Source organism: Dipodomys merriami, unplaced genomic scaffold, assembly GCF_024711535.1.
Source record: "Dipodomys merriami isolate MVZ:Mamm:240054 unplaced genomic scaffold, mDipMer1.0.p SCAF_5, whole genome shotgun sequence".
Taxonomy (NCBI): Eukaryota; Metazoa; Chordata; class Mammalia; order Rodentia; family Heteromyidae; genus Dipodomys; species Dipodomys merriami.
The window spans coordinates 50,964,298-51,036,386 of NW_027206068.1; the positions used below are offsets into that span (position 1 = coordinate 50,964,298).

The window sequence follows — 72,089 nt, forward strand, 5'->3', positions numbered from 1 at the left end:
TTCACTTAGTATCAACTTATCTAACCATTTCTGCTTGTCTCAGACATATACTAATGTACTAGTTATTGCAAATAAGGGAAACCATGGGACCTATGTTTCTTTGGGCCTGGCTTACATGGATCAAGAAAATGTGGTATATATACATATGGAATTCTATGCCTCCATCAGAACAAATGGCATTGCCCCATTTGTTAGGAAGTGGAAAGACTTGGAAAAAAATTATATTAAGTGAGGTATGGTACTCTTAAAGGCTGTTAACATCTAACACCCATTGCCTTCTCTCACTGCTCTTTCTGAGCTATTTCCTCTTTTTTTTCTGGGGGTGGAGAGGGTCAGGTCGTGGGTCTGAAATCTGGGCCTGGCTACTGTCCCTCAGCTCTTCAGCTCAAGGCTAGCGCTCTACCACTTGAGCCACAGCACCACTTCCAGCTTTTTTTTTTTCCTGCTTATGTGGTGCTGAGGAATCGAACCCAGAGCCTCATGCATGCAAGGCAACTGCTGTACCACTGAGCCACCTTCCCAGTCCTCCTCTTTTTCCTTATTTGTCTTTTGCTATAAAATTTAATTCCAAATGTCTAGTTTATAAAAATCTATTGCTATTTGTATTGGTAACCACAAACCTTATAAATTTACTCAAGTGGAATTGATATCATTATTGTATTGAATCATCCCACACAGAGGTATTACGTACCTTTCTAATTATACTATCTCTTTTCAGAATAATTTTCTTAAATAACACATGACTATTAATGAAAAGAGGCATAGTATTACTGGTTGATTTGGGACATTCATAGGCAATACAGGAGAGGTACTTGAAAGGGGAGGATGGTGGTTGTAAGTATAAGATTCTCCATATGTTTAATATTAATAGGAGAAACACTTATATTTTATCTGAGAAGAGGAAGTGAATAGTAATGGAGCTGTTTGAGAATACCATTCTTGGGTTGACAGGTCAGCATCTTTCTTCCTCTTTGTTTGGCTCATTCTTCTCCTGTTCTACCTACTCTTCCTTTTCTTCCATATGCTCTGAAACATACTTCCTTTATCTCAACCTAGAAGTGACAAGAAAACTTCTGACAACTGTCCTTTTCCCCAATCACCCGGATTATACATAACAAAGAAGACTCTTTAAGAATTACTACTCTAAGACTGGTGCGGGTGGTTTACACTAATAATACACTAATAATCTTAGCTCAGGAGGCTGACATTCAATGGATTCTGAGGATTAAGGTTCAAATCCAGGTCAAGTAGGAAAAGGTCATTAGACTCTTACCTCGAATTAACCAAGTGGTTAACCAAGTGGTAGAACACTAGCCTTGAGCAGAAAAGCTCAGGAACAGCACTCAGGATCTGACTATAATCCCCAGGACCAGTGTGCATGCATGCACATGTGTGCACGCGCGCACGTGCACACACACACGTGCACCCGTGCGCACGCACACACACACACACACACACAGAACGTTATTAATCCAAGTGAGTCCAAATGTTCAGAAATCCTAAAGAGTTACATCCCAGTTTATGAGGAGTGACAGTAATCTGACTGGTGGTCTATAATTAGAGGCCTCCTCCCCTTCCTCTGTTCATCTCCCCTCTGCACCAACCACAACGTTTAGTTCTCAGTTTGCCTGAGATTTACTTAGATGTTCTGAGCTGTGCTTCCAGAAGCACCCCACTTCACCCACATAGCACTTCCCAGACTTTAGGGATTTCCATATTTTATGGAATTTATGAATCTCATATTTTATGTTCTTTTGTCAACTGCCACTTCTTGCCGATTAAAGAAGCAGCAAATAAATAAATGGAAATCTCTTCAATAGAAGATTGCTCTGTATTCATTGTGACATTATTTTCATTTATGATAATCATACATTTATCTCATTACATTTGTCAGAATTACAAATAAAACTACGTCTCATTTTATTGTCTGAAGAAGCTTACACAGATGTTCCTCCCACATGACAGTTTTTATATGAATGCATATATATATATATGTGTGTGTGTGTGTATATATATATATATATGCATGTATTCTCATCCAGTACTTATTCTTCTAATGAAGACATAATCTATGCATTAGACACAATGAAGGTGGAATTTAGATACCAGCTGGTTGGTATCTAAAGATGAGATCATAATCCTCTGTGATGATGATAAACATTGACTACAGTGGTAAGTCTTAAAAATAAGAAAACTTTATGTGATCTTGGAAGATAAAAGAACAGAGGCTCAGACTAGATTAGAACTGACAAAGGAAGACTTGATTGTTTTGGGAATCTGTGCAGAAAAGGGAATTTATATCTCTAACATACTTTATTTATTTACCAATGATTAAACAGAAATGAATAGTATCTCAAGTATTGCCTACTTTCTGTCTTAGGAATATCAGAATACTTTTATGACTATAAATTGCTTCTAACACTTTTAGAGGGACTATAAACTTTGAAGAACTTAGAAACCTGCTTGTTCCATATAATTATATTTAACAGGCATTTTTGAAAAGACAGCATAAGACTCAAACACTATTTTTCTACACATATACACATAATGTTACCTTTCACTTGTGTAAGCAAATAAATTATAATACTGGCTAGAGTATTGTTTGCAGCAATGTAATTTTTTCTGAACATAGCTCTTATTCTATTATAATGCTCAACTGATTCCCACACAATGTTTCCAATTCACTTTTCCTGGCTTGTGAAACTTTTTAAAGAAATGTTAGCATTTGCAGACACCAGATGTTTTGACATAAGGGGAAGCAATATGTAAATTTTAAACCATGCGAGGAACAATAGCCTGGAGGTAACTTTTTCTTATTATGTGAATCATATACTTAACCAAAATACACCCAAACCTATCAAAATCATCACCCTTCAATATGTTGTTGTCTTGTCTTATGGTTGCCAATTAATAAAACTGATATCTATTTAATATGATAGATATTCACTATATGAGTGATAAGCTTTATTGTATTCTATTCTTTCAACATCATATAGTCAGAATTCTGGTAGTGATAGCAATAATTTTGTGATAAGTTCTAATCCTCTTGTGGGTGGATAATAAATGTGTTGATTGAATTATATTTTAATGTTTTATAACTTTTGCCTGTTATAATAAAAATATTAAAATATGTTATAGCTTTCCTCATATTTCTACTTAACTCAGAATAAGGTGTGTGTGTGAGAGAGAGAGAGAGAGAAAGAGAATGTGTGTGTGTATGTGTGTGCATGTGTTTCCAAAGAAAGAAATTTGAAGATGGCTTAAGATGTTTTACAGACATATGATATAATAAAGCCTAACACAAGAATTCTCATTTGAAGAATCCTTTCTCAGATAGAGATTAGAGAAAAATGTTAAAGCTCCCTCATTGACATTCATGTACAAATGCACCAACACCTGTACTGTCACATACAGCATACAATCAATTATAAAATCCATTCATTCATCAGTTCAGTTTAAATACTGCTCAAAAAATCCCTGAATTACTTTTATGTGCATTAGGTTGGTTATTGTTTATACATAGAAATGTTTATATTGATTAACTTTTTGGTACTATGTTTTTCATTATCTAGTCATAAAAAACAAAGAGCCCATATTTAAATATGGAATAGCATGATAAGTATAACTTGTTATAGTTAATAAAGCATTGATGCTTCATCATTTTTGGAGCAGGTATGTAGGAAAAAATCATAAATGTGGCATTACATATTAGAAAATCTTACTATCACCAAAACTCTTATTAACTTGATTATCAAGGGATGGATCTAGTCAATACCAATTAGCAGCTTTAAAACATTATACATATTAAAACACAGTATTCTATTTATCTAGATTGTCTGGGGAGTATCTTGTATATTAAAAGGTTCTGCAGTTTCTTAGTGATCTCACTGCTGCCATTTGCCTGTTAGCAATTTTACAACATTCTGATAAATATTTTCCATAAATCAAAGGCATAACAGCATGGAGAAGCAGATGGCAGGAGACCATATTAGAAAATGTAACAATTACGTTCAATAATGGGGAAATATTGGAGCATCATTTTCAGCATGGGCTACATGGAAAGCAGTTGTCAGTTATGAAGTCTCATGGCTGCTAAGTATCTTTTCAGGTGATTCACCCATACTCTGTGTTTCCACTGCATTCTATATACAAAGACAGAACAAAAAAAATGTTAAAAGATTTAATGGTTATAGTATTTTGTTTAAGCTATGCAAAGAAAATATTATTGCATTTAAAAAGTACTTGTACAAAAATTCATATATGAATTGAAGTATACCAATGCTCTTCATTTTCTTAGAAAATAAGACCTTGCTTTGTTGTTAAAATGAAAAATAGCAATAATTACAAATTATACAGTCTTATATTAACAATGTTTTCTTGATATAATCAATATTAGATTAAAATTATAGCAATGTTACATCAACTATTCATATATATAAAATGCTATTAAAGTCAAAGATTTTTAACCACATTACTATTATTAAGATTAAAGAGCTGAATTAATTTTAGCCCGGCATGCCATAAGTAACTGCTCTGATGCTAGACAAGATTCTTGAATTTAGTTTGCTTTTAAACATAGTAGTAATATTTTACAGTTCCAAAATATGTAACTTACTCATAGCATAATTCTTTCAGGAAAATAACTCTCCCTTTTCTTTTATGCATTTCCCTTGTATATGAATAACAAGAGTAAAATTAAACACAACTAAAAATTACTTCTAGCCAGGCACCAGTGGCCCACACCTGTAATCCAAGCTACTCAAGGAGGCTGAGATCCGGGAATTAAAGTTCAAAGCCAGCCTGAGCAGAAAAGTTCCCATAAGACTCTTATCTCTAATTAATCACTCAAAAACAAGAAGTAGCACTGTGGTGCAGATGGTAGAGCACTATCCTTGAGTATGAAGAGGCTCAGGGACAGAGTTCAAGCCCCACAATCAAACCGAAAAAAGTTACTTCTATGGGAAAAAATAAAGATGTTTTAAAATAAAGAGGGAGCATTGGAATAGGAGAGCATGGGGTTGCAAAGGCGAAGGTCGTGGAGTTGATTGTTTTATATTGCTGGGGAATGTAAGATAGAGATATTTAACAGAATCACAAAAGTAAAAATCAGGTTCACAAGCATTTTTAAAAGGGTATTTTATGCTGAGTGATTTTGTTTGTTGAGATATATCATAAGCTGTCCTTGATCTTCCTGACTCTCTTCAGGGCCTGGATTACAAACAAGTGCCAGAAAACTAAGTATGTGCTTTTTAACCATATGATAAAATTCTGCCCTTATCAGAATTGAAAATAATTTTATTTAACTTCTCAAATTACAGAGAAAGGAGATTCTTTTTGGGGGGAAGGAGGGGGGGTATGATCATGGGGCCTAAACTCTGGGCCTGGGCGCTGTCTCTCAACTCTTCAGCGCAAGGCTAGCGCTCTACAACTTGAGCCACAGCGCCACTTCTGGCTTTTTTCTTTTTGCTTATGTGGTGCTGAGGAATCGAACCCAGGGCCTCATGCATGCAAGGCAAGCATTCTACCGCTGAGCCACCTTCCCAGCTCCAGAAAGAAGATTCTTGAGGTCCATGAAAAACATACATCTTACTAGATTCTGGTTTCTCTTCACATTTTATCCGCTTTTCTCTTTCCACATTCTGAAAAGTCTTGCGCCATTGATGTCATTACTCTTACATCATTTGTCATTCTATTGAAGAGCTATATTCTCTTCCCAAGACATAATGTAATGATTCTTGTTCAAGGTAGAAATACCAGGCTTGTGCACAGATAAACTCCAGCTTTTTAGTCTTCAAAATTAGTGTTTTTCATGTTAATCAATTAAAATTCATTTAATTCTCCAAAATCAGAGCTACTAATGAAAACTAAGAAGGATATATTCATCATGTCATAAGGATTTATTATTTTTCCACTTTCTCCAACAGTAGAATCTAAAATTTTGTGGTGACCTATTTTCCATGTGAACAGTTTTCACATATCAGATCTTTGTGCTGACTGGTTCCAAAAGATACCTTCCTCACATAGAATTTCTGATATTGAATTTTACAGTTTTCTTTAACATTTTCATTTTCTCTAAACATCTCTATTTTATAGTTTAAGCTTATATTTTAATTCTATTAATTCACATAGTCTTATCAATCCAGCTTCCTCCCCCAACCACCATACCTTTGTCTGCTCAATGTTTTTACAGAACAAGAACTCACTGAAATTCTAAATAATCTTTCATAAATACTGTCTGACTAGGTGATCACCATACCTCTCAGATGTGGAACATAATACACAGCAACATCTTTGGTAACCCAATTCCCAAACCTAAAGCAAACTCAAGAAATAAAAATCAGGGTGAGACATTGTTCATGTGTTTGTGAAATGGCAATGAAATCACCAAAGAGTATAGGACACTCTGAGTTCTTGGGGGAAAATAACTTTATACTACATTCAGAGTTGAATGTAACATAGGTCCTGCGTTTACTAATTATTTGTATTGTCTATGTAACTTTTATTAGTCAATTTGGAGAAAACTTCATCGAATGCCATCCAACTTTGGGCATAATGAAAAAGTTTGAATACCTGAAACAATTTCTTAGTAAGAGACCATTTTACATTTTATTTGCTGAAAATGATTGTCTGATATTCTTGAAGAAGAAAGGAGAATTTGTGATGTGATTTCTGTTACTAATGAGAAATCAGAAGAAAGAAGAAAAAATGAAATAATATGCCCTATCCAAACTGTGTACATACATGTGTAGATGTTTCTGGGAAATGATGAAATTCTTAATTATGTGTTGAAGAAAATTACCCATTTTTTTCTCTTACTCTAAATAGAACACAGGGACATAAATGTGTCAGAACACTGTTAGAACACTGTTAGAGCTAACCAAAAGCATTGGGATTATTTTTGTAACAAAATTTAAAATAAATTCTCTTTATTTTAATGAATTCTCATGTTGATTATAGATTCACTTTTCAATTACATGACAAAGAAATCTGTAAATATTTCCTCACCAGGCTTGAAGTCTGGACAGGAGACCCACAGAAAAAAGAGGCAATATCACTGGATTTGTTAATTCTTTTTTTTTTTGGGGGGGGGGTCCAGTCATGGGGCCTGAACTCTGGGCCTGAGCACTGGCCCTCAGCTCTTCAGCTCAAGGCTAGCACTCTACCACTTGAGCCACAGCGCCACTTCCGGCTTTTTTCTTTTTTTACTTATGTGGTGCTGAGGAATCAAACCCAGGGCCTCATGCATGCAAGACAAGCACTCTACCACTGAGCCACCTTCCCAGCCCCATTTGTTGATTCTTAAGAACAAGTCTAAGAGGTGAATTGTAGAATATTAAAGAGAAGGACTAAAATAAGGGTTGTGTCTTTCAGTCAATTTCTCTTCACAGTCTGTTAATTCCTTGTTAACATGAAGTTTTTAAGACATCAATACAGACTTGTTGCCTACTGGGAAAACAAAATTTAGGTAGATTTGGACTATGTAGTATCGGGATTTGTCTTTCTGTAAGTCCTTCTGTTGTTTCTAGTCCGTTTTTCATGAACAACACATTTCTTTCAGAAAAATGGAACAAAAGCAATGTATGAAACATAGACCATAGCACTGACATGAAATTGTTTACTAGTTGATAGATTGAGCTTGCATTTCTTATAACTCATCCCCATCCTCTGAGCTAAAGCTACTTCTCCTACTGCTTGCTTTGGAAACCGCAGGGGAAGTGGCAGATAGCAGAGGGTCTGTTCCAAATGGGGATATTGTGTCCTCCAGTAGCAGGCTGTCCAATCTTTGTTCCTCTTTCAAAGCAGCACTAAATGATAAATCTGTGAAGTGTGACAAAGGATCAGAGAAGGCCATAGCTTGATCACAGAGTTCAGGACTTGTTCTCTGAAATAGGTTCAGTTGTTGGCAATAGTCTACTGAATTCTGTTCAGGGTGACTCTGCTGTTTGGTGAGGTGAGCCTCTAAACCAACCATGCCAAGTGAAGTCAAGGCTGGCAACCCATGGGCACGAGCCTGTATTTCTAGTTCCTGAAATTTCAAACAAGAATCATTATATAATGGCTTGTAAAAAAAAAAAGACATAACTCTAGAGAATAAACCAGAAATTAGAACCAAAATAATGAAGAGTATTCTTCACAAAGAAAGAAATTCAGTGCATTTCTATTGCCTGCAAAGTAACCCCAAGAAAATCACCCAGGTTTTGAAAAATTCTCCTCTCAATGATCTCCAAAGTTATTCATGTTATATGATGGCCCCTTAGTGGTTCACACTACAAAATAGCCATATGCAAATAGTAGACTATCTCCCATTTACTCTTACTGATTAATTTCTCTCCATAATTCTGGGCCATTTCATGGAAATAGAGTAAATGTATGCATTAAAAAGAAAAAGAGAAGGTTATAAAAACCCATATTTTGATACTTCATGTCACATGAACAATGAGAAGTGGCTTAATATAAACTAGTGCAATGTGGCTTGAGGCAATAAAATTCATAGCAATGTTGCCAAAGAAATTAAACGGAAGGGAAGAATTTAGTATCCAATATTATCTATAGAAACAAATGTTCTACTTAGTATTATGTTTGGGGCTGGGATAATACATGTATTCATTAAACAAATTTCATTTTTCTGCATTTGCTAAATATATATAGATATATGTATGCATGCATATTCACCTCAATCCTGGATTTCAAATTGAAGCCAAATTTTACAAAAAAAAAAAAAAAAAGTAACTGATAAACACTTAAAGGGCCATCAAAGATTATCAAATAAACTCTCACAAGAAAAACTGTTCATAAGTAAGTCAATGAGACCAATGAATAAAACAGATAAAACGTATGACACAGTATGCCATATGTTAGCTATGCAGTTCATGGTAACAGTCTTATAAAAACCTGAATCCGGAGGAGAAGTCGCTTGTTCGCCTGCTCTAATTTCTTCTGTCTGTGTTCTAACTCTCGAGCCTTCTGTTGTTCTTTTTGTAGCCACTTGATGTACTCCACTGATGCTTTCAGAATGGTTCCTTTGTTCCAGCGCATATCACTGTAGAGCGGAGAGATAACCTTTTCACAATTGTGCATGTCAGCAGAATTCATAAGAACTTACAAAATCTTTTACATTAATATGAAATAATGATTTACATGACTATTATTCACTCTTAGATATTATTGCTTCTGAATAGAAATTTTAATAGAATAGTTAAGAAGCCCTTATATAGTAAAATTAATCCCAGAATGAAAATAAGTGTCAAAGGAAAGTAATAAAGTGACTTTTTTGTGGGAGAACTAAATGCAATATCATGATTCTACCATTACAGTTTTTATATTTTTAGTGAAAATTGCTTTTATTATTAACTCCAAGATTAAAATCTATGTTCAGTATTTCTGCATTAATGAGCTAGGAAATGTACATTACTGGCGACTTAAGCCTAAAAATTTTAAGATCATTTCAAATGTACCAATCTTTTAACTTATTTCCTAATAAGGTTGCTTTTGTTTGTAAGAGAAAAAAATAAAAACTCTACTGAATGGTAATCCTGATTGATTCTGAAGCATACCAGACTTTGACAACATCACTTTATGCAAAAGAGCAAACATTTTGCACCATTTGAAAATTTTTTTTCTGCACAAACAGCTGAGTAGCTAAAAATGCTAGATATGGTTGCCTATTTTTAAATAAGCTTAAGGTAAATAAATACAATGAAATATTACTAGGTAAGCTTTTGTCTCTAATATAGGAAATATTTTATAAAATTTATTTTTCATATTAGAGAAATTTTCGATATGGAAATGTGGAACAAGCTACTGATTTTAATGCCTGAGAATATAAATCAGGGATAGTAATATTTTATGAGCATTGATAATGCGCAGAGAATAAGTCCAAACTAATTGCTGAAAATACTCTGCTTCAGATTAATAACATAAGATGTTGTAAATACAGCATAAAGTAACTATGCAGGGAAATGTAATATTATTCTAAATGTATTTTTTGTTTACATAGTCCTACGTGTTGACTTTAATTTGTATTTATTCTCATTTGAAGTGGGAAAACTCAGTTATGAAGGCTATGAGTTGAATGTGTCTCACTGGAAATTCAAGTTAGTTGACTATCATTAGCAGTTACAAATTAAAGGAAGATCCATTTTTCTACCACCAAGTGGAAACCCATGTTTGGGTCTAGGTGATCTATCTTGTACTGATAGCTATTGAGACAATAGCTACTTGTAAGAATTTATTGCATGATAGGATAATATAATATAAAAAGACTAGCTACTTTTGTCATGGAAGCAATAGTGTCTGAAATAGAACTATTTGTAGCCTCCTGAACTAAAACTTTAAATAGTAGCAAGTCTTGTTTCATTTCATAGGGAAAAAAGATAAAGGTTATTGGTGAAGTGTATTGCTAGCAAACTTCCAAATTCAAAGACCTGTTTATCTAGATCTGAGATTAATTTTCAAAATAATAGTAGAAAAAACACAATGTCTTTTTTTAATTTGTATCTAGAGTGTGCTATTTTCAAAAGGACTCTTTCATGCTATTTGAAAGCATTGGAATAAATAAAAGTTATTATTAAATTGTTTAACTTTTTCTAGGAATTCTGCCTCTCTTCCATGATAATTTCAAGCAAATTAGAATTAAAATGATTTTAAATTAAAAAAATATGTAAGTACCCTACATATACTAAACATAAAAGCATAGCTAAAGAAAGAATGTTGGAACAACTCAATAAGAATAACATACTCAGTGAGTTAAACTGAGATTTCGTTTGTTTAGAAAAGGAAAATGTCAACATTAATGTGGATGGTCTTTATATCAGCAAATGAGGTGTTTTATATTTTGATTTAGAACTGTGTTGGATTTAGGAATAAACACAAATGTATTTGTAATTTGGTTGAACAGTAATACATTGGTTATTTCCTAGTTCTTGATTTTTAGGTAGCTTTTTTATTATCTTTAAGTAGTTGTACATTATATTATATTCAACATGTCCATTTATGAGCACAGTTTCATATAGCTTTTGAATAACTGTGGTTAATGTGCTACTAAATTAAATTTGTCAGTTGTTATAATCTTCCTATTGGCCTCAGATTGTAGATCCTTTAATTTCACTTACACATTATGATTCTCTTTTTTTCCAGAACAAGTGCCATTTATTTCATGGATATTATACTACTTTACTATAGATGTACATTTACTTTAACAAAATGTCTATAAATGTTCTTTATAGTCATAATCATTTTCAAACAACTTGCATAAAATTATTAACCTTTTCATTCCCTCAGGAGACACATGCCAATCTTCTGTCATCATCATGGATTATACCTAGTCTATATTTGTTAAGTTTTCAAGAGTTATTGTTATTGTGCATTCAATAAAAGGTATTTATTCCTCATGTAATTTTTACTTTTAGTACTTACAAAAGAGAATATTGATAATGGCCCTTCCTTTCTCATAAAACAATTTTTGTTAAAAAAAAACAAAAAACAAAAAAAAACAAGCTTAAGACTTGGAGCTAGGAAGGTGGCTCAGTGGTAGAGTGCTTGCCTCGCATGCATGAGGCCCTAGGTTCAATTCCTCAGCACCACATAAGCAGAAAAAGCCAGAAGTGGCGCTGTGGCTCAAGTGGTAGAGCGCTAGCCTTGAGCTGAAGAGCTGAGGGACAGCACCCAGGCCCCAGATCTCAGGCCCCATGACTGACCAAAAAAAAAAAAAAAAAAAAAAAAATTGGAACTTTAAAGGGGGGTGGTGAAAAGCTTGAATAGCCTTAGGACCAAAGCAAGAAACACCAAAGTATAACTTGCAGTAGAAATGAATCAGACAAAACTATGAGAAGTCTTTTGTCTTTTAGGCATTCACATCCACTTGAAAGCAATAATATGTTTTAATTAAGAATGGTAAGGGGAAACAAAGGAGGAGGCAACAATGCTTGATAAGAAATGTACTCATTTCCTTGCTCATGTAATTGTAACCCCTCTGTATGGTATTTTCACAATAAAAAATTATTAATATTAAAAATGCAAACATCATAATGAATGTTGGATTTGTGATTTTCTCAAACAAAAGTATATTCTTTCCTTCCTACCTCCACTATTTGACTTGCAAAGAAATACACTTTTCCAAATGTCTATTAACATAAAAACAGTAACTACTGAATTTGGTCTTATGTATTTGTTTTGATTTCCTATGTTAAAATTAATTTTAATCAGGAGGCGCATTAAGGTTCAGATGAGGTCTTGTATAATAACAATAGCAGCAATTTCACTGATGATGTCAAAGCTATTTGTGATGATAAATGTGCAAATAAATCTGAGAGATATGTTTAAATTGAGGTATTCTTAGCCCCTAAAATTGTCATGAACTTTTCACGGTGTATTTATATCCTTTTATGTACAATGTATAATACTCTAATAGTTTCTTTATCAAAAAAGCCTATACTACTTCAGTGGTTCCTTTCCTACTACCAGTTAAGGGTTACAATTTCCCAAACTTCCTAATACATGGTTTTATAAGTAATGAGCATTTGCTTATTTTCTTTAAAAAACATTCTTAGTCATACTCAATTAGTCCAAAATTTGTTAAGTTCCAACTAAAATCTAGCTAATATTTAGATATTATTTCCAAATGGTTAGTAAAGATCCACATTAGTATGTTTTTATATAATCATTCAACATTCTATATTGACACTTTGATTAGCTATTTCTTGATTTACAGTCTCAAAGTTAATATTAGACTCTGCCAATAAAATCTGATTGGCATCAATCAACGGGTTTTAGCTTCATTTTCTTTTGATTTTTTTGCCAATATTGGAGCCTGGTACTCTTACTTCTCTTATTTATTTTCTTATTTTTTTGATCATGGCTGGTGCTCTGTCAATAAAACCACACATCTACTTCTAGTGATTTGCTGGTTAATTAGATCTGAGTTTCTTAGATTTGTCTGCCTGAGTTGGCTTCCAACTGTGATTCTAGAATCTCAGCCTCCTGAATAGCTAGGATTACAAGGCTGAGCCACTGTTACCCAGCATTGACAGAATTTTCAATTCCATTTATGACTTGAGAGTCTCTAGAATTTTAAAAATGTGACAATTCCATTTTTTATTTTATTGTAAATTGGAATAAGTTTTAACCCCATAAACAATATCCCAGTGATCATCACAAATATCTTTGACATCATCAGTGAAATTGCTGCTATTGTTATTATACAAGAAGAACAGCTATGAATTTAGAAGCAAATGTATTTCCTATGTTCAGATGGCAGCGCTGTGAACAACCTTGATGCTTGAGCATCCTGGAATATTTTAACATGAGCCCAGCAATAGCCTTACCTTTGCTGTTGAGATGCTTAGTTTCCTCATCATTGAATCTATCCTCCCTCTTTCCTCCCACCCATTTTTGGGGGGCATTGAAATCCCAACATTATTACAGAAATTATTTTGAACTCACGGATCATTAGACTTTGGAATAAGAGTGCCAAGCTCCTTGATTCGGTAATTAATATTATACCTTCTTCTTCTTTCAACTATTAAAGGAGAAATATTATTGATTATTCTCATTAAGGCACAGTTCACTTTTGGTCAGCTGTAAATTTTCTTATTAAATTACTTGAAAAATAGTGAGAAAAAATTATTTAAAATTTAGTCAAAAGTGAGTACTGCTTAATAACAAAATCAAAATTCAAATATATCTTATCAGAAAGTACAATTTATAACATTAGAAATGTGAATATATGATTTTAAATTATTTAATCCTCTTTTTCTAAAAGAAGTATTTTTGTTCTATAAATTGCTATAATATTTACTCACATACATAAATACATGTTGTCTCAACATATATGTGTATATATATATGTATATTTTGTTATTTCACACAAATGTTGGTCCATCGAGGTTGTAATCTTCTGAAGCCAGGTAACATGCTTACTTATTCATATATTTTCCTGAGTTTTTAGCACATTACAGTGTGCAAATACCTATTAATTTATTTTTCTAGTAATATATATGTTGGTGATTTTCAAACTTCTCATATTTTAAGAACTACTAATATAGATTTTAAGACAATTTTCTTTGTTGGCATTTACATACAGTCATAACACGTGGCAACTTCATATATGTGTATATATATATAGTAACTACTCAATAAATGTCAAATATATGGTCAGACGTGTGTCCAATATTTATTCTAAGAGCAGTCAATTTTATGTGCCCAATATTTTCAATCAAGAGCTATAGAAGTAAATACCAGTGGCTCAGACTTTTAATTCTAGACAGCCGAGAGGCTGAAATCCATAGGATTTCAGTTTGAAGCCATCCCAAGCACAGAATGGAATAGAGGTGGAGAGAGAAGTAGGTGGGCAGCAAGCTGAGTCCTGGCATTATCATGATATTCCCAGGCCAAACAATGATGACTGGGAATGTCAAATTCACTCATGGTCTTCTAGTCATTAGGAAGAATGAAATGCACTTTATTTAGCACTTACTAACTTGACCTATACCTCTTACATTTTTAGATGTGGAGGAAGAGAAACCTTCCTTGTACTTTTGCTATGCTCTCACAATGTTTATAGTTTTATGGGTTGTTCTAGATCCAGATTAGAAAACACTTGGATAAGGCACCCAGCAGATACCTACAATACACTACATTAAGTGATCTGTTGATAAACTGCACCTATCAATAGAGGAAGAACAAGGGCAGTACTCATTAACAGATGTACTAAGAGAAAACTCTATAGTTTCTCAGTCTATATTAGTTGCTTCCACCAGCCATCAACCCTCCCCACTCTTTTATGTCTCATAATCTGAGCCAAAGTTAGCTGGTGTATCCTTAAGGGTCCTGGGAATGCCATCATTTTTCTCAGAACTCTTAAAACCACTAGTCAGCTCTTTCTGCCTACAGTCAGCTGTCACCACTATGATACGGAAGGTACATTAGACAGAAGTTCAGATACACAGATTCATACCAGAATCAAATCCAGCCAATCACTTATAAGGAAATTACTTATTCACATCAGAGCTTTGTTACCATTTATTTTTATTCTGTTTTATTTTTTCTCAGTTTTTGATTTAGCTCCTAGAACGAAAAGATTCTCACTCAATTAGCCAAAAGCCCACTTGAGATACTTAAGCACTTGTGACAAGACTAAGCACTCTAAAGCTCACATTCTTTGTCTCCTGTGACCCCTTATCAGAGTCAAATTAACCTCAAGGAAGCCTGGGAAATTCAGCATTACAACATAAGCAATGCCTTTGAGATGACAAATCACTAGGAAGAAAAGAATAAATACAGAAAAATGAGATGCTGGACTTAAGTTTCTGACAGTTAAATGCTATACATTTTCTGTAGCCTCTTTATTTCTTAAGTCTTTGGATCAAAAAGTCACAACACAGGGCACATGTAAGCAAATGTACTTATCTGAGGTACCTACCTGAGAATGATATCAATCAAGGGAGAGAATTCAACATGTCTCATTTTGTGAAAATACATAGCTTTGTAAATTTTCTCTTTTTTTATTGTGAAAATACCATACAAAGGGGTTACAATTACATGGACAAGATAACGAGTACATTTCTTATCAAGCATTGTTGCCTCCTTCGTTTCCCCTTCCCATCCCTTCCCATACCCCTCCCCTCCCTTTCTCCCCCCCAAAGTTGTAAAGTTCGTTTTTTGATGCAACGATTTGTACATCTCATTGTTGCAATGGGTCCACCTGTATCCCTATTTAAACAATTTGTTCAGATTTTGCATTTCCCAGAGTAGCTCAGGATTCAGAGCATGTACAAATTAATTTTGATCCTCTGACTTCAAGTACTTACAGGACATCAATAAAAGACCATACAATTTAATATCCATGCATTTCTTCTTACATTAATTTTATTTCACAAATAGGAAATTATACTCACTGAGATTATGATTGTCTTTTTTTTGTCTCTCTTTTGTCAAAGCTCGTGGGTCAGTTTCTACTGAAAAGGAACAAAGTTGAAACACTGCTTAGTTAATACTTTCAAACCTTTTTAGGGAACATACCTTAGAAATACTACATGAAATGTATATCGCTTGATCCAAAATGATAAAAATAATATTTTATACAAATATTGAGAAATTTAGAATTCTCAAGTGAAGTCAATAGTAAAGCCATCAAGATTTGGAGTAGTAAAACTTGGACTATTATTTTTCTGGTTTTCCATTTAGTAATTATGTGATCAAACACCAAAATTCTTTGTCTTCAGGCTCTTCATCAGTGATATGAATAATTCACCTGATTATTACCATGATGACTGTGAGAGAAGTATAGTCTACAAAAGTATTAAACTGTCTACCATTTCTTTTACTATCTTCTGAACCTTGTGATATAGAAATTATTCCAACCTAATTTATACACAATGGAATTCTATGCCTCCATCAGAAAGAATGACATTGCCCCATTTGTTAGGAAATGGAAAAACTTGGAAAAAATTATATTAAGTGAAGTAAGCCAGGCCCAAAGAAACATAGGTCCCATGGTTTCCCTTATTTGCAATATCTAGTATATGTAGGAGTCAAGCGGAAAAGGTCAGATAATGTGATGTCAGGAAAATGAACCCTTAGATATGTATTTTAATGTTTTTTTCTTTCATGCACGTGTTTCTAACGCATTTATAAGATTATCTCTTTGTTGCTTTGTATGTCCCTCCCCCACAGTATAACCCCTGCTTTCACTATATTTGATGTCAGTATAACTTGTGGAGGAGATGGGGAAAAACCAGTTGTTTAAGGATACAGGTGGACCTGTTGCAACAATGAGAAGTACAAGATGTCATGTCCAAAACCAGCTTTACAACGTCGGGGCGGGGGGGGGGGGGGGGGGGGGGAAGAGGGGAGAAGGAGAAGGCTTGGGATTGGGGGGGAGGGGGGAGGCTGGGAAGGGATGTGAAGGGTAAACCAAAGGAGGAGGCTGCAATGCTTGGTAAGAAATGTACGCATTATCCTGCTCATGTAATTGTAACCCCTCTGTACAGTATGTTCACAAATAAAATTAAATTAAATTTAAAAAAAAGAAATTATTACAACCTAAATCCTTCATACATAAAATTTCTATGCCCAAAGACTTGGAACTGCATTCCTCCAGTATACACACAACTCTATGCTATCTTTCAAATAAATGTCACTATGCTCTGTGGATTATGTGGTTTTGGCTGTGGGTATTGCCCTTTAAAATGGCTTACAATGGTTCTTACTTCCTAATATTCACACTTTCTGTAATTTCTCCTGCCCTGAATTGAGCTTACCTGTGAAACCAACATAATTTTATAGAAATGTCCCGTGTGGCTTCAAGGCTAGATCATAGAAGATGTCAGCTTCCACTGAGACCACCAGTCATGATATCATGAGGGTACCCAAGCAACAGTGAACCAGATTATTTGTCAATAAGCAGCATTACCTTGCAAGACCTAGCAATGGGAGTGCATCTACCAATCCTATTCAAGTGTCCAATTGAGTACTTCTAGCTGATGTCTGGATTACAGCTCTACAAAAGACTGAGTCAGTATCAGTTTGTAAGCTTCTCCTGGATTCCTGTTCCTCATAGACTACATCAAATTGTAAATAGTTGTTTAAAGTTATAAGTTTTAGGAGAAACTCATGACTACATAAAATTAGTTGTTACATTGTTCTCAGAATTGTTATGTTTTTTTTTAAAGGTAGTAAAACAAGCTGGGTGCTGGTGGCTCATGCTTGTCATCATAACTACTAAGGAGATTGAGATCTGAGGATTGTTAATGGAAGCCAATCTGGGCATGCAAATCCACAAAATTCTTACCTATAATCAAGCAGCAAAAAACTAGAGGTGGAGCAGTTGCTCACATACTAAAGTGATAGCTTTGAGTACAAAAGCTCAGGGACAGCATCCAGGCACTGCGTTCAAACCCCAGGATCTGTGTTCTCTCTCTCTTTCTCTCTTTCTCTCTCTCTCTCTCTCTCTTTCTCTCTCTCTCTCTCTCTCTCTCTCTCTCTCTCTCTCTCTCTCTCTCTCTCTCTCTCTCTCTCTCTCTCTCTCTCTCTCTCTCTCTCTCTGTCTCTCTGTGTGCCGCTGTCTCTCTTTGTCTCTGTCTGTCTCTGTCTCTCTCACACAAAACACACAGATACACACACACACACACACACACACACACACACACACACACACACACACACACACACACACACACACACACAAAGGTAATAAAACAATATGTTCTGGGCTGGGAAGGTGGCTCACTGGTTGGTAGAATGCTTACCTTGCACGCATGAGGTTGGATTCCTCAGCGCCACGTAAGCAGAAAAAGCCGGAAGTGGAGCTGTGGCTTAAGTGGTAGAGCGCTAGCCTTTAGCTGAAGAGCTGAGGGACAGCGCCCAGGCAGAGTTCAGGCCCATGACGGACCAAAAAATAAAATTCTATTTAAAGTCATTAATATTGTCTGAATGAATTAAGCCTAAAAATTTTTTAGTTGGTTAATCACTTGTTACAAAAAAATTCAAGTGAATTTTATATTACTCTTTATAGTACTAACACTGGACTTGTCAGTAAGGAAATCCTTGCACTTGTCCATTTCTTCTTCTAAACAATGTTATAGTTGAGAAAATAACTCTTCCCTTGCTTCCTTCATTTATATATTTGGAAGTATTTGACCATAATTTCTTTCAACTGAAATAATTTTGAAATGAACTATGAAAATGGAAGTTTTTGTTTACTCAATTGAGAAAGTTAGATACAAGTCATAATGAAATCCATTATAAAGAAAAAAAGTTTAAAACGGCTGGGCAACAGTGGCTCATCCATGTTGCGAGTCACACATGTAATCCAAGCTACTCCAGAAACTGAGATCTAAGGATACTAGCTAGAAGTCAGTCCCCAAAAGTGCTGGAAGTGACTATGTCCCAAGGGATAGAGTGCTAGCCTGAAGCACAAAAGCTTATGGACAGTGCCCAGATCATGATGTCAAGCTCCAAGACAAACACACACACACACACACACACACATACACACACACACACACACACACACAAATTAAAAACAAAAATTTAACTAAGCTTTTCTTGATACTTACAAAAATTATTTCCCTAATTTAATATATTATTTTATTTTGCAATCATGTTAATAGTTTCATCTATTCAATAGCAAATGAACCTAGGTCAAAATTATTACATATACACATATACACACAAATAAACATATGATAGGTATAAGATTACACACATACACACATAAATACACATGCAATGCATATGTATGTATTTGTTTGCAGTAGACCCTTTTATCTGTATCTATCTTATAAGAAGACTACCACTAAGGAAAACCCACAAATATTCAGGATGCACAGAGATCAGCACTTTTGCTGAAGACATGCCCCCTTTCAACTTTAGCATTTAAGCACATTTTTGTGCATTTTTTACTTGGTAGCTTTACCATAACTTTTACTTTGATAATTTGGACACTATTGCATTTGAGAAGATATATTTATACAAAATTTAAAAAAGTAGAAAACCAGCAAATCATGTAGTGATTTAAACACAACTAACATTACCAAGACTGATTGAGAGCTTCTCCAAACCAACTAAATAATGTAAAGTGAGCAGAGGTACTTTAAAGAGCTTTAAAATTACAGAGTTTGAATTTTTTAATTTTTTTTCTATGCTTGATCAAAAATGTATGGAATAAATCTGTAAATATGGTAGACTCCTCATGCTCTCTTTCTCTATAGACAGATGATATAGATATATATACAATTTTATATATTTTATGTATATACATACATAAATACACATATTGAAAATTATCGTTTAAATTTCTCCCTTTTAACTATTTTGCTCACATTAAAATTCTATTTAACATGATAATTGATGTCATTTATATCTTATGTAGTTGATAAAAATTTAAAGTGTAAAGCTATAAAATCGACGTTACCTATAATTTCTTTTTTCATTGGTAGATTACTTGGACAGGAAGCACTTGTAAGACCCATATTAACTGGTGAAATCCCCTTCTTACCACTATACACATCCAAAATACTTCCAGATAACTGTAGAGAAAAAAAGAAAAATAATATAAATTAGCTTTCCATGTACTTGGATATATTTAGTTGTGAACTTTAAATTCCTCATTTTAAATTTGTCACCTTGTTACTAATGATGAGACTATACTACATCACATTTTAATTTTAAACAAGAGTATGCATTGACTAATTTGAAATATGCATGAGCTGTTTATGTATAAGATACTGTAAAAAAAGCTATTTATATTTAAACAGATGAGAAATGAGTTCATGCATGAAAAAATTCTGATTAATATTTACAAAGTTATGTAGGTATGAGCCAGCATATGACATAGTTATAAATGAATGAAATTAAAAATATCATTTTGTATAAAAAATCAATAAATATCTAGCAAAGTTGGAAAGTTCCTTGAATACCACAAATGAGGTTTAATTGTTAAATATCAGGAGTTTCTTAATGACATCAATGATACAGACAACTCACATTCTAGGCTATTTCATACTGTTCATTAAGTGAGAAACTCTCCATTCTGGAAGGAGTATTTTTTCTTACTGTACACTTAATGTTCTAGATAATTAAAAAAGATCCCAACCACAAATATTCTAAACCTACTTTTGCCTCTAGTGAATACAGAGCACATCCAATTAAACACAGTGCAGTTGTTAAAGTATTTCGTGGAAACAATTGTGCAGAAAGTTAAAGTTTTTTATTATTCACAACTTAAGTTGCAATGCCTCTTTATTCAAACTTGTTGATTTGATTGCTCAAGAAAACTAAATTTAAAAATATTCATATTTCAAGTTATTAGCTATTTTTTCCAGGAAAAGCTGCATTAACAACATAGGATATGAATATTTCCATTAGAACCATCTTTATTCCATTTCTGGGCAGTTAGCCAAAAACTGAATAAAAAGTAACTTTTTCCTTTCCCAAATGACTAAAAACAATAAGTATAATCAAAAATAGTTTAACAAGATTATTATAGGACATCTAACACTATAGTTTTATGTATTTGCAGAACCCCAATTCAACCCGAGAGAAATTTTTTATATTATAAAATCAGAATGGAAATAAATATGAGGGTTTTACTAAGACCAAATTAGTTTCTGGAGTAATAAACTGCTATGATATATGTGGTAAATATTGTGTATTTCCAGGGAAAATAAACTTTGAAAATCCAGTTAAAATCATCTAATATATTAATTATGTTCATTTCAATAAGACTCTCTAGCCTGCATATGGTATTCTGATATACATTGAAATAGTATCTTTATCATTAACTACAGTAAAACTCTTCTCTTTATGTTATTCACAGTCATTATTTTACTTATTCCTTCATGTTAATTTTTAGTGCTGATAGGTTAATTTAGAAATTCTCACATGATGATCAATTCTCACATGATCACCATCATCTCTACCACCAAATTACCCCCATACAAAAAACTCATTTTTAATGTTCTTTTTCATTATAGATCCCAGGAAGAAGGATCAAGTAGGTCAAGTACTTACTCCATTCAATTTCCAGTACTACAAAATAAGGATAAAGTTAGTTGGCTGAATTTGAGATATTCTATATGTTTCAACCAAATACAACTAACTGGGAGGAAATCCAAAAGGCATATATTTTTCTTAAGTTGAAAGCCATTTTATGATATTTTTTAAATAGAATTTTCCAAGATCATATTTGAAAAGCTTAAGCATCACCCACCTGATCTGAACATTTTCATTGTTACTTTGAGAAACATAATGGATATATTGAACAAAACACTAGGAAATGGCCTGGCACCAGTGGCTCATAACTGTATCCTAATTAATCAGGGGGCTGAAATTTGAGGATCTCAGTTCAAAACCAGTCTGGCTATCTCGCCCATGTGATTTTAACTCCTCTGTATGGTATTTTCATAATAAAAAAATAAATAAAACCCAGTCTGGGCAGGAAAGTCCATGAGATTCTTATCTCCAATGAACCAGCAAAAAGCTGAAACTAGAGCCATGGCTGAAGTGATAGAGTGCCAGCTTTGGTACAAGAGCTCAGGCCCTGAGTTCAAGCTCCAGAGGGAGACAAACAGACAGAAGGAAGGAAAGAAGGAAGGAAGGAAGGAAGGAAGGAAGGAAGGAAGGAGGGAGGGAGGGAGGGAGGGAGGGAGGGAGGGAGGGAGGGAGGGAGGAAGGAAGGAGGGAGGGAGGGAGGGAGGGAGGGAGGGAGGGAAGGAAGGAAGGAAGGAAGGAAGGAAGGAAGGGAGCAAAAGAAAGAAAAAAGGAAGAAGAAAAGAAAGAAAGAAGGAAGAAAGAGCGAAGGAAAGAGAAAGAAGGAAAGAAAGAAAGAGCGAAGGAAAGAAAGAAAGAAAGAAAGAAAGAAAGAAAGAAAGAAAGAAAGAAAGAAAGAAAGAAAGAAAGAAAGAAAAGAAGGAAGGAAGGAAGGAAGGAAGGAAGGAAGGAAGGAAAGAAAAAAGAAAGAAAAGAAAAAAGAGAAAGAAAGAAAGAAAGAAGCAAGCAAGGAAGGAAGGAAGGGAAAAAAAGAGTATCATGGGTTTTTTTTGGTCTAATGATTAAGAACACACAAAAAAAGAGCATGACAAAGAATCACACTGAAAAGCACACAAAAGATTAAATTGAGCTGGGTGCCGTGGCTCATGCCTGTAATCCTAGCTACTCTGAGGCTGAGATCTGAGGATTGCAGTTCAAAGCCAGCCTGGGCAGGAAAGTCAATGAGACTCTTATTTCCAAATAACCACTGTAGCTCAAGTGGTAGAGCACTGTCTTTGAGCTGAAGAGCTGAGGGACATCACCTAGTTCAAGCCTCATGACCAACCAAAAAAAACAACTTACACTAAAAATTTTAAATGAATTTAAAATTAATGAAAATGCACATAAATTAATGTCTACCATTTTTAAATGCCTTAAATGAAATTTGTGCTCTAATAATATGAGGAAAGTAGATCCATTTTTGGTATTATTTAAATAAAGTAAGTACCAATCCTCCCCACTAAAAACCCAAAAAGTAAAATAAACAATAAAATAAGAATATAAAGAAGCAACAACAATTAATATGAGAGTAATTTACAAAGCAAAGGTTTTCTCCTTTGGTGAAAAGAATAACACGTTTTACATGATTGTAGTAAGACTAATTAAAATGAAAGAAAACTAAATAAACTGGAAGATGTAGTACAGGTTGAGATTTAAAGGGGAAGTTTTCCTGTATGATCTAAGGGAATAACTGATTGGTTTTACCATTTCTCTTCAATAGCTATTGGATGCTATAATCAGAATAATCAGATAAGTAAAAGAAACATAAATTGGAAAAGAGTAAGTGAAGTGATTTCTGTTCACAGATGACATGGCCCATGACTTAAAGTTATAAAGTCCTAAGATTCTACCCCAAACACCTATATTTGAATTAATAAATGAGTTTGGCCAAATTGCACATCACAAATATCAATTTCCTCTCATTTCTATTTAAAATGTATCAAAAAAGAATGAAATACTTAGGAATAAACAACTCAAAGAAAAACTAGCACACTGACAACTAAAACATATGGCTGAGGGAAATTAAAGAAGACTTAAACAAATGAAGAGGGGCTGGGAAGGTGGCTCAGTGGTAGAGTGCTTGCCTCACATGCATGAGGCCCTGGGTTCGATTCCTCAGCACCATATAAGCAAAAAAAGCCAGAAGTGGTGCTATGGCTCAAGCACTAGAGTGCTAGCCTTGAGCTGAAGAGCTGAGGGAAAGTGCCCAGATCCAGAGTTCAGGCCTCACAACTAACAACAAAAATAAAAATAAAAAATAAATCAAGAGATAGTTCATGTTTATGGATGGGAAGGCCCAACATTTTTTTAAAGATGAGAATATTACTAAAAACAATCTGCAAGCCGGGCGCTGGTGGCTCACGCCTGTAATCCTAGCTACTCAGGAGGCTGAGATCTGAGGATCGCGGTTCAAAGCCAGCCCGGGCAAGAAAGACCGTGAGACTCCTATCTCCAATAAAACCACCAGAAAACCGGAAGTGGCGCTGTAGCTCAAGTGGTAGAGCGCTCGCCTTGAGCTGAAGAGCTGAGGGACAACGCCCAGGCCCAGAGTTCAAGCCCCATGACCGACCAAAAAAAAAAAAAAAACAATCTGCAGATTAAATGTCACTCCTATCAAATACTAGCTACATTTTAAAGAAATAGAACATTACATACTAAAATGCATATGGAATACCTTGAAGATCTAAAACAGTTTTGTAAATGAACAAGGTGTCAGGGAAGGTAGGGAGGGGAGGGCAGGGATGGGAAGGGAAAACAAAGGAGGAGACAACAATGCTTGATAAGAAATGTACTCATTACCTTGCTCATGTAAATGTAACCCCTCTGTACAGTATTTTCACAATAAAAAACTTATTAATAATAAAAAAGAACAAGTGTCAGTTCTCAAAGCTTACTACAATGCTATAGTAAAGTACATAGTGTTGTTCTAGCATAAAAAGAGATATACATACCTATTAAGGATATTGATGAGGATAGAAATAAAACTTGTAATATCTGGTCAAACGTTTTTTTAACATGGGTGCCAAGGTTATCTACCGATAAATCTTTCCAAGAAATGGTACAGGGTACACTGAATAGCCACAGGAAAAGAATGAAGTTGGGTCTTTATCTCACAACATATTTAAAAATTAACTCAAAATGGGTTAAAGAATGAAACATAAGATAAAACTGTTTTTAAAAAGCAATAAAAAAGTCTTAGAAAAAACAGCAAAAATTTTATGACAGTTGATGTGGTTGTGATCTTTTTAAATATAATACCAAAATCTCAGAAATAGAGAAAAAAAGGAGAGACTTAAGTAAAATTTAAAACTTTGTACATCAAATGTCACCAATAAGTATGAGAAAAGACAATGACATAATAAACTACCTGAAAGTCATATAGAGGCTAAGAACTTGAAATCATGTCAGTTGTCTCTCTTCTATCTCTTTCTATGTACACACACACACACACACACACACACATCCACATATCCGTATATTCTTCTGCAACTACCAGGAACAAAATAAATTAAGAAACCAACTTTCAAATTAAGCAAGAGCCATAAATAGACATTTTTCCCCAAGAATATGTACATACCTAGTAAGCACATAAGAAGATGTCCACCATTGTTAGTAATGGGGAACATGAAAATCAAAACACCTCTGATACCACCTCCCACTCACTGTGCCAGTGATTATTAAAAGGAAACAAGGAGGGAAAAGTCAGAATCCTTAAGCATTGCTGAAGGAAATGTATAACCATTATGGGAAACATTTTCTCAAAAATTTAAATGTGAACTCATAGATGGGGAATCTCTTAAAAGACAATGAAACACAAACTTTATCATAACATTCATGCTAACTCATAGTTGAGTATTCTCTGCCAAATATTAACCAAATCAAATTGCATAATAAGTATAATTATAATTATAATAAAAAGCATAATTACAACTTTGAAAATGAAACAATCATGTATCAATTAAATAATTATCTCAAGACAATATAGCTTTGTAAGCAACTAAAAGGCTTAGCTTCAAATCCAAGCTTGTCTGATAAATACAAAGAATGGATTCTTTATTCCCTCTCTTACAATGACTCTTGCCTTTAGTACATTTAATCTCAAATGTTTGGAACAATAGGAAATTATTGGACTGTTTTCTTAGTTTCATTCTTTTCTACTGAGATTTCCCTATACCTTTTCCAATCAATAAATATCGTGAATAAAATTGCATTCTCATGCTCTGCTGAGTGTTCTAGCCGTCCTGAATACTCTCCTTCATTTGGAAATCTGACCCATTTATATTAAAATACAATAAGACTGAAAAACTCTGCTAAAAATCTTCTATTTTAATTACAAGTTACTGCTTCTATATTCTTCTTTTGTATTAACCTAGAAAAAGAGAAAGAGCACCATAGCATACACTCATCATGTTCTGAAATTGGATTACATATGGAAATCCCCAGGCTTTTCTGGAAATACACACATGTATATACAGATATGTGACCAACTAGATGATTTCCTTACAAATACAAAACAGAATGTCTATATGAAGTTATATATATATATATATATATTATTTTCAAATGATTTGCTGATGTTTATATATAACAAAGGGAAAAAATCCTAATCAGTCTGTGGGAGTGAGTGTGATATGTCACATAGTGTGAGTTTCAAGGGAAACTGACAGCAAGTTTGAAGTTGTTTAGATCCTCTGTTTTGCTTTTTAGTGAAGGCATTCACTGTGAACCTAAAATGGTTAAAAATGATCAGGAGACTATTAAACAGAATAACTGTAGACATAAAAGGAAAATAAACTTCGGGTCTAAAGAAGAACACCACAGGGAGGCACGCATTCTACAATGTATGCATACATGAAAAACGTACACTTGAAAGAATATCTTTCTTCCTTTTGGGTGTTTATTCATTTAGAATCAGTAAACCAGATTTTCCCAGTCCTAAGACACACACCACTGATTTACCTTTAACTTTATTTTATTTGTTAAAGCATCACTATGGGGCCTGAATGACAAACACTGACCAGAGAAATCCCACTGTGTTATTTTGTTATTATTATTTTTCCTCTAATATAAGTGAATAAAAATAATGAGTGGGGCTGGAATAGGAGAAACAACCTTATGTTTGACAAAGTTGGCTTTTAATACATACACAAAAAAGGTAACATATAAAAGAGGAGAATAACAAGAACTTTCATATCATATATTTTATATGCATATTATCCATTTAGTACTAAATTAATAAAAAAAAACTCTTAGCAATATAAACATTAAAACAATTAGTGAAACCTTTATCCTTTTAGGTAAAAAAAAACACAATAAAACATTCATTTTAACAATCCTTTCTTAAGCCAGCTATAATCATTTTTATTGTGGCCCAGACCACTTATTAAAAGCAACTTATAGATAAATAAGCTTGTCAATACAGTAAATTATACTTTACAAATTTCAAAACTCAATTTCCACATACCTCATTTTATTGACTATTAATTTATAAAGATTAAATTCAGTATTTAAGCTGGTTTCATCTCCAAACATGGAAAGAATTCCAAAATATACTTGCTCACCAGTTTTAACTTTGAAGGGTCTACAACCTTCACAATAGCAATGGTTTTCTCTTTCTCCTTCATCGTTTTCTTTTCCTTTAACTTGCAAACAATAACCGGAGAGGTGTGTCCTAAAGTGAACTTTGGCTCTTCCTTGGACTTTAAGACTAATCTGGTCTAGATTGTGATTGACAAAAGCTTGCTCACTGATGTTATTCAGTCTTTTCAAGTTCTAGCTAAGCACCAGGGGTTGTTAATATTTACTCAGTCCTCATCTCCGGAATGGTCTTGAACTATAAGAGTTTACTTAGATTGCCAAATGCCACCAGCATTTACAGATACCTGATTGAAAAATATCGATATATGTCAAAAGAAAGGAATTATTATACACGACCTCATCTCTGAAATAAAGGGTTAGATTAAGACCAATGGGTGGGAATTATAGAGACAGATCTAAACTTAGAATCTAAACAATCATTCAGCTGCAGTCTGAAAGAAGATAAGACCTGTCTACTGTCCCTTCATATCCCCCAAGTCTACATTTCCATGTAATAGATATGTTTTTGCACATGCTGACATGACAGATAGGGTAGGACGATTGTATTTGGTCTCTTACAGGATTGGATTCAAGCTCTGAGTCCGCTATTCACTTAATATATAAACCTCAACAAGTAACTAAAATTTTTTCTATTTTTTTTTAAAGTTGGAAAACTTTTTTTTTTATTGTGAGAATACTGTACAGAGGGGTTGCAATTACATGGGCAAGATAATGAGTACATTTCTTATCAAGCATTGTAGCCTCCTCCTTTGTTAAAGTTGGAAAACTTTTTTTTAATTTTATTTTATTTTATTTGTGAACATACTGTACAGAGGGGTTACAATTACATGGGCAGGATAATGCATACATTTCTTACCAAGCATTGCAGCCTCCTCCTTTGGTTTACCCTTCACATCCCTTCCCAGCCTCCCCCCTCCCCCCCTATCCCAAACCTTCTCTCCCCCCCCCCCCCCCACCGACGTTGTAAAGCTCGTTTTGGACATGACAACTTGTACTTCTCATTGTTGCAACAGGTCCACCTGTATCCTTAAACAACTGGTTTTTCCCCATCTCCACAAGTTATACTGACATCAAATATAGTGAAAGCAGGGGTTATACTGTGGGGGAGAATTTTTTCTAAGCCTTTTTCCTCATTTGTAAAAAAATTTCCTGTGAACTTTACATGCAATGTTTCAGAAAAAGTGCTTTGTAAAAATCTTACTATGTTAGTATGAATACAGAGTAGGCATTATTGTTGTTCTTGTAGCTGCTGCCTTTTATCTATCAAATGAATTCCTAAGTAGAATTTTTCATGGGAACAATGATTACTGTATCATGGGCACATTTTACAATAATTCATTTAATGTGCTGAGCACGTTGGTTATACGAGACACTGTGTTAGATGCTGAGTAAAATAATCAACAAGTCACTGCTTTAGGACAGGACATGGTGACCAAGAAAAAAATATATGATTCTGGAAATCTCTGATTCTGATTAAGGCAAACAGTAGATATGGGCATCGGAGTAATCCTGAGACAGGTGGAAAACCTTGAATTTGGAGATAAAGGTTTTATTTTTGTTGTAGTTCATGATCAACCAAAAGCAGATTTTCAAAAGGAACTAAAGCTTCTATAGGCATGTGAAGTCTGACTTGTATTGCAAGCAGTAAAATATATGAATGTAACACCCAGGAAGTAGATCTGAGCCTGAAGATGGGTTGATTATCACCCATAAAATATGTGCAGACATATGAAAAAGCTAGCTGAAGACTGAACATTGGAACACATAGCATTTAGACATCTGCTAAAGGAGAAAAAAATGAGTGGATGAGTGGGAAAATAAAAGATAATATGATACCTGCGCAGCATCTCAGGTAATATTTCAAGAAAGGAGTAATCACCCACATCAAATGCCACTGAAAAGCCAAGTCAAATGAGGATGGAGAATTTACTAGTGGTGTTTGAATTCGTTGGTTTTAAAAGCTCTTTTAGTCTGGGTGATGGTGGCTCATACCTGTTATTCTAGCTACCTAGAAGGATGAGAATGAGAGGTCAAGGTTTGAGGCCAATCCAGGAAGAAATGTGTACAAGACTCTATATTAAACACAGTCAGCAAAAACAGGGCTGGAGGCGTGATTTAAATGGTAGAGAATAAAAAAGCCAAACCAGTAATGAAGTAACGAACTAATCATTAGAGTAATGAACTTAAAAACTTTTATTTTGCTTTCTTATAAGCAAGTGGATATCTAAAATGAAAAACTAAGTTATCTAGAAACAAATGTGTGTATATATATATATATATATATATATATATACATATATGTGTATACAAGTTTTGAAATAAATAAAGGCAGTACAGAAAGAAAAGGAGGAAAATTATGAAAGGATTATCACATATCATATTACTTAGGGTTTTTAGATGGTATGAGCCAATAAATTCCTTACCTGATTAATTAGTTTGTACCACCAGTGAACCAAAGTTTACTAGCTAGGACACTTACTAAAATCATTCCTCTGAATCAAACAAGTGTTTATTTTTGCCTCCATGAGCTATAAAAATCCTCTGTTTCCTATTCCTATTTTTCCAGCTCTTCTTATACATTCTTTTTTCTCACTTCTTGACTTGTATTGTTCCCTTCACTTGCTGCAATCTTGACAATATTTCATGATGAGATTTGAAACATTCTCTTCCTAAACATATCCTCCAATTTTCAATTTAACATGATTTCTCCTTAATATGAGCTCCAAAACAACTCTCTAACATTTAAAATATATGCTTAAAATATGTACATTAGCCTTCTAGCATATAAATTTAAACCATCTCACTGATCAGCATTTTAATTGCTCTTGTCATGCAGAAATAAGAAACAAAACAAAACCAGTTAGATGATTTGCTAGGTTTAGACTTGACCCTAATACCCATACCCACACCGTCTCCCTCCCTACTTCTAAAGTTTTCCAAAAGTAATGTCCTGTCTCACTCAAATGACCATTAATACAGATTTGCTAATAGTGTATATTTTATAAAAGGACCTTCTGTAAAAACAAATTTCCCCAGAGTCATTGCCATGTATTTGTACTGAGTAGGCTTTTCTACAAAGCCTTTAACAAATAAGTAAGGTAGCAAGGAGTGGTGAAAAATGCTCATAATTCCAGTTAGTCAGAAGCTGGAGATCCCAAGGATTAGGTTGTCAGACCAACACAGGCCAAAAAAAAAAGAAAAATGTTAAGGAGACTCCACCACAACAAACAAGCAGGGCCTGTTGGTTCAAGCTTTTGATCTCAGCTATGTGGACAGCAGAGTGGGAGGATTAAAATTTGAGGATGATTTGGGGAAAAGCAAGACCCTACCTGGCAAAGCAAAAGGTCTGACGGCATAGCTCAAGTGGTAGAGCACTTGATTAGCAGCCAAAAGTGCCTAATTTAAAACCACAGTACAACATGCATGTATGTGTGCGCGCGCACACACACACACACACACACACACACACAAAGTAGATAAAATTTGACAAATAATGTTAATATTTCAATTAGACAAAGACTGTTTCAATATATCATTTCAATGAAGTAAGTACCACATGCAAGGAAGACAAGATGGCAGGAAATTAATATCATTCCCTCAAACATAGGAGTTAAATACTAGTGAAGAAAATATTATCTTCACGCTGTGATATTAGACAAGAAGAAATTAGTGTTGATAAAATATTAATGTAGAGAATTGCTTTTATGTAACTATGCCATTTGAAATTAGAAGAAGAAAGGGAAGAAAGAGTTGCCACCTCATTCTTATATTAGTCATACAAACCATGGGGGAAGGAGAGAGCAGGAGAAGGGTCATTGTAACACTTTGACATATACTTATAATGTGCCTTCATCAAACTTACTCTTCTATCACTCAGTTGTAAAACAATTTCAAGTTTCATTATTTGATTTTTCTCACATGCAAATCAACTACTTAGATCATATTCATACTCGTTTTTCCTTCCCTCTTCCTGCTGCTACCCACATCCTCACCAGAACTGAGGGCATTAAATTTAAGGCATTCATCTTCGTACAGTCTAGCCAACTATGAACTAATGAACCCATCTGTCTCAAATATTTATAATAAAGTCTTTCCTTAAATACAAACTTAAAGAAGCAATTTAATTTACATATTTCATAGGTTTATGTTCTTCATAAGGTCTTCACCCCACAAACAAGCCAACGCTAACCATGTAATATGTGAAAAGAAGATGTACTCCTTTTAAGAATATTTTCTTTGGTCAACACATGAACAATGAGAAAGCAACAGTGATCAAACAGGAAATACGATACCACTCCTTTATTGAATAGTATTCTAGGAATTTGTATTCATTTCAACCCAGAAGACTTTCCATATCCTTTAAAGTAGGATGTGTCCTATTGTAATTCTTTCCACTCATCCTCAAACCCTGGTTCTTGTCTCAGAGATAAATTTATATGGTTTAGTATTATTAACATTTCTGTGCTCTTCAAAGATACAGCCTCTGAATTTTGTACCTCCTAATCATGGTGAAATCATTGAAGCTGAGTCACAACCTCATGAAGCTGTTTAAATACACACAATGCTATAAATAGGAATATGAAGAAGACTGAATTGCTCCTAGAAAATACTATTGAAAATTAGACATATAATTGGTTGTATGTTCATAAAGATTAGACAGAGACACAGAAAGATGATAGACAGTTAGTTAGATGATAGATGACTGATATACATATGATACACACATACCTGCATGCATGCATATGCATGCATGCATACACACACACCTACATATAGATAATCTTATAATATTCTTAGTAATACTGTTTGATTTTTTGACAGCAACAAAAAACATTTCCCAATATTTACCTATTATTTCATGTCTGTTTCAAAAGTGCAGTATAAATTACCATTTACTAATCAAATGAAAGTTCTTTATTTTAATCAGCAGATTCTAATATTCATTTTAAGTTTACTGACTTCCTTGGGTGTAGAAACACTTACTGTTCTTTGCATTAGCAGAGGAGAGTTTGTTCCTTTCTCTTCAAAATTTGATTCCATGCCGATTATATCCTCAATAACATCCTCCACCTACAAAATATAATATATTTAGAATATTGTAAATAATGGTTAAAGAGGAGCTTCAGACTGAGATTACAAAGGGCAATCCTAGAAAACTCGAAAAGTTGTTTTGGCTATTTAAATCCTTTTTATTTGGTTATGTATATCAAAGCCTAGAATATTTCATCACTAAAAGTGAGATCATCTTGAAACTGTTCTGTTGCTGTTTGTTGCATTTGCTTCCAGATGATAGCTGGGCTACACCCTTGGAAAGAGGGACCTACACAAATATACAACTTTCCAGGAAGTATTTCATGCCAGAGCCAACAGATCTAGGATGTAGAGGGGTGACTCCTTAAAAATCAATAATAAAAAAAATTCAATTGACTTTTTTTTTCTTGATCAGTTGTGGAGCTTGAACTCTGGGCCTGGGCACTGTTCCTCAGCTCTTCAGCTCAAGGCTAGCGCTCTACCAATTAAGCCACAGCACCACTTCTGACTTTTTCTGCTTATGTGGTGCTGAGGAATCAAACCCAGGGCCTCAAGCATGCAAGGCAAGCACTCTACCACTGAGCCACCTTCCCAGCCTTCAATTGACTCTTACACATAGATATCTAAATGCCATCGGTTAGATTATAGTTGACAAAAATTTAAAGCTGGGGAATATTATGAAAGCTTATTAGTTTCACTTGCTAGGCAAGCACTGTGCCACTTAAACCACACACTCCAGGCCCTAAAGAAGATCTTGAGATTTTATTAATATTATTTTCTAAGAAAAATCATTGGCCAACTTGAATCAAATGTTGAGACACCACTACTAAAACATTTCCCAACGCTAGGTACTGGTGGTTCATGCCTGTAATCCTAGCTACTCAGGAGGCTGAAAAATGAGGATCACAGTTCAAAGCCACCCAGGCAAGAAAGTCTGTGAGACTCTTATTTCTAATTAACCACCAGAAAACTAGAAGTGGCACTGTGGCTCAAGTGATAGAGTACTTGCCTTGAGACAAAGAGCTCAGAGACAACAACCCAGGCACAGAGTTCAAGCCCCAGGATAGGCAAACAAAAAAAAATCCCAAAGATGATTTGTACATAAACCAAAATGCTACTAATATAAATTCCTGCCCTCATGAAGCTCAAATTCTACTGAGGAAATAGACCACAGACAGTAGAACCCAAGAACAAGGCTCATAGAACTTATGACTTCCATATTCACCAAATATACACACTGATTATATTATTGGCCAGAAGTTAATATGAAAATTTAGATATATAGATAGGAATAAGGTACAGTGTTTTCATCAAATAATTAACAAGCTAAAGAGCAAAAGAAAAACTTATTTAATTCAACATTTGAAATGTAACATATGCCACGAAAATGTCATTATATGTCTGTTATCAATGTGATATAAGTACTGATATAAATCTCAGAAATTATCACTTAATTCAGACAGTCACAAGGGAAAATAGTTTAGGGGTTAAATTAAAATATATATGTATATGTGTGTGTGTGTGTGTGTGTGTGTGTATATATTATATATATATATATCATTTATCCATGTTAAAAAAAAACTTTGTGATAAGGTCATTTTCTGGATTTTATCTAAATTGATTGGTATAGTCATATGCTTTGAGATTCAGAATTTTTCCCTTAAAAATTGATCTTCCAAACAACAAAATGAACTTTGAAAGTGGTGGTTATGAGTCATATTGGGTATAATTCTAATATTTACTGTGGAAATGAAAATCATCTCACATATTTACTGTGGAGACGATTTTCATCCTACATATCTTTTATGCTCCTCAGTGAGTGAATAGAAATGCTGGTTCTATATCCCAGTTTTTGAAAGATCTTTATATCTACTATTGAAAAGTTTAAGTAAATATACAAGTAGAAATCTACATTTTGTCTAGATTTCTGAGAGTCCTACTGTATGATTGTTTTATTTTTTGTTAAACACCTATAAGGCAGTTACTTTTTCTGTTTTCCAGATAATCATAAAATTTTTCTTCTATCATTTGGTTTCAAATTATAGGATTCTGAGCACTACTCAAATGGAAAATAGAGACAGTATAGTTTGTCTAAACTGGAATATCACATGATTTTCCAGATTCTTGTTGTTTTGTAACACTATTAATACATCAGTATTTTTTGAAGGTTTACTGAAATACAAGTCACAATAAAAATAAACTAAGTAAATATCAACATTCTAACTGACTTAGTATTCTCTGTCCATTAATTGCCTGTGGTTTACTAGATCATAGGTAAGAATTAGAAGATAGAAATCAATACATATAAAGACCCAGAGATGTAGCTCATAATTTCCCTAACATAGACAAGGCCCTGAATTTCAGCCCCACCATGGTCAAAATAAATTAATGTAATGAAATCAAACACTAAAAAAAAAAAAATTCTGAAAAAATTCATGAAACATTAAGTGCAATAAGATGGTTCATTTTATTCTAATGAATATTTTAGAACACAAAAGTGTTGTTATTTAAATAATTTCTGCCAGTTTTGTGCTTAAGATACTAAAAATATGGATAAGTTCTCCAATTACCAAAGTTATTCAGAAAACCTGTACAATTAGAATTTAAATTTGTAAACAGATATTACTGTTAGTGCAGTACTGTTTGATAGTACTGTGGTTTGACCTTGCTTGCTTGGCTGGCAGTCTATCCCATGAGCTACACTTCCAGCCCAATTTTATGCTGATTAGTTTGAAGATAAGGCTTCACTAACTTTTCTACTAGGCTCACCTCGAACCATGCTTCTTCCACTCTTGGCTTCCTGAGTAAATGGGATTATAGGCATGAGCCACTAGCACACCACGGTTAGTGCTTATTTTGATTGTCACTGATACTTAATTGAAGAGTGTATTGAAGAATGAATTATAACGTATTATTCATAACAAGATGGCATGGTTAACAATTATAGATTAATTTGTTAAAACATGTTCCTTTTGTTAATATATATTTGAGATGATCACTGTAAAACGGTTTTACAGTGAACATCGACTTCCATTTTGGGGTTTGTTCTGTTTTGTTTTAAAGCCAGAGCTTTAGAACCAGCAATTAGACATACATGCCATTCCACACTGCCATTGTCTTTCCCCAGAGTTAGTAATTTGGTGAGCGGGGTTCCTGTGAGGCCAGCGTCTCTATCTGGGCTGGGGTGTCCATACTGTGTCCAAAGCACACAGCTTGTTGATGGAGAGTGGGACAGTCTGATAGTCTGGCTGATGATCTGGTGGTCAAGGGTCATAAAGGGTGGTCTTTGCCGTAGCTGGGTCTTCTGCAGTTGAGGTTTTGTGGAACTTTCCAAGAGTGCTGGGACCTACAAAATCAGAACCAGCAAATTGAAGAATCATCGAGTCTATCATTCTCCTTCCAGAACTTGAATTACCTCCATAACCACATAGTAATGTCTACATTTTTTCACATTAATATCTATGTTTCTGTTGTTATATGCAATTTTAATGGGTTATAGTTTTAGGAAGAAAAAGGCTATTAAATCTTCGATTTTATCCAGCTTGTAAGAGCAAAATTAGAAAATAATATATAACCAACAACACTATCTTGAGAGTCTTAGAAAAAGAAAGCTTCAAACAAGGAAAATGTAGTGAAATCAATAATTTGAGTGAGATTTATATCATATCTATTCCTTAGGTTCCCTTAAATTACATGTAAATATTCTGTGAAACATAATAAAACTTATCAAGAATATTAAAAATTACTATTATTATATGTAAGGATTATAGCATATTATATAAATATATCATGTACAAATAATATAATATATTATATTATAAAGATTATATACTCGATGTTAACTCTGATGTACTATGAGTGACAGTGTGCTATGACAAATCTAGCCAGTTTTTTTTCAACTTTTCAGTATTTTCCCAAATTTCCATACTAAGTCCAGTTTCATATTGTAAAAAGGTTATTTTACTCTTCCCTATAGTGTGCATTGTAGCTATAAATTGGTGTAAGTTTGAGATTTTTATTGTAAAGGTGATATACAAACAGGTTAGTTACATAAGTCAGGTAAAGAGTACATTCCTTTTGAACAGTGTCGCCCATTCCCTCCTTCTTTCCCAGTTTTTCCCCTCCGGACTTCCCTTCCTTCCCCCCAAGTTGAATAGTTTACTGCTGAACTGGTTCACCCTTTGTCCCACCCTTTCTGTGTCTCCCCTTCCTTTCCCCAAATCAGATAAACTTATATATAAGACGTCGTGGAGTTTTTTTATTGTGGATTGACAGATGGAAATATTCAGAAGAAATTCCTCTGGCATTGACAAGTAAACAGCTCTGAATATCTTCAACAAAACATACCCTTAAATTCTGAGCAACTTCGGTCTAGCTATCATGGTTATTGTTAACCCATTATTTGTAAAAGGGCAATGTTCAGCATCTCAAGATTTCCCTTTAAAAACTTATGAATCCAGTATTGCCTGCCAGTTGACTTTTTATTTACTAAGCTGTGATGTAGCTTCTAATACATTTTCCTCAAGTGGCCCATATATAAACCTACTTAATATTTCCCTCATGTTAAACAATAGCAAAGATTGCTGTACAGTGCTTATTTTTCTTTTTATTTCAGTTACACAAACTACTCCTTAAATCCCTTAACATACATTAGCTCAGATAAATAGCCCTTACAAAGTATTTTGCATTTAAATTAGCTGGTTTAGGGTACAATATTGTAGTAGTTACTTTAGTTTAATTCTGTTACGCTGACATTTTCAGCATTATTTTAATTGTACTACCATAAAATAATTTTTCAGTCATATAAAAAAGATTAAGATTGGTAATAAAGATTACACATATTACTAATTATATTGCTGTGAGCTTTAAAGTTGTAAAATAACGTTTCATTAAATTGCTGCTGGTAATTTTTTAAGGGTAGCTATTTAGATTATCCTACAGTTTTAAGTTAATCCCTCTAAATCTGTGTACATTTACAAAACATACATTATAAATACCATTTTCAGTTTCACAAGTGTAGTGATCTTGCAGTATGAAACTATACACTAAAGAACAATGTATACTGACAAACAAAGGTCTGAAAGAAAGCATGCTGAATCAGAATTTATAACATTCATATCTAATTCATTTTTCACTCTTCATCCATTAACTTCTATAAGCATCTACTATTAGAGCATTTACTCTAGTGTTATATCAAGAGTTCAAGAGAAGTTAGAGATATGATCCCTGAGTTCTAAGAGTTTATAACCTATTATGTAGTATTATTATCAATCACTCTAGCAATACAGGCAACCACAACAGTATGAATTATGACAAATTTGCATATGCCTTTTTGTTTAATCTTTAAGCATAGGACATCATATATGGTCATAAAAAATTTAAAGAGCTTATTTAAAAGATAAAGCACAATCTGAAGACACAGACAGAATCACTATCAGAATCCATTAATGGCAGGCAAATTTAGACTTATCAGACTGGATTAAAACAACTGTAGTTACTATGCCATGGGTACGTATGAATATATGAATAGCTCATATAAAAGAACAGAAGGGCAATAGAAACATTTAAAATAAAAACAAGATGTACTAGAAATCAAATTACTGCTACAGCAATGAGGAACTTCTTTCATATTTATTAGTAGACAGGACTAAGGAAAGACTACCTGAGTCGAAAGACTCCTTAATAGAAAGGTTAAAAAAAATACAAGGAAAAATAAAAGATTATTATGCTGAGAATATTCAAGTACTGAGGAATAGTTACAAAAAGTTCACATTTACATAATGAAAATACCGGAGGATTACAAAGCAAGAAAAAAAGTAATATTTGAAATAGTAACTACAATTTTTCAAAACAATTATCAGACATCAAACCATGGATCTAGAAACCTCAAAAAAGTATAAAATGAAAGGGGAGGAAAGGAAAAGAAACAAAACAGGAAAGGAAGGAAGAAGCAAATATCCATGCCCAGTGATAATCATATTCAAACTACAAAAAGTCAAAGAAAACTCTCATTTCACCTGCAAAAGAGCCAAGATAAGAATTGTCTGACTTTTTCTCAGAAAACATGCAACTAGGAAGGAAATGGAATGAAATGCTTAAAAATCTGAAGAAGTAAAAATGACCTTCATTTAGAATATTGTACTCTGTAAAAGTTTTTGCCAAAAGTGAACTATTAGGATATTTTTTAATATTTTAAGTATTTTTTATCACTCAACTCACCATGCAAATAAATGTTCAAAGAAGTTCTTTAACGTAATAGTACATACTGATTTTTAAAAATTCAGACCTACATAAAGATAAGCATTAAAGAATGAATAAGTGAAGGTAAAATAACTTTTAAATTTTTTTAGTTTTAATTGATACAGCATAACATTTTGTTTTAGAACCATAACAATATGATAGTAATTATTATTGTTTATATAGGCATACATAAATTTATGCTTATCTATATATAGTATGTTTAATAGGTATACATAAGCTTATGTGTATACACATACATATATGTACACACACACACACACATATATATATATAGGCTTGTGTATGCCTATGAATAAGTAAATGTAAGCAATTTGATACAGGAACAAGGAAGAACCTGGGATTATTTTGTTATTAAAAGGCATTTGCATTACCTATAAATCAAAATAATGTTACTTAACAGTGATTTGATAGTAGTTGTCAAAAATGAGCCCAGTTACATACTTTACAACCTTCACAAAAATTAACTCAAAATGCATCACAGACTTATATGAAAAATATAAAACCTCCTAGAAATTAACATAGGAGAATATCTAGATGAGTTCATTCATGCTGCCAATTTCCTAGATACAAAAAAAAATGTTATAAACTGGATTTCTTTAAAATTAAATTTTCCTGCCTGGTACTATGAAGACAATAAGAAGTCACATCAGGCAAAAATATTTGCAAAAGACATACAGAGTAATGAAATATTCAACCTGTTAAAAAGAAAGTGACGTTCAACAATACAAAGAAAATAAAATCACTGAAAAATTAGCCAAAGATATCCAGTTGACAAATAAGCACACAAAAAGATGTTCTACATCATATGTCATCATGAAAACGAACATTAAAGCAAGAGGATACTATTGTCAGAATACCAAAATCTAAAACATTAACATACATATAGCAATGTATATAGCAAGTATACATAGAAATAGAGATTTTTATTCATAGTTGGTAGTAATGGAAAACCATAGAGCCATTTTGGAAGCTAGTTTTGCAAAATCTTTCCTGACTCTTTTTTATTTGTTGCATGAAGGAGTTACATTACCTTCAGTAAAAAGTGGAACCCTATGGTTACATTATACAAGGTATGAGCTTTTTTAAACTCGTGACAAGGGGCAGAAGAGAAGCTGTACTTGTTGAGAGCAAATCCTCACTTAAGCTTTCATAAGCCACAGAACTTAAAGCTGATCATCCCTAGCAGTCCTGTCTCTACCAGAGGCAGGACAATTTGCAGCTGAATTCTGTTTCCATATTCTGGATGTTCAATTACAGTACCACTGCAGGCAGATTTCTTAAACACATTTACCAATATCTTTGGGGGGGAAAAAGATGCTTAGATCCATTAGGAGAACCAGAGGTAATATGCTTACTGAGCAAACCAAAGTACCTAAGAATAACTAGAATCACAGGGATTCCTTTAAGTCCAACAAGTTACAGGGAAATTTTATCAGGCAGAAGTAAAAAGGCATCTCCAATTTAAAGGCAACATTAGAGAATATCCCCTGGACTACAAAGTACATGCATCTGAGATTTCATTTTCTTTTCCATTTTTCTATTTCTGTTTTGAGAGTAACCAACACAGGAATTCTTGAGAGCCTGTGCATGGGAGGAAGTCATAAATGATTTCTGATAATAGCAGTTGAAGTGGCACTAAAAATGATTCTTAGGGTGTATGGGTTTTAAATTCTAGAGTCTAGATTACTCTTTGAGGGTGATAATACGATTCACAAAACATTTAGTTAGAAAGTAATTAAAAATCAAATAAATACTACCTAGTTACATACAGTATTTGCATTTGGACACCAAATCCCTTGGTAAGCAAAGAGCTATAGATCAATGCAGAGCAGACAAGCAATACATGCTGGAGGGTTCCCTCTGTCCTCACATGGAAAGATGTGTATTTTTATACAGTAGTATTCAAATTATTCTCCAAGATAAATGCATTCCTTCCTTCAATTTACGCTCCAATATTCTATATGATGCAGACCTTAAATGAGTTTTATAGCATATTATGTGGATAGCAAGGAAAATATGTTATAAGGGATTAAGAGAAAAAGGAGTAGCTGTTAAAAAAACAACAACAACAACAAAAAAAACATTGAAGGACTCCACCAACCAGTTCAATGACTCTGTCTACTTGTATCATACTTCAAATATTTCTATACATATGTGTTTTAAAATAGAATTCACATGTAAATATGTTTATTAGAGCTTTTTAAAAAGTGTTATCTTTTTTAATAGAAAAATCCTGATATAACAGCTCTCAGCTAATTCTTTCAACAGTCACTCAGCAAACGTTTAATGAGAGCTTTCTTTTCGATAAAGTCAGTCCCAAGGGAAAGTTATTCCTCTCCAGAAAGCAAGGTTGTAACCCATGTGTCACTATCCACCCAGAGACCACTTATCTAAACTGAGGGCAAAGAAGCTGGGAGGAGATGAATCAACTGCTTGGAACTGGTCTTTAGACACTCAATGCTAAAAATCATAGCAAACATTACACGAGTAATTGTCTCAATCATCAGTAGGAAAAGACCTCCTTAGACTTCAGTAGGAAAATGAACACAATACCTTCAGCCACATATTTAATAAATACAGCAAATATATTACTTGATGATAGTAAATAAACCACATAAGCACACATATGCATGTGTGTCTTCACACATATCAGAAAGCATAATAGCCAATTCTGTTCACTCCAATGTGACAGCCCTTATTTAATTTTGTTAATTTTATACTAAACTTGAAATTAATAAATGAAGAAAAGAATTGAGCTTCACAAGTGAGTAATAGGTAACCATTAATTATGTTCTTGATACCAGAGGTATATAAAAGGAAATCTATTTTGGGGGGGTTATGAATCTACTCCCTCCTACATACCAACTCATAAAAGCCACATGACATTTGTAATATTATGCAGTAAAGATTAATAACTCATTTCTTCAAATCTTACTTTCCTCACAGAAGTCTGTGGATATGATATACCCATAAATCTCATCTTGACTAAACCTAAAATTATACAGTCGACTTGTCTGATTGAGATATAACTGCTGAACTAAATAAAGTAGGACTCAGTTCATCAAAAGTTTTACTTAGATTTCTGAATAACTGTCAGCGTATTTCAGTTGAGTATTATATAATCTAAAGCTATTTAAGAGATAATGATATAAAATGTGATTGTAACATATTTCTTCAGTCCCAATCATTTGAGTTTGGATAATTCCAGTGGTGTGTCTTTAAGGAGAGGTCCACACTTAAAATACTTTAGAAAGACATGGATATTATTAAGCATAGTTTTCCTAATTCGGTTCTGCTCTACTGGTAAAAATCATTGCATTTGATGAGGAGTTGCTTTTAGTCTATAAAATATAGTGCCTCTCTTACAACTCTTTTAGCTCCAATCATATGTGCTTATTCATTTTGTTTATATTAGTTTCTTGATACCACTGTGCATCATAGAAAAGAAAGAGAACAAATATTAGCAACTAATGTGTTTTTAGTCCAACTTCATTTTAAAGTCTGTGTATTCGAATTTTTTAGATAGTAACAAAAAGAATCACATCTTGTATTCATTTACATTATAGTCAACTGGCCACATCAATAACTGAAAAAACATTCAGAACATTTAAGTCATGCTTCTTTGAAATGTATGCAGTATATATTTGAAAGATTATGTAATTCTCTATATATTTTTTGAGTGTGGGGAATAGAATCCAGGGTTTCCTACATATTTTCTAGACAAATGCTTTATCACTCAGCAACTTTCCCTGTCAAGTATGTAGATAACTTGTATGGCTACACAACATCAGGTTTTATGCTACTATAATAGGCTTTGGGGATATAATGATAACACAACACACATAACACATTCTTCAAAGAGTTCACAGCCTATTAGGGGAGAATCAATATTTAAACATATAATTATAATACAAGGTGACAAGTCTTATGAAAGTAAAATGTTTCATAAAGTCAAGCAGAATGACCTAGATAAAATATGAACAGGACATTCTAATAAATGTGACTTTCTGCTATCAAGTTTGCTGATTTGTCCTTTTCAACAAATGCAACTTTGACTGTGTATAATAGGCATGTAATGGGTTACAATGGGTACCAAGTCAAGTATGGTCATGTAGTTTATGGCAGGTAGAAAAGATAAGTTTTGATCAAGCAATCATACAAATGATTTATATATATACATATATATATGTATATATATATATATATATATATATATATATATATGTACCTTCAAGTCTTTATAGTGATAAGAAAGGAACATAAACATAACATGTTGGAAAAGGAAAGCATCTAGGCAGAGATGAAGGAAGAGTTCCCTGAGGAAGATGAGAGAACTAGATCTGCTAATAAATATAAAGTAATGAAAAGAAGAGTAGGAGAAAGATGGTCAGAGGGATGCGGCATCATGTGCAGAAATGATGGCATGGGAGGAAGCAAAGTAAGAAAAATACACTGAAAGGAGATAATAGAACAGAGGAGAGAGATTTGAGACTCCAGAGGCTAGTAGAAACAACATCAGCAACATTCTCAGTATTTAAATGTTTCTTATTTGCTTTATCACAGGGAGGATCAATAGAAGTTCAGTCAAATGAATTTTTGAGAGGTAAATTAATCTTCATCAAGAGAGTTGTTCAAAAAAAGCCATGTGATTGGGGTGACATGATCATGTAGACAAAAGAGGTGGGTTGAAGAGATGCTTAGAAATGGATTAGGGAAGGACAGTAGTTTCATTGTGATGATAAGGTTGTGATAGGACAGAGAATCACAAACTTGTGAATTGATACTTTGAAAGCATCTAGGAGGGGGTGTGAAATAGGTAAATATAGAAGTCTTGAACCTAACTAACTATAATTTCTGAGCTTGGCTATATAAAGGATATCGTTTCCATTACATTCAAAAAGGTGATGACTGATGAGATGAACATACAAGGATAATGAGAACATGATCAGAAGATGAAACGGCTTAGAACTGAACATGCTAGACACCCATCTTCTAATTACATAATGGAAAAATCTATTATAATACATTTAGTACATTTCTTTGCACATTTTTCTTTGCACATTTTACAGAATGTTTATTTGAATTTTTCATGCCTTACACCCTAAGGTAAGACCCCCTAAGAAATAAATATGTTTTCTCTGTTTCCAAAATTCTGCATTCAAGGCTTTGGCATAATTACAAACTGATTATCTTAGTTCACCTATATTACAGCTGTCGTGTTACCAGTCTTTAACCCGTTATCTACTATTTCAAAACCCAAAAAGTTGTACAAAAATAAATAAATAAAATAAAATAAACAAGTCAGTGTGATCCCACTTACTAACAAACATCATGTATGAAATGAAGTGAGGCAACTAATACCATTTATTTTTATCCCAGTTAGAATAAATGCCCATAGACTTTGCTGTAGCTGTATTAATGTTTTGGACTGTAGAGTGCTGTCTTGAAATCCCAGGGGATATCAAAACATACAGATTATACAGATTATAATGAGTATATGAAAAACACCTAACCAGAGGCTTCTGAATAGCATTTTTTGTCATTACTTTTTGACTGAGCGAAATGTGGGATGGGAACTATGTTTCATATGTGTTATCTTACTTAACCTCATGATACCATAAAAACCTCACAAGGCAATAAAAACTTCAATGAATCTACACAATTACTTTTTAATACTTCAGCACAAGTAAAGATTTGCATCCCAGACCTGTAGTCTCAGCACTAGGAGGGTGGGAGCAGAATCACCCAAGCCCAGGAGATCCAGGCCATCCTGTGCAACATAGTAAGGCCCTACCTCTTAAAAGAGAGTAAGTGAATAAATACTTCTGATACACTTCAGTACAATGGGAGTTAATTACTATTTTATGAAATATATGATATCACAAAGCAAACTTCAAATCTCTTGGATATATAATGAAATGAAAAATTATCCTTCCCCATTGGAGAAATACATTGCACAAAGATATAACATGTTCTTCATTTTTTTAATATATCATTCCGGTATAACAACATTTTATTTTAATGTTATTAACAACAGCTGTATTTAGAATTAAATTAGATAATTTGGGAATACACAAGTCAGTTACTTAAACTAGACTTAGTAAAGTGTTAAAAATGGTCAATTCAAATGATTTATCTGATTGCATTGGATCTTTAATACCAACAGTTTTTTTTAAGCCTGGTCAGATCTTATAAAGGATATTTAACAAAGAAAGTTACATATATTTATAATAATAAAAAAAGATTTCAAAGATTTATCCTTGAAAAATTCCCAAACAGTATACGTTCTTTGACTTGAAAACTTTTATTATCTTTTATCTACTTCCTTTATGGGTTGATATATGATCATCAATTAATGAAGTCATTTCTATCATAATAACATGTCATCATTAGAACTGCAGTATTCTAGTCTAACCATTTTCTACAGAATATGATTGGGGCATTTTAGGTAGTTAAATATTAAAATAATCTAATGAAAGTGAGACTTCAAGATTATTCATTTTGATTGACAAACTGCAGAAAATGGCTTTGTTTCAAAAGCACATTTCTATCACTCAATTCTTGTGGACCTCACTGGTATTTCTGAGAAAAGCATAAAACTGATCCTGTCTTTGTTTTACTTAACTTCTAAACATAATTGATTTTGTCTTTCCATATTTTAAGTATACCTGTCATTACAGTATCTACATTCATCAAATTCCTTAGGAATTTCAAAAAAGAAAGACCTCTGTGACATAGTTGTCATAGTTTTATCTTCCCCTGGTAACTGAAGAACAATTCTTTAGAATCAAAGAAATGTACTTCTGCTTTAAATTTTTTATGGCTATAAAAATTTTTGAAACATTAATTCAGGACATTATGGAATAGATGAAAGCTCCAGAACGCAAAATAATAGTAGTCATATTCAGAAGCTGAATAAAAGTATTCAAGAGGCTTACATACACACTCCCCTTATGCTTTCTTCAAAGATAAGAAACTGACATACATGCAGGTTATTAGGCCTGCTCATAAACATACAAGCAACATATATACTTAATTTCTCATATTCAGGTTGTGAGTAGGAATTTTATCAACTGCAAGTTTTGTTACTTGTTCTATAAGATAAAAAGCATGACCTATAGATACATGGAAATATGAGTTAACCTATGCTTCTCTCTTACAGAAAAGCTGTTGGAGTTGCTTTCTCCATATTAATGGAACTTGTTACATTCATGATTAGGCTTTCGTTTATTTCTTGTTTCAAATTATCTGTCTTATAGCCACCACATGCTGCAAGATTTGTTTTCTTTTCATACAGAGGCAACCATACTGAAATTAAAATCTGCCACTACAACATAGTAACTCTTCGCATTCTTTAAGTTGTTTTTATCCACGTTAGTTTCTAAAACTGTATCATAAAAGCACAGTGTTTGGGACCCACCACTCCCTCCAGGAAAAAAAATCTTAGCTTTTTTTTTCTGTTTCTTTTTTTTTTTTAATGCTTTGCTGATATAACTCCATTTTACAAGACACCAAGGGCAAGTGGAAGGGAGGGAAATGAGGAAGCATGAAAATAATTTTAGTTTCAGCCTGGTTTATTCTAAGTAAATACTATGATCATTATACTTCAGTCTCCTTAAATTTCATTCACTTGGGAATAAATATTAGACATAAACAAATGGATAAGAGAAGTTGTCAAAATAACTTATAGTGGATAAATACATTCTCTGAAAATTTTCAAAAGTAATTATCATAGTTTTGAAATATACAAAAATTATTTTACTATAATTATTTATTTTACTAGCTCTTTTCCATATTTTTTGAGGACACAAATGACTTTTTAAAAAATGGGAGAAAACATGTTTTTTCAATGAAAACTAAAAAGAAAACACAAAAACTCTATTTGAAAACATATCATTTTAACCTTCTTAAAATTTTTTCCAATTGTTTATATCGTGACTTTGTATAGGTAAATTAATGTCTTTGTCATCAAAGATGTCTTAGAACCTCTGTCTAGTTTTACATTGCACAAAGGAATGTGTTGGTGTGTTTAATTAAGGATCTTAAGATGGAGCTATTATTCTGGATTATCTGGGTAGATCCAATGTAATCTCAAGAGTCCTTGTAAGAGGGAAACAGAACAGACAGAGAGAGATTTACTAATGAAAACAGATGTAGATGTGATACGGAACTTTGAGCTAGAAAAGACAGGAAGCAGATGACTCTCTTGGAGCTTCCAGATAAGGACTAAACCTGGGCAACATTTTGATTCTAGCTCAGAGCAACACACTTTAATATATTAGAACTATAGAGTTATACAGTGAGAAATTTTACTCCTTGGGGATTTAAAACATAAAGTTTTTGGTAAATTTGTTACAATGGCAATAGAAAGGAAGCTAATACAGGCTTTAATTCTGTTTGTGTTTCTCCTTCTTGTAGCATTGTGAATTTTGCTGATTACTTCTAAGAAACAGCCTGCCTAGAAATGCTGGTAATAAGGGATTTCTCAATCACAGCTGAAGTTACTTGAGGAAAATGCTAGCAAAGATCACTTCCCCAAATTCTTTAACTTAATCTTTCAGTGTTACTAAAATGTTCCAATAGAAGTTACAAAGGGCAGTATTTCCTTTCTCCTTTTCAGTTTGATCTCAAGGAATTGTAATGCAAAGAAATAAAAATGTAAAATTAAGCAGAAGACAGCTCATAAGCAGATAAATTTATTACCCTGTGTTTTGTTCTGAAATAAGGCCTTTTGTAGGATATCAATATGATCAATTAACATTCAGAAATATCCCCAGGCAATGACATGGACACTGAGTTATTGGAAGATTATATTAGAGACAAGAAGAATAAATAGGGATTTGAATCATATTCTGGGAGAGAATATGATTCTAAAGCAATAGCATTTAGATTTAAATAAATAGGCAAATGTTACCAATAATAGAAAGGAATTAATAGAAAAAATATTAGGACCTGTAACTGAGTTATACAATAAAGAGGAAGGAAGTTTCATAGACAGTGCTGTGGTATGAAATAGGAAGTGGTAGAGAAGGTAGATTCACAAAACAAGGAATAAAACTAGAAGCAAAAGTTTTGAAAGAAAAATGATGGATTCATTACTGATTTCCTGTGTCAAGGAAACTGCCTCTGAAACATCTCAGAAGGAGACCTACTACACCTAAATGTGTGAAGGTGGAGTCATGGACTTGGTGGCTAGTGTAGACAGTTCACTGAACCTGAATCTTAGAGAAAGTTTTTCAGAATGATGAAATGAAACTGGAAGAAGGGTAGGTTGAGTGAAGAACTCTGAGAACAATCAGCATCTAAGGATGCAAGGAACTGAAAGAATCTCAAAAAAAAAAAAAAAAAGTACCAGGAAAAGGAGAACAGTGCAGCATCACAATACCAATGTAGGACAGAGTTTCAAGAAAAAAAAAAGTGCTTATCAAAGTCAACTTCCTCAGAGATGAAAGAAGAGAAAGAGCAGAAGACACTGCCAGAGACTGGGAAATAAATGGGTCACTGGAAATTCTCCGGAGAATACTTTTCAAGAAGTATGGAGAATGGAAGTCATCCTGCAGGAACTAGAGGGACTTTGTGAATTGGAAGTGAGAATACCTCAGGGCACAGATAAAGCATCTTCTCTGTCCCTCTCTTCACAGGTCAGAATGAAAAGCTCATCTGTTCCTATGATTTGAAATACCAGTTACATGCTAATGAGTCCTGAATTTGCATTTCTGTGCCAAATCTCTGTCTGAAGGAGAAACTAGAATGCAATGATTTGAGAAATGAATTGCAGGTGCCAGATTCAACACCAGATACTTTCTCTTCTATTTACTTTCTATGCCAGGAAAACCATATCCAGAGATATAAATTTGATTTATATGCTAACAAAATGTAAATCCCATAGTTGTATTTTCTCCACTACATACACACACACAGATAAGCACCTGTTTTGTGTGTGTGTGTGTGTGTGTGTGTGTGTGTGTGTGTGTGTGTGTGTGTGTGTAAAATGGATGATCAGATATAATAGAGGAGCTATAGACAAGTCACATGACTGAGAACTGAATCTTCAGGATAAGGACTAAAGCCTGGCCATGGAAGGTAGAAACAACCAGACCAAAAGGTGAGAGAAAGTGGAGGAGCCAAAGGATGAGAAGACTCTATCAGAACAAAGCAAATATATAGAACATGAGATAGCTGAAAACTTACAAACTGTGTACAGCCTAGGATAAGCTGTGTACAATCTAGCAATCTAGGATATTGTCTGAAAGCTCCTAAGTAACATGATGTTCCTCGTCTTCCTTCATGAACTTCTATGTCAGTTTCATGTCTCCTTTTAATTGCTCACTCATTTAAGGAAACCACTCAACATTGCAATAAGTGCTCATGCTTGTTAGCATTGATCACTTGCTTTGGTCAGGGAAAAAAAATCTAACATAAAAGATTTATTAGTAAAGCTAGCTCAATGCTTCCTTTTCTTAATGGGAAATCATCACCAAAAGTTTCAATGTCAGTGTTAATCTTTCCTTTTTTTTTTTTTTTTTTTTTTGGTCAAGTTCTCCTCAAGGCTAGAACTCTACAACTTTGAACCACAGTGATATTTCCAGTTTTCTGGTTGTTAATTGGACTTTTCCTCTCCCCTTTGGCTTTGGGCCAAGATCTTCAGATCTCAGCTTCTTAAGTAGCTACAATTACAGGCATGAGTCACCAACAACGAGCGTAGTATTAATCTTTTCCTTACTAGTTAAAGAGAATTTACAAGAACAAAATAATGGCCATTTTCTTAAGTTTAAGTCTGACAAGTTTCCTTCAGGCTGAACAGAAAATCTGTGACATATTACACAAATAGTTCGGTTTCTGAATCTTTCCAAAATTAATAATTTTCCCTGTCAGTGATACAAATTATGTGAGAGTTTTTTAGCACTGAAACTAAATTTGTTTGAAACAAAAAATATAAATATATAGCCAGAAGGTTCTAGGAAAAGCAGACGGATGGCAGTGAATTCAAAGAAACAAATAAAATGAACAATACACTTCTATAGTATTTTGCTACTTACAGAGCACTTTTATATCCACTGACCTTTGTAATCCCTTTTATGTTCCTTTTCTTGATCTCATTATTTTGTTCCCTTATTTATTTCATTTGTTTGATTAACCACTTCAGGCTTTGAGAACTTATGTTAGTACATGGAGTTAAAAATCAAACCAACCTAACTTTACCATTATCCTGATGTTCTGTTCAAAGTTAAAAATTAAATGAACAACTTAATGATAATAGCATCAATTGTTAGGAAAGCTTGCTTTGAATCAGGTACCTTGCTTGGAAGCTCCATCTACCTTGTCTCACAAAGTCTTCACATCAAGCCAGCGATGTGTGAAGCCCTATCCTCTATGCTCTGCACAACACTGTAGACATTACAGTGAGAGACTAGTGTAAGGAGCTCTGGAACAAAGCATGAATTCCGATTCACACTGGTTTCTTCCCTGAATCTTTGCTCTCAGTCATTAGCAATCATTAAAACAAAGTTTTATCTTTCAAGATAGCATTTTTAATGAGACTACCTACTGCTCAGGCATCTGAATAAAACACTGCCTAAATTTGTACAATACATTTTTATAGTCTTAAATGGAAAAAAAATTTTTTGAAAGATCAAGATGATCATTCAAATATTATGATTAATGATACCATAATATAAAGAACATATTCAACTTAAATAAATACTCTGATGGTTTTCTTATAGCATTCTTCAAAGTATTTGATATAATGATTTCACACAGGTCAAAAGCTCTGTTGCTAAGAACACTCATAACTAGAAAGCATAAAGTTGAAAAGCACTAAAATAAACTTTTTCCCTTCTACTAATAATAATTTTAAAAAAATAAAATGAGACATAAAATGACTAACTCAGAGCTATTTAAAGAAATATGTCATTATTTTAGAGTCATTATTGACATACTACCACTTATATTCATCAAATCTTTCCATTGCATTTATTTTTAAAGATATGTGTGATAAAATATAAGTACTGAATACTTACAAAATATTTTGCAGGGCAAGTTAGAATTTTGAGAAAATTAAGGACAATCAGATGACTAAATCTTTCCAACAATAACAGAATATTTCAAATGTTCAATGTAAATACATTAGGGTATTCAACAAACATACACCAGACTATATAAAGCTATGTTTACAGCAAATAATAATATGGTTATATTCTCCCTATAAAATCCAAGACTGTTATATAAGCATAAATCATTCTTTCCATCTCTCCTAAATCATGCTTTTCATTTTTCATCTTTCTGTGTGATATTATTTTGGTCTTGCCCAAATCTTGGAGCTTATTACAAAACAACATTGCTAAAGGAGCAGTATGATTGTTGTTTCACAAACAGCTAAGTTCATGTCAGCCAAATTCTCGTATGTAGTACCAAAGATTTTATTTGGTATTTTGTTTCTGTTTTCTCACGTAATTTGTTCCTTTTTCAGAAGGACTAATATGAATGACAAGGTCATTCTGCTTACCAAAGGTTACTAACAACTGAATTGGTAACCCATCATTTGAGAAGTCATTTGCTGTCATGTGTCTATCATCAAACCTTCAGAAAAGTATGAGAATATGAGGTCTTATTAGAATGCTTTCTAAGTTAGGGTAAAGTTTCAATGTTATTGAAATCTACACATGCATAGGGAAAATAAGATTACGTTGTAGCCTATAAATATATCACCAACTCTAACAAGCAGCAAGACATCTCACTCTAGAAAAGTCAAATACTGCAATGTGTCATTTTCAAACTTCTCCCCAGTCCCAAGAAAATAAGTACAGATTTCAAATAAAGTTATTTAAAGTAGATTCTGGTTTACAGACACCCACGTTCTCCCAAGTTAAATTTTTCTATTACACTGTCTCCAATCAATCTGACCACTTCAACCTGACAGGCAAGGCAGTCAAATAAGCAGTTAGTGGGCCAAAAATCTGTCAGAATGGTTAGCTTCACTGGTGATTACTTTTTGACTGACTCAAGCAGTCAAATTAATCAAAACAGTCAATCCAAGTTCCCCATGTATACAGCCTCAGACATTCTATTTCAGCAGGGGTGTCCTGTTTATATATTTGATAGGAGGTTTATTAAGTTACATTGTTTAAGAAAAACAAGTCCAAAAGTTATGAGTAACTAGTTTGACAACTGAGGCTCCTGTCAGAGTTAATCCTTAGCTTTATCACTGGGGGGAAAAGGCTGTGGTCCTGTCTAAGAATGGTGGAAGATGGGGGCAGTCAACCTCGTTCCAAACTGCTTATGAACACTGTCTACCTAGCTGAGCCTGCAGGAGAAAATGGGCTCTTCACTCATTCTGAAATTAGATTAAAAAAATGAGAAAGAATCGAGGTCTGGTGACACGGATGCCACCAATAATAGTGGTTTGTTATTTTTAGTATAAGTCGCCATGTTGGCAGAAGGAAGATAGGCTTCAAAAATCTCCTTCACACAATTGGGGGTACCGGTCAAAGTAACAACTTTTTAAGTTGCACAAATGTCAATGTTGATGTGCAGTTAAGATTGTGAATTTTGAAAATCAATCCGTTAGACTTTAACATCAGCTCCACGCTGACAATCCCTAAGCCTGTTGGCCAGCTACTTCCCTACCAGGATGCGAGCCCCACTAACTGTGCAATGGATGCAAGAACCCTTCAGAGTTCCCAAGGTTGTTCTAATTAGTAAATGACCTAATATGGGTAATCACCTAATGAGAGAGTAGAAAGGAAGGCTTACATGGTGAAGAGAGTCCGGCTCAAATGCAACACAATTATGAGAAAAATGTTCAAATAAAGTGTTTTGCGAAATATCAAACGTTAATAAACATGAAAATCTAAGGAGGAAGATCAAGTTTATAGTCAGAGAAATTAAATTACAGTCAAATTACATAAACTGTCTGGGATCAAATTACTGATTGTTCTACACTCAGTTTTGAAACATATCCAGCTTGCTTTAAAAAAAGTTACATTCATTCTAATACATTAGGTTTCTAAGAACTCATAATGGAAAATAGTTAACGATAACTTGCATTTCTGCTTATGCTAGCTAAGAAGTGGTTGACATTGCTAAATTAGAACTTCTTGAGAAAAAAATACTCATCTCTTGGGTCTCTGAAGGAAGATATTATGAGGTAATCATAGGAGTCAATGATTCACCACTGGTCTATCATATCCTAAATCCTTTAATTCTCCTTTAAAATTGTCACTTAGGGTTCCAAAACAATTATACAGTAATTGTCACACACACACACACACACACACACACACACACACACACACACACACACACACACACACACACATATAAAACTCACATATTCCAAAGACCTTGGAATGATACAGGATTACCAAGATTGCTTAATATAGCAAACACAGCACAGAGTGTCTTGTTTTATAAAGGCAGTTCAAGCATCAATCAGGAGCCAAACGAATTAAGAACTTTTTGAAAGCAAATTATTTCATTTTAGGGTGATTTTTTTTCAGTCTGAATCTGATAGTAATCTTAGACAGTAACATGTAAAAAAATCCTAAAGACTCTGAAGGAACAAGTATGAGTGGTTCCATTGGGAAGAGCTGAAGCTTCCAGTTAACACTCAATATTGGAGGGTGTAATCTCACGTACAGGATTAACATCTCAGGAGACTTGCCCTGGGTCAGTTCATCTCTCTGTGATGCCTTATCCTCTAGATGGAAATAAAAACAGTGAACTCTTTTAAATGTGCCCTATGGTCTGATTAAAGATTGAAAAGGGCTCTAAAAATCTACAGCACTCCCAGGGAAAAATGCTAAATATCATTATCATTATTACACCAAATGCCATAATTTGGTCTCCTCAGATTCCCTTTTTATGTAGATTCCATCAAACTCTGACTTTTGACTTTTCGCCTCTGACCAAATCTCCAATGACAAAGCACAGGGAAATGTTGAGGCAATTAGTGGGAAATGGAAGCAATTAATTCCTTTTTTTAGTGGGGACCTGGCCTCTGTGAACCAGTTTAACCAAAAATAATCAATGACCTTTCTCAGCCCAAACCGAAACAAATCTACTTGATATTTGTCACTGGTTATCCATCTACGGTTCTGACATTAATGAGTCTTTTCACTTCACCCCTTTCTTTTATGAAATAGAGCCATCTCTTCTGGTCCCTTGTTACCTCTGCATCTGCTCCTTTTGCAAATAAAGTACAGTCAAAAGCTTTCCTGTGTAACCCGAGGAAACATTTATTTTTTTAGCAGAATCATGATCTCGAATGTCTCTCTACCTTTTCCCCTTCAACTGCTTCTTTTCTCTCTCAAAGATGGGACCTTGCTCAAAATGAATGAAAGAGAACAACAAATATAAAGTTTAATTTTAAGTATACAAGGAAAGATTAAGTTATTTCAGTCTAGGTACCATATGGACCTAGATCCCAGTCCCTGCTCTATCACTTCAATCAGGGCCATTTTGAGAAAGTTACCTATCTTTAAAAATCTTCCCTTTTCTCTTCTGAACCACAGGGAAGTCAGCACTTGCCTCCAGGGTATTGACAGATGAAAATGAGGTGATTTACCAGGAGAGCTTAGACTAGGTGTTTGCTCCTAATGTTTGAGGAAAGAGGAGGGGGAAAGAGGAAAAGGGAGAGGCGAGGAGGGAAAGGTAAGGGAGAGAGGGAGAAAACTTCACAACATGTATATTTGATATCCACTAAAGCTTCTCAGACACTAATGGTTAGCTCATCTATTTATTTTATAAATTATGTCTGTCTCTTAGCACATTTTGCTTACTGTGCTTAATGTTCATCTTTTCATGTATACTGTCCTTATTGTGTTTAATTTTCATCGTTACATGTATACTCCTAAAGTAATTGCAGAAGCTTTGTCATACTTCTCATTGGGAGAACAAATTCCAAGTGATTTTGCAACCGGTGTTTCAGATGCAAACCAATGCAAATGAACCAACAGTTCATTTGGGAAAACATGGAATAGTGAAATGTCTTATAAAGAAAACATAAATTAAGCATTACTTTCCCAAATAATGCAAAGTAATGTTTCCTTCTGTATTTAATTTTGCTCTCAAAGCTATCCTTGAGGCAGAGTTCTCTAAGACTGGTTTGATAAGTGATAACATTAACTGAAGATGGGGGGTGGGGGGAGGCAGACATCTGATATGAGACAATAGCTCATTAGCTCCTTTGGAGCTTAGAAAATCTGACAGAAATGAGGGATTGAGGCCTCATAGCAAGGGCAGGAGTCCCTTTCTGTGAGTTAGATTTTCAACTGCAAAACTCCTCTGTGAATGCAAGTTTGGGTGACTAGAAATAAATTCAGAGCTATTCTTCAGACACAGGACTGAGCTGTATACACCTCCAGATTCCTCATCATTTATCTTCAGACCCTGCTCCAGACTCTCACTCTCCACTCTAGGTGTGGACTCAACTTAAAGCACACATATACACACAAGCACTTACTTAAAGTCATATGGAAAATGCAAAGTAAGCTCCAGTTTCATATCATTGAGATGTTCCGTTTCAGTGGTTATTTCTACAGTGGAAAACATCATTGTAGATAGCCTTTGATCTTTCAGGAACAAAGTTCTATCACACCTTCTTTTCAAGGTCTTATTCAGACACTGCACAGTTTGTCTTTGCTCTCTTAATGCAAGTACAGAAGAAATCTAGAAATAAAAAGGCTTAAAGCCAATGACAATTTTACAATCCATTCTTTCTTCCAAATGGCAAAAGTCAGAGAGATCCCTCTATAGAGCAATCAGATCTTGCTACTCCCTTTGTTAAAATCATCTAAGTCTTAAAAGCGTAACTCTTCATGATCTGTCCCCATCCTTTCTCTTACCTCATGCTATTCCCTCACACACACAATGACTCCAAATTATAATTGAAACTTTGTGGATATACCTTGTTTTTCATATTTCTGTCTTTCAGTCCAATGCCATCCACCAGGAGAATAGCTAGTGGTTTTCAAGATATACTGCAATCATGATTCTCTTTAAATCCTCCCCACACCCCTAGAATCCAATCACAGAGAACCTATACGTACTTTTCATATGGTACTTATCTCTAGTATTAAGGATCAAAATGCTGCAAATACCATAATATAAGCCTCTTAGCATCCTCAGAACTTACCACACAGGTACCAGAAGCACTCCTCTACATACATCTTCAACTTAAACCAAACTTGCCAAGATAATAACTAAGTCAAAATGACATGATCTTTTGACTTGGAAAGATCTCCTTACTGGTTAACTCAAGAGAAAGACTCACCTACTATCTTGTTCCTACTATCTTGTTTAAAGGTAGGCCTTTCCAAACATTGTATCACTACATTTTTGTAAGAAATATTTAAGAGGCTAATAAAAAATGGTTGTTTGCAATAAAAAGAAAGTTTTATCCAGTATGGTGGCATACATCTGAATTCCTAGCAACTGTGGAGCTGGCAATCAGAAGGATTACAGTTTAGCAAAAAGTTCACAAGACCTCATCCCAACCACTAGCTGTAGTGGTATGGTACCAGTCATCCCAGCTATATAGGAAAGTGTTAATAGGAAGATCAAAATCTAGGCAGGTCTGAGTATAAATCTGCGCCCTATTTAAAAAGCAAGCCAGTGGGGCTGGGAATGTAGCCTAGTAGTAGAGTGCTTGCCTAGTATCAGTACCAAATAAACAAAAAATGATGGAAGTGGCATGGTGGCTAAAGTGGTAGAGTGCTAGCCTTGAGCAAATGAAGCTCAGGGACAGTGCCCAGGACCTAAGTTCCAGCGCTAGGACTGGCAATAAATAGATAGAGAGATAGATAGATAGATAGAGATAGATAGATAGATAGATAGATAGATAGATAGATAGATAGATAGATAGATAGATAAAAAGGGCTGGGAAGGTGGCTCAGTGGTAGAGCACTTGCCTTGCATGCCTAGGCACTGGGTTCGATTCCTCAGCACCACATAAGCAAAAAGAAAAAGCCGGAAGTGGCACTGTGGCTCAAGTGGTAGAGCTCTAGCCTTGAGCTGAAGAGCTGAGGGACAGCGCCCAGGCCCAGAGTTCAGGCCCCACGACCAGAACCCCCCACAAAAAATAATAGATAAATAAATGAATGAATAAATAAATAAATAAATAAATAAATTTAAAAAAAGAAATGTACTCATTACCTCAGTGATGTAACTGTAACCCTCCTCTGTACAGCATTTCACAATAAAAAAAAAACCTATTTAACAAAAAAAAGTAAAAGCAAATGTTTTAAAAATTGAGAACACTAAGAATATGTTTATATGTTTGAATGTACTTATTAGAAAAATATTTAATAGTGAATGGCAGGTACCTTTTGACAGATATACAATAATTGTTATATTTTTTTTCAGTGTTCATCATGATTCTCTTTGAAACCCTCCAGTAAAATATTTTGTTACTTTCAGTTTCTACTTTTTTTTATTTCTCATTTTTGACTCACCAAACTACTGTTTTAAAAATTATTCTTCTACTCTATGAATTATGACAAAAGCTTTCTAGAAAGCTTATTAACACTAGAAAATGTGATATATGTAAAAATCTTGTAATTATCTTGGCTACCTAGAACTTAAACTTTTATGTTTCATTCATTAAAGTTGACTTTTAAGAAGCATGTTTTACATTTGACATCAACTCTGAGTTTAACTTAAGTGAATTGAATTGAAATACTGCACAATTTTACTGCTTGGAAAAATATTAACTAAAAAGATAATCATCAAAACCAATAAAAGAAGTAGCGCTGTGGCTCAAGTTGTAGAGCACTAGCCTTGAGCTGAAGAGCTGAGAGACAGTGCCTAGGTCCAGAGTTCAAGCCCCAAGACCGTCCAAAAAAAAAAAAAAGACAGACTTTTACATGACTTGTATTTCATTTTTTTTGTAGGTGAGTTTTTTTGTTTGTTTGTCTTTGTTTTAGAACCAACAAGCTTCAAAACTTCAAAGTGGCCTACAGTAGATCACAGCAACAACAACAAAAAGTAAAAGTTTATATTGATATTGATTTAAAAGCTAATTGGAATTATATAATGGCACTTAGATTCACCTAAAACACACTGAAGCAGAATTGTCTGGATAATGTTGATAATGAACTCCAGCTTCAATTAGCTTTGTTGACACAGTGTCTGAACAGGAAAAATCATCAATTCTACTTTAAAGTATGAACCTGAAATGAAGTTTCAGTAAATAAGTTACAGCTACCCAAACTGAATTAAATATTACCTCAAGTTTATTTTTGTTCTTCAAATGTCTACTTTCAATGAAGCATTCTGAGATAACATTGGCAATATGGAATAAGAATTCATATAGGTAATTATATATTTACATATATGTATCTAACACATGTATGGACATTTGCATGTATGTACAAATTCAAATAATTGTTAAGCCCTTATTTTAATTCTGAATTCTTACAATTAAATAAAGATAAGACTTATTAAAGCTAAAAATTGTTACTTAAAATGTTGTTATCATAGGTTACTGAAATATCCTAGAAATACTGATTAGAACAAAATCTTAAAATGAAGAATGTTTTAACTCTGGAAAAGAACATGGGCTAATATACTGCCTGGTGTTATTTCTACTCTGAACAGAATTTATATTTTCTTACCTTTAAAAGCTAATAAAATAGACATTCCTAGAGTGTAAATAGGCATTAACATTTACTCATAAAATAACATGGGAGGCAATAAAATGTTGAATCATGTTCCAATTTAGTAAATATCTGAGAATATTAAACCTGAAAAAGAAATTCCTTGGGTTATCATGAACTAAAACAGTGATTTCTACATCTTGGATAGAATAAGACATTAATAGAGTTTCAGCTTTATTTCATCCAAATTATAGCAAATCACAGCTTGACTACTCTAACATACTGATACCTAGTTATCCCACAAGACAAAATCATAATTATAAGCAAGCTATGTATACCAAAGTACAACAGATATTGATTAAACTTGCCTTCCTAGTTTGTTTAAAGTACAGAAAATTAACCTGCTAGATTAGTTACCTACCAGCAATGATTGGATTCTTTCAGTGTAATCACCTCGACAGACAGCACCAGATTACAGTCCCTGTTCCCATATCATAAACTCCATGCCCAAAGAGACAACCAAAGTAAATGATCTGATCATGAGTAATGAATAGTTTGGGCTGGTTGGAATCCACTTAGTTGAGGAAAAAGAGAAGTAAGCTCATGAGGGCATTTCCTGAACCCTGGTTGGAATTTCAGTTAAGGAAGAAGAAATGACACAGCAGTTTCAAGTTAAGGCTACTTCCTTTCTTTATCTGAAATATGCTACTAATTTGAGAAACAGCACACAACACTACTCCTCCACAGTGGTGTGACCACAGTAAAAACTCCTGTTGAGCCCATTTATTGCCCCATAATTAACATTTTTCCCCAGAATAAACACAAGTACTCTATGCTGGTTATCAAAATGGACTAAGATACCACATTTGTTGCAACATGCTGTACTTCACAAGTAACAGTTCTTCAATAAACTGACCTGCACATTTCAGTTCTCAAGAACTACACTTTAGTTTAGAATATCAATTTTGAGTTTTTGTTTAAAGGCCATTTGAATTTCCCATAACGAAAGTTTTCTTGCATCTCCTTTTGCTCTCAAAATGAGTCTAGAATAAGTTTAGTCCTGCCAAGAATTTTTTATCTTTACATGTATATTGAAGATATACAACTGAGCTTTAGAGATTTCTTATTTTTAAGTGGTGTTGTTTATATACTAGTTTGAATTTTATTCTTGATAGATATGAGCATTAGTTACCCACTATCTGTATTAATGCAACTGATAAAGTTTCAGTTTATGTACTAGTTATCTTTAAGAAATTAAAATCAAGAGATAGAATTTTATTCTTATCTGGCAATTTTTGCTTTGTAACTTTTTGCTCATTTTGTAATAGTCAGACTATTTGCTTATTTTTGCCTATATTATTAAAAGATACAAACAAACATATTCAAATAAAAGTACTGAAATTCCATGTAAAGTCTACAGTCACATTTTTCTTGCTTTTGATTTTTGCAATTACACAATCAAATGTATATTGTTTGTTAAAAGTGGAGATCATATGAAAATAGTTTAGCTTTTCACATCTAGCTTTAAGAACTTCAGATATATTTTTAAAAGCTTCTGATATTATCAACAGAAAAGTTTTTTGTGTTACTTCATAATTTCTGCTTAGATACATTTAAATCTTCTGACGTGTTAGAAAGTAGTAAGCAGTATTAAATCAATTGATTTAGATTAATATTAAATCACATCAGAAACATTGTTAGGAAATAAACATTAAAGATTTTAATTTATGTTAAAAATTGCATTAATGTCTGGAATAATTTATTATATACATTATATATATTTGTAAGGCTCAGAAGGTAATTAAAGCTATATTACTATGTGGACATACCTTTGGTGTTTCTAAAGTTAGGCGTATGCTTAAGGTCACATACATCTAAATGACCAGGCATCTACAAGTTAATAGTGGTTATCTCTAGACACTACCTTGTAATAGTGGTTATTTGCTTCCCTGTGACAAAAATAAGGGAGATCTTACACACAAGTTTTCCTAGCTTAGATTCAATCTTTTGTTATCATCTGGTTAATGTTTATGGACTCCTTGAAGAAATATTTCAGTTAATCATGAGACAAATAAAATGGTAAAGATTCTTTTTCCTTATGCCAGATTTGGAGTTGAACTCAGGGCATGGGCACTGACTTGAGCTTTTGTGTTCAAGGCTAGCACTCTACCACTTGAGCCACAGCTCCATTTTCAGCATTTTGTTGCTCCCTGAAAAGCAAATAAAATCATTCAAAGTAGCCAAATTACTTCCTTAACTTTTGTGTCCCACAATAACTCCACTTGGAAGTACAAAGTCCCTAGAAAACTTTAAACTATTAATACAACTTAATTTTTGTTCACATTAAGGACTTCAAAATTTCTCTATCTTGTAGAAATACTTTGACATATTCTAAAACCTTAAACAGAGAACAAGTCCATCTAAAGATTTTGAAGTAGGTAAATTATCTTTAATATGCAATTTCCATGTTCTTTTCCCTCTTCTAGGCAGGTATATGGTCCTTTATCAGCTTCACATTTTTTGCCACTATCAGACACTATTTTTAGAAAACATTGTAATTAATTCATTACATACTTCATTCGCTAAGGTATAAATGATTGATAAGACTTAAAATATTCTCCCTCCCAAAGGCATTTATATTTGGAAAGTAATAGAACACTTAAGTGAAGAAAGAAAACTGTTAAAATTGGGAGAGAATGATTACACATAAAATTCCAGAAATCAAAAATATGTCATAGATTTTCCACCCTATCTGAACATGTTATATTCAGACATGGCAACGTATTATCTATATAATAAATAAAAGCAAACTTCTTTCTTTGTAACATTCGGCTGTTCTAACTGAGACAGCATCTCTCGTGATTGACACTACAGCTCCCTAGAGATTAGAAAAAATGACAAATCTTGTAGACTCTGCTGCAATTGTACAGCTGTGCTCTGTCAGAAAGGGTAGGATGGTATATGCTGTCATAACAAATAGTGTCAAAAAATTAAAGCTTTGTTTCATACTTTACATGTCCAGTATGGGTTAGTGAGTAAACTCAGTTCCATATAATTACTCAAGGACCTAGGATGAGAGAGGTTCCATCTCAAAAACAAGTTTTCTGTACCTTTGGATTCAGAAACCAAAAACCAAAAAAGTTCTTCTAGCTTCTGATGAAATAAATATTCATCACTTCTACTCATTGTTTATTGGCCAAGGCAGTCAATAATTATGCCTACTTCAAAGGACACTAATATGAAATGCTAGCACATGCTAAGACAAAGTTGAATTATTTGTTATTAGGACTATTTGTTATTAGGCTGCCGTTAGGTTGTTATTGGGCTGTTGTTAGGCTGTTAACATTCTTTAAAATATCAACTTTGTTCAGGGAAGCACTGTCATACAACATATAAGTTTGGTCATCAAATAAGCAACAATCTTTATTCTTTACTATTTTACTGTAAATAAAGATTTAAAAAAAACTACCAAAAAATAAGATTAGAAAAAGTTATAGGAAGAATGGAGGAAGCAGATAGAAAAAAGTTAAAATGATAAAAATTTGATGATATGAATTACCAGTAAAACTAATATCTAATATATATATGTACATATGTATGTGTATATTATTCTGATGTTTGTTCTTTTTGTTGTTGTTGGTCGTGGGGCTTGACCTCTGGGCTTGGGCATTGTCCCTGCGCTCTTCAGCTCAAGGCTAGCTCTCTACCGCTTGAGCCACAGCACCACTTCTGGTTTTCTAGTGTTTTTTATTGGAGCTAAGAGTCTCATGGACTTTCATGCCCAGGGTTGGCTTTGAACCACGATCCTCAGATCTCAGCTTCCTGAGTAGCTAGGATTACAGGCATAAGCCACTGGCGGCCAGCCTGTTGTTTGTTTTAAGATTTCAAGAATCCTTTCAAAATCCTATCCGAAAACAAGATAGTGTTTTCTTCAGAATAAAACAAAAATAGGGCTGGGAAGGTGGCTCAGTGGTAGAGTGCTTGCCTTGCATGCAAGAGGCCCTGGGTTCGAGTCCTCAGCACCACATAAGCAGAAAAAGCCGGAAGTGGTGCTGTGGCTCAAGCGGTAGAGCGCTAGCCTTGAGCTGAACAGCTGAGGGACAGCGCCCAGGCCCAGAGTTTGAGCCCCACGACCGGACCCACAAAAAAAAAAGAATAAAATAATGAGTCACTACAAATTTAATTTTTGCTACAAGAAAAGCAATATTTTTTCAAATAATTATATAATTATATAACATTGTTATTATTTATAAAGGAAAAAAATCTGGAAAGGGTAATAATATGTGAGCAGTAGAAGAAATATTTTTCTCATTTTGCATTTCCCAATTTCTTTTAGAGGTTAAAATGCCCTTACAATTCTCATTTTCATTTTATAATTTTGCATAAACATATTACAAGAAGCTTAAGAACCAGGAAAGATTCTCTTCTTTCTCAAGTTAAAGAAAGATGATTTTCAGTTACATTTTAAAAAATCTAGATATGACCAGAACAAAGACTAGAATAAAACTAAATTTAAAAAAATACTTTCTTAAGGATAACTCAGACACCTGGTGGGAATGGTGGGAATGGGAGCTAGAAACTTTTGTCTCAGGGCTGGGAATGTGGCTTAAGGGTAGAGTGTTTGCCTCGCATGCATGATGTCCTGGTTTCAATTCCTCAGGACCACATAAACAGAAAAAGCCAGAAGTGGCACTGTGGCTCGAGTGATAGAGTGCTAGCGTTGAACAAAAAACGCCCAGGCCTTGAGTTCAAGCCCCAGGATTGGCAAAAAAAAGAAAGAGAGAGAAACTTTTGTCTCAGTAAGTGGTCATTGTGCAGGGATGAAACAAAGAAAATAAAATGCTCACAACACATTAATTGAGCTTATCAATAAATTCCAAGAAAACAATTGCAGTGACAGCAATAGGTTTTTATTCTCTTACTGCTAGAACATTTGGAAGAAGCCAACACAAATTATTCTTATTTCCTAATTCAAAAAGTTAAGATAGAGAGGTAATAAATAATAGATGATATAGTAATATTTTCTATTTTAAATCACATAAAATATAATCTTTGCACTCTAAAGATCCCAAAATAAATCAGGAGAGAGTCTGGGTCTGACAGAGTACCTGGCCAGGGCAAATATGAAGTCAGATTAATTTTCCCAAACCCAATTTTTTTATCCTTCCCTACACTACCATTTAGAACTCATTGGATGTGGTTTAGCCTTGAATTTCCTCACTCTATACATAGCCTCTACACTTGCAAATATTGCCAACCTTGTGTCAGAATGGAAAGAATTATCATGGAAATATTCACTTTGATTTTGACAGTGTTGAAGTGCAAAATAAATTAGACATACTTCTATGGCTTGGGAAATTTAAAATGGAGCTCATTTTTATTAGGTGAAGTTTTCCACCAAGAGAGTGTTAATTTTAATTTCCCAGGATCTTTAGTTTATGTATCTCCAGTATCTAGATCCTTCCGTAATACTGAGACAAAAATTTTCTAACTAAAAGAATTCTTAAAATGTAAACAAATGAGTGTATCTGTGTTGCCATTAATACACATACTAATTAATTATACTGCGTATGAGTCTTTGAATGCCCTATCGGTTGAATACCACATATGCACGCTACATGTGATAATGTTTTCTTTCATTTTGGTTAGGACAACCAATGGGAAAAAGAAAGGATTAGAAAGAAACAATAAATGAATTAAAATATTTACTTTTATCCTCATAAAAATGTGTGAGAAAGCCAAGCATCACAGAACATAAGCAAAACCTTTAATAACTCTTCAACTTTAATTTCAAATGCTTTGGTGCATATATATTCAGTGTCAGCTTTCACTTGCATGTGTTAATAATTTGAAAATCTAAATAAGAAATCTGTTAATAAACTTTAGAAATTATTCTGAGAATAATTTGAGAAAATATGAACATTCAACATCATGAAAAAAATTCATTTTAAATAGGAACTAATTAATAGAAGTGACTGGCAATTTATCTGAATATCTATGACAAGGAATGCTGTGTGCTCAGAAATGATTTTTTTCTTCTGTGTATAGACCTTGATAATAACGTAGAAAACCGTATTTCATTGTCTGGTTTCAACAAAAAGAAGGCAGAGCTTTGAAAAGCCCAAAGATTTTATGGTTTTATATTCATGTTATGCTCTGTTTTGGATGACAGATCTGAAACAAAGAGAGCAAACACAAACACAAGCGCATACATGTAATGCGAACAATTCAGCTCTTGGTGACTAGCTTTAATGCCTCCAGGACAATGCTATTGTAGCATAAGCCAGTTCCTAAAACAAAGAAGAGTCTCATCTCTTCCATACACAATGTGCAGACCTACAACTGTTCACCTTCAGCTGCAATCAGACACAAAGCAACAGATCTGATGTTAGAGAAACACAACAGGTGTGACAGGAGAGGAACAATGGTGGAAGTGATGCCTAGTAACCTTATTTTAAAGAAAAAGACTGGTGAAAATATCAGACGTAGTTATGAAGTCTATATAATCAATGCACAGGGTATGGATAGCAAAGTGAAAATGACATTTAGCACAATACGATACCACAGAAACCACTGAGAATTGGTAGAATAACATTCTTTGCCAGAATAGATCTATGGAAGCACATTCTGAACTACATGTGTGTGTGTGGGGGGGGGTGCATTTTAAGGACTATATTTTAAATGAAGAGGAATAAGGAAATGCATTATGTAGGCACATGGAGTCACAATATAGAGGGCTTTGACCAGACATCAATACACAGAGAACTAATGTAAGACAAGCAGCAATTCATCACAGGAATAAGTGAAGAGCCCTTTGACTAGTATTATTGAACCCTGAATAGCAAGTGCTTCATAAAAAGCAGAATTTTACAGATAAAATGGACAAATTTGAGTTGTGACTGATTTCCTGATAGGTGACCCCTACAAAATTATTAAATTTAATTGGAACACAATAAATAATTCACAATGGTTGTTGAATAAACAATCACTACAAAAGTATCTGGAAACTGGAAACAAACAAAATTAATAAAGCACTCAGCCAACAAAATACTGGACTCATTCACAAGACTAGGTCAATAAGACACCTTTCCTACAAATGACCCTTGTTAATTCAATAAGTCCTCTAATTAATAAAACTCAAAATTATGAAGCTGGATGACATATTCACTAATAGTCTCTATTTTCTAGATGTCTAAAATAAGATTTCTATACATTGAGAGGGAGATGAGTTCAAAGTTAGAAAGAATTGATCACAAATATATGTACTTTTGTTGCTAAATCTCTTTACTCATTAATTCAAACTGCCTTGACTTCTCATGTTTATGCAAAACAGATTTTTGGGGTAGAAAAAAGAGAGGTACTGTAACATCAGAGGAAATCATCAAAGAACTAGTGGCAACATCTTAAGGCTTTTATCAAAGTAGTGAGGGAATGCATTAAAGCAACAATATCTGAAGCTTACATGTGACAAGACTGCTAAGTTTAATAGTGTATCTTATGAACATATGTGGATATAATGATTTTTCTGAAAAATATTCCATTCTAAAGGACTTCTTTTCTGAGTAAGAGAACACTATTCTCTCAAGACAATTCAGAAAAAATACCTATATTTCATTAATAATAGATGCTTCACATTCTCACAAACAGTGTACCAAAGTTTCTGAAAAAAAATCAAATCTACTGTAAGTGAAAGTTATAATAAATTGGGAGAAGCTTATAAATTGTAAAGTTCTTATAAATAACAAACATGAAAATTTGTGCAAGATAATAGTGTACTAACACATAAATCATTAAATCTGAGCATATTGCTTAGAGATTTAAGACTCTCATTTTGCAAATCTCACTAAGCAAAAAAAAATCAAAATTCCAAACATTCATTTACATTTATCAAATCAATTTAAATATAAACAACTTACTACTCTCAAAGAACAGTGATTAAAATATACTCTCAGTTGTATATAACAGGAGCAAAAAGGAAAGGAATTTATATGAAAATATAAATCTAACTATTTACCAGTGCGTTATTTGCCTTCTAGAAGTTGGCATGCTACAGTGCTACAAAAATGGTCTGAACATCATTCCAATATGGATATCATAAAGAACAAAAATGGCTGGCTATATTATATATGAAATTTATTTCTTACTTGTTTCATAGTAAATTCCAGGAAAGCAGGAATTACTGCTTTTTTATCATTGTATACAAAAGTCAGTTTATAGTATATGGTTACTGTTTAATAACTAGTTATTGAATAAATGAAAGTGGCAAGCATGTAATATTTGTTATATTTCCAACATGTTAATTGCAGCTAATATCACCCTTTCATTTTAGAAAAGCATAAATAATAAAAATGGGCTAAAATCATGTTGTGCTTTTTTTTTTTTTTTTTTTTTGTCGGTCGTGGGGCTTGAACTCTGGGCCTGAGCGCTGTCCCTCAGCTTTTCAGCTCAAGGCAAGCGCTCTACCACTTGAGCTACAGCACCACTTCTGGTTTTCTGGTGGTTTATTGGAGATAGGAGTCTCACGGTCTCTCCTGCCCGGGCTGGCTTTGAACCGCGATCCTCAGATCTCAGCCTCCTGAGTAGCTAGGATTACAGACGTGAGCCACCAACGCCCGGCTCATGTTGTGCTTTTTATTTTTCAAATTATAAAAAATTATTCCCAAATGAAATCACAATAACAAGTGTAAGGAAGGTGACCTACAATATAAGCCTTTAAATTTACACCTTAACATCTTTTTGGAGAAGTCCACTTTATTATAATAAAAACAAAAATGGTGAACAGTTACAAGTGTTTACTATATGTCAGTTAATGTACTAAATACTGCTGAGATTAACTAACTTAAGAATCCTATGAGTAAATAAGGGTATTATAATACAGGTATTACGATCTTCATATTTTGGCTGAGAAAACTTGAGATTTACTTAAGTGAATCACCTGTCACACTGAAGGCAAAAATTCAATTTCAGGAAGGCTGACATAATTTGAATATTTAGTGCTACCTTTTGCCACTTGCAGTGATAAAAATTCTTAAAGTAACTTTCAAATGAAACCTCATATGAAACAGACAAGAATAGCTCTTCCACAGAACTGGAACAAATACTATGCTTATGTGTTAATATACTTCTGATAATATTGGAATCCATTTTATATTTTTATGTGTTTCTACATTAGCATAGTTTGTCACCATTTCATAGAAAAGAAGAAAGGAGATGTCAAATGACCCTAAAAAGGAAAAAACAGCTACTAATATGTATAATATTTACACCAAACACACTATGATGAGCAATTTTCATGGTTTATTGATTTGCTTCTCCCCCAAATTTTTGCTAAGTACTTTTATTTGCTGTCAATTACCTTTTCCAGATCATGGAACTGAAGGTGAAAAAAATTAACTTTTTTATGGGATCCTCAGGATTTCATGCAAAAGGTGTACAATTGAAAGCTGCAGCTAAGAGCTTTGTCCCAAGGAACTTGCATGGATAAAGCTGCCACTGCCTGACGTGGAAATTCTGCTAGAGAAAACGGGAGTATGGTTTTTTGAGCATGTTAACCTTGACGTACATGGCACCTTTGTTACCAGTGAAGTGTGTCCATTGTATAATTGTCATAATGCAGAACAGGGAAATGGTCAAGATCCAAGCATGGAGGGTAGATCCATGGTAAAAGGAAGGAAGCTGAGATTTCAGGCTCCCTCTAAGACTGGAAGTTCTCTTCCAACTGCTTTATTTCTTCAGTCAAGTAGAATCTAACAATAGGTCAGAGTTACAAAGGTGATTGAGCAAGAGGATGTGAAAGGGAGTGAATCTTGGTATAAGATTGGATTCTTGTGTAGCATTAGGAGCCAGCCAGAGCTTCATAATTATTAACTAAAACTGAAACTCCTTTTTGTCTGTGTTAGTACAGAGGTCAGTTGGATTTAAACATATTTAAGAAGTGATAGGAAAATACGAAGGACAAATGAACATTATTGATGGTAATAATACTGATGGCAAGAGTAACAATATTGACAATATCAAAAGGTATACTTATAGTTCATTTTATATGCCATAAAAAGCTATTTTAAGCACTTTCCATAACTTATTTGTTCATTACAAATAAATTATCATGATGACTAAACTGAAACTGAATTACTGGGTATTTTACTCAAGATTGCAATCATTAAACAGGGAAGACAAGGAAAGTTCTTGAAATCCTAGTAGTCTGACATCATGTAACAACAATTCTATACTACTGTGATAAACTGTGGTAGCCACTGAGTGAGAAAGATTTAAAAATATGAGGATGAAGGCGATGAAATGATAGCTGAATCAAGGAATTGCAGGTCTACTGGAATGGAAAATTGCAAGAGTTAATATTTTTTAAGGAGAAAATTAGAAAAACTGGAAATGTAAGACAATACTTGAAATCAAAAGGAATGAAGGAGGTGTACATATTTGAAATGTTAATATCTAGATTAAAATAATAGAAAAGGTGTAGCTTTTAGGTTTTTTGTATAGTAATAGAATCCAAGATCACTAAAGAAAGAAGACATAAAGGATAGTAACAGAACAAGGCACTGAAAATATTTTCTGTAGAGGCACTGAAATCACTAATAGTTGGGAGAAAATAATTTAAAACTAATGCTCAAATGGTCACTGAACGAAGGTGGCTCACACTCAGCTAGTAATTGATGACAGTAGATTTGCCAGACTTAATGACAGGATGTCATGATACGTTGGATTTCAGATATTTTTTAAAAATGAATATTTTTTAGCTTAAGAATCTTTTAGGGGCAAGGAAGATGGCTCAGTGGTAGAGTGCTTGCCTTGCATGCGTGAGGCCCTGGGTTTGATTCCTCAGTACCACATAAGCAGAAAAAGCTGGAAGTGGTGCTATGTCTCAAGTGGCAGAGTGCTAAAGCCTTGAGCTGAAGAGCTGAGCGACAGGGCCTAGGACCAGCGTTCAGGCCCCACAGCCAATGGAGAAAAAAACAGATTAAAAAGAAAAAATAACAATCTTTTAAACAATACATAGCATAACAGAGCATACATATAGCAAAACTTATTTATTGTTCATCTGAATTTCAAATGTAGCTGAACATCTTGTATTTTATCTACAACCCTACTAATGGAGCCAACATCTCAAATGAGAGTTGTCTTCCTTACAGACTGAATTCTTAAACTAAATTTGAAAGTCTTTACCACTAGCATTAATTTAAGCAAGTAAAGTGATGTACAAGTCTTAAGAAGTCAAAATTTGTACCAAACTTGATAAATTAGAATAAATGTATTCCGTGACCTTACAATAATATAATCACATGAAAATATAAATGCATATGGCATTTTATGAAAGAAAAAGTGTTTAAACAGCATATATGGCCATCCAAAATTTTTGTCACTAGTTACAAGCATAATAAAATATCAATGGTAGGCTGCCTGATCATCTCTCTGCTGTTAATTCAGTTTAGTGAATAAGTGCAATTACGATGACAGGAAAATAGCCTGTGCATTATCACAAATCATCTTTCATCTTTGATATAAATGGAAAAAGATTTTTCTCAGTAATTCCGTAGTTACACTTAAAACAAATTTAGCATTATGTTTGAAGTTATGCTTTTAAAAGCAATAGGCCCTACAATTTGGAATCAATGCCATCAAAATGCCTGTCATTTAAATATGGCTTTTTTTCTCTTTCTAATGCTATTTGATGCTATTTCATCTTTAATTTAGTATGTATTCAATTATGTAGACAAAATCATAAAAGATGGAAGATATACATATTAAGAAGACAGACATCTGGAAAATTCTAGATTAATTAAACATACAAACATTTTTAATATTAGTTATAGAGTTATTTCATAATCTATTAAGGCTCCTTTGGCGTTTCATGTGGAACATGAAAGTATATAGACAATGGCTATACTGCATGCTTCAAAAACAATTGTAATAAATATTTTATAAAATTAAACTTTAACACTTTTAAAAAGAGATCATGTAGTTGCATATAATGTTGATATTTCAAAGTATTTGTTGTAATGATTGTCACAATTTTATGGGAAAAGACAGAAAAAGTATAGTACTATCATTATGGTTGTTATTTTTATATAAGAAAACCAAATATAGAAAGCATAAGTCTCAAGCTAACCAATGCAAGAGTTGGATTCAGGTGGACCTGTTGCAACAATGAGAAGTACAAAATGTCATGTCAAAACCAACTTTACAATGTCGGTGTGGGGGGGGAGGGGGGTATAATTGGGTGGGAGGAGGAGGGAGGCTGGGAAGGGAGGTGAAGGGTAAACAAAGGAGGAGGCTGCAATGCTTGGTAAGAAATGTATGCATTATCCTGCCCATGTAATTGTAGCCCCTCTGTACAGTATGTTCTCAAATAAAATAAAATTTAAAAAAATATATTAAAAAAAAAGAGTTGAAAACCTAGATATTTTTGTTATTGCTTCTATGATCAGTATAGTAAAAGAGATCTTCAGCCACTCCTATTTGGTGCTTACTTTTATACTGTGTTCTTTCTGCCTTTATTGAAAAGATAGCTCTTAAAGATCACTTTTATAATTGCTAGCGAATTGTTACAATCTTACTAAAGTTATAAAACAAAATTGGCTAGACATACAAAATTTAGTTTTTGTTGTAGCTTAAAGAGAACAAGGGTCAAGTTTACCCTCCCAACTCAAACAACAACAAAAAACAGGCAAAATATTTGAAATACCAGCTTTCTCTTTGTTGACTGATGTCGGTCTACTAGTCAACAAAGGAAGTGATTCCTAAGAAAAAGAAAACACTCAAGAAATAAAGGTGAGGGCAAAGGTTGCCCTAGCTTAGAGTCTTCTGTTTTTCAGGCTGTGGTGCAAAGAAAGGAAAAACCCAAGAGAGACTGGAAGTCTCCCTGAGATAAGGAAAACAAGTCTGATTATATTTGCATACAAAGTAAACCAGAATTCTCAAGATAGTGTGCCCACCAAGTAAGAGCTGGGGGCGGGGGGGAGAGATGGAGACAAAGAGAGAGACAGAGAGAGACAGGGGAGGGGGAGAAGGAGGGAGAACCCTGGAGCTGTAGATATCTCTTTCAAAGCAATCAGCTTACGGACTACAGACCAGCACTCATTCATATGAGGAAAGAACTGAAGAAAATGAACTACCTCAAATGTCAGTGTCTACCACTCACACAGAACCAAAAGCAACACTATTTCCTATAAGCCATAGAAATCTAGTGATCTGTGGGGGTAGTTGATACAGGAAAAAAAAAACTTTGCCTTGCTTATGAGAACATTTAACACTAGATGTAGTGCTACTTCTATTTAAAAGAATCTTAGAAACATGAGCTTAAAATACCAAACTCTTCCCCAGTAACAAAAATAATTTATAGTACTCATAAATATCCCAACACTTAATAAGGTAAAATATACAATGACTGACAGCCAAAGAAAGAAAAAGGAAAATATACCCACAATAAGGAGAAATATCAAATTAGCAGAGACAGTATAAATAGGTCATGGACAATTATAACCATATTGTATATATTTGAAGTAAATATTATGAACAGTAAAAAATACAGACAAGATTCAAATTGCACATCTCAAAATAAAAGGAAGTGATGTAAAATATCCTGGATAAGTACAACAGCAGATTCAATACTTTAATCTTAAGGAGAACTGTTAGAGTAAATTAAACTTTGCCAGAAAACTACTCAGACATCCAGGTACAAAGAACAAAGAAAAAGTTTATTGCCAACAAAGAAACCAGCACTTCTCTCACAAGAGAGAAGTGAGAAGTGTCTCAGGTGGCCTTTATAACCTCCCAGATTTGGGGAATCTAGCTGCCTAATATGGTTATAGCTGCCCCACAGGAGAACCTTCTCAGGTGACCCATATGAGGTTTAGTGGATCTTGCTGCCTTATATGGTTATAGTTGTCCCAAAGGAAAGCTTTCTCAGGTAAAGGGGGTAGGGGTTAATCATTTACTGCCTTACTAACCGGGCCTAGTGTTGTCTAAGGGAAAGAGCATGCTAAGCTATGAGAGAGGAGGCTGTTGGGTTAACAAGACTGATAAACACAAACAAAATAAAACAAAAATTCTTAGGAGCCT

The 72,089-nt window shown here is 33.8% G+C and overlaps 1 protein-coding gene across 4 annotated transcripts; it reads right to left on the reverse strand.

The window, feature by feature from the left end:
• Positions 1 to 4,472: 4,472 nt before the first annotated feature.
• On the reverse strand, positions 4,473 to 58,555 carry Tfec (transcription factor EC). 4 transcript variants are annotated; one of them, XM_069996607.1, is made up of 8 exons: positions 58,435 to 58,555; positions 35,252 to 35,503; positions 32,110 to 32,196; positions 19,913 to 20,027; positions 15,894 to 15,950; positions 13,441 to 13,516; positions 8,893 to 9,040; positions 4,473 to 8,026 (listed from the first exon to the last, which is right to left on the reverse strand). In XM_069996607.1, exons 2-8 carry the CDS (start codon positions 35,429 to 35,431, stop codon positions 7,646 to 7,648), a joined length of 1,044 nt encoding a protein of 347 aa, XP_069852708.1. In that variant the 5' UTR covers positions 35,432 to 35,503; positions 58,435 to 58,555; the 3' UTR covers positions 4,473 to 7,645. The 4 variants fall into 4 exon arrangements, with proteins under 4 accessions (XP_069852708.1, XP_069852707.1, XP_069852710.1 ...); XM_069996606.1 differs by having other exon boundaries at positions 15,894 to 15,953; positions 58,435 to 58,554; XM_069996609.1 differs by lacking the exons at positions 32,110 to 32,196; positions 35,252 to 35,503; positions 58,435 to 58,555 and adding an exon at positions 27,090 to 27,176.
• Positions 58,556 to 72,089: the final 13,534 nt, after the last annotated feature.

Coding starts and splice junctions, on each gene's coding strand:
- Tfec (XM_069996606.1), bottom strand. CDS start 35,431: ATGACCCTTGACCACCAGATCATCAGCCAGACTATCAGACTGTCCCAC. Junction 13,517..15,893: donor AAAAGACAATCATAATCTCA/GTGAGTATAATT, acceptor CTCCTTTAATAG/TTGAAAGAAGAAGAAGGTAT. Junction 8,027..8,892: donor GACTTCTCCTCCGGATTCAG/GTTTTTATAAGA, acceptor TTGAAATTTCAG/GAACTAGAAATACAGGCTCG.